Source organism: Rana temporaria, chromosome 1, assembly GCF_905171775.1.
Source record: "Rana temporaria chromosome 1, aRanTem1.1, whole genome shotgun sequence".
NCBI classification, from domain to species: Eukaryota; Metazoa; Chordata; class Amphibia; order Anura; family Ranidae; genus Rana; species Rana temporaria.
Window position 1 is genome coordinate 121,482,013 of NC_053489.1, and position 72,089 is coordinate 121,554,101.

The window sequence follows — 72,089 nt, forward strand, 5'->3', positions numbered from 1 at the left end:
GGAAACAAAGATTACCGTTAATACAAAAAAAATACACACACATATATATATATATATATATATATATATATATATATATATATATACATACACATAAGGCATCTTACTTTCGCTTTACCATTCACTCGGCTCACTCAATTTGCATGACAATACAGCTGTTTCACACACCCTCACAAAATAGAAGGGGGGGTCATTCGGGCTGTCAGCGCTGAGTCAGCAGCTGAGAACACACGTCACACACTCTCACAATCCATTTATCTAGGTCAAATATGACCTCAAGACCTTACATGTTCTATATCCTACTTACCCATAAACTCTGTTCATCATCACTTCTCTGGGGATGTGGATTCCCTATTAAAAATACTCACCTCATCAGTTCTGATATCCTACCATCCCTGCCCTCCAAGCATCTTTTTTCATTTGTTCGTATCATCTTCCCGTGGTGACTGCACCACCGGGCTTCCCAAGCGCTTGGCTTGAAAGTACCCTTTTTCGAATATTGCTTTCCTGTCCACTGATCCCAATCTTTTATATATTTCACAACCCAAGGTCCATATTCATCTATCATTTCTTCCTTCGGAGTCACGTGGTAAGGCTCCCCCCGGTTCGACATCCGTTTTGAAGCGATTTGATTTCCCATCCTTTTTGCGGACGAAGGACCTTGAGCTGATCCCGCAAACCCTTAAAGGTCGCTTTTTCCCAAAGTTAGCTACGCTTTGACCCCTGATTGAGTGGACCGGTACTGCCCCTCTGCTGATCTTTTTTCACTACTTGTCAGAACAATGACTGACTATAGTCCTTCAAAAAATTAGCCCGGGGATTTTCCCAACTAAATTAGTTGTCCTCCCGTGAACTTTTCTGCAACATTCTAAAAGAAATGCTTACTTATTAGATCGTTATGATTGCTTGCAGTGCAAGAGGCACCTAATTGCACTAATTTAACTGACGCTTACCTAATAATGATTTTTAGCAGTTACAATATAGTCAGTGTTTACAGATCTTATTACACCGCTTACCATCCCCAGTTATTTGATTAAACAGAGGAATAGATTCACATACATCCAGATAATTCAGTGTGATTTTAGTCTCCGTTTCCACTGATGTGATTTGCCATGCGACTTTGGACCCAAAGTCGCATTACAACTCGCAGCCCATTGATTTCAATAGCACCCATTCCACTCTATGTGGCTCAATGCTGCAGCGACCGATAAAGGTACCTGCACCATTTTGATGCGACTTCTGGATCAAAAAAACGCATTCAAAGCTGCACTAAAGCTGCATTTCCAAATCGCACCTTGAATCAGGCCACATTGGAGTTGCACCAGTGGAAACGCAGCCCAAAAGCATAGGTGCTGACAACAACTGAAAATTAACATTTGTGAGATGGATAGGGAAGCTTTGCTCAACAAGAAAAAGCTTCATTAAGCACCTACTATGGATCTGGCCTTTATCACAGTATACAGCAACCAATACCAACAATTGGAAAAGATCTTCAAAAAGTATTGGCCCATTTTCAGAGAGCACAGAACTTTTAGTAGCGGTATTGCCATCACGACCCAGACTCACCCACCGCAGAGCACCAACACCACCAACACACCCCGTCCACAATGCACTCGATCCCCCCAGGGAAGCGAACACCTGTCCAGAACCTGAAGGACTCCACGGATGCCAGAGATGTCCACCGTGCAAAACAAATAAACCCCAGCCTCTGAGAAAAAAACAACATTCAAGGCCCCTGTACATAATAGAGAGGTTTAATAACCACTACACCCACACCTTATTGAATATTAATCATTATAGCGGCGCCATCGCCCCACTGTTTATTTACCAAAGCATAGGTGTGTTTCACTCACAAAGATTGGCCTAATCTCATTCAAAGGGTCAGCTGCATAGACGCACACAGGCCCAGATTCACAGTCAGCGGGGTAAATTTGTGCGGGTGTAACGTATCCGCTCTACGCTACGCCTCTGCAACCCAGACGGGCAAGCGCTGTATTCTCAAAGCACTAGCTCTGTAAGTTGCGGCGGCGTAGCGCAAATCAGCCGGCGCAAGCCCGCCTAATTCAAATTTGGATCAGGGGGCGTGTTTTTTTTTTTAAATCTACTGTGACTCGACGTGATAGACGTTTTTGCCGAACGGCGCATGCGCCGTCCGTGGAATTTCCCAGTGTACATTGCTCCAAAGTATGCTGCAAGGACGTCATTGATTTTGACGTGAACGTAGATGACGTCCAGCCCCATTCACGGATGACTTACGCAAACTACGTAACTTTTTCAAATTTCGACGCGGGAACGACAGCCATACTTATGCTTCATATACCAGGGGCAACTATACACCGGGAAAAGCCTAACGTAACTTTACTGCGTCGGCCGGGCGTACTTTCGGGAATTCGCGTATCTAGCTAATTTGCATACTCAACGCGGAATTCGACGGAAGCGCCACCTAGTGGTCAGGAAAAAAATAAAAATAATAATATGCAGTTACGATCCGACGGTGTAAGAGACCTGCGCCTGTCGGATCTTATGGATATCTATGCGTGAGCGATTCTAAGAATCAGGCGTATAGATACGACGGCTCGGATTAGGACCCACGGCTGCGCACCTGGCGTTGCGCCGTTTTAAGTCCTTTCTGAACCTGGGCCACTGTCTCCAAGATTCCAAACAGAAATCCCTGCTACAATTTCATTCTATATATATATCTACATTATTCAAAATCAGTCTCATAAACACTTTCGCATAGACAAAAAGAAAAGGTTAAGTTCTGAAGAGTAAGTTTGTTAGGTATTCAGACAGGTTAAAACAAAATAGACCTAAACCAGTTCTGTCTACCATACAATAAATCATATCTATCCAAACTTTAAACCCTCCTCACTACACGGGGCCCCATCTTGTCATAGAAAAATCAATAACGCACGTACATAATTAATAATCAGCGATTCATAAAAATATTAATGTCGCACGTAACTAATTAAAGTAAGCTATGAAAACCTTTTTGTCTATATAAAAATTAAAACAAAGAATAGCGCTGCGGAAAAGAGAAAAGTATTACATTTATTGATACAGAGAAGAAACTTGTATTACTCCAATATATACAATCATAACATAACCGATAACACCTTTAAAACGAAGATAATATCCAAGGCACACAATTATACAAACAGTAAAAAAAGTTACAGAGATTAATCTTAGGCCCTATCTTAAAATAGGGGGGGGGGAGAGAGAGATGAGAGAGAACGGAGAGAGGAAGAAGGAGAGAGAGAGAGGGAGAAAGGGGAGAGAGAGAGAGAGAGGGGGGGGAGAAGGGGAGAAAGGGGCAGAGAGAATACTTCACCAGGGTTCCCAAGTCAGATCATGATCCAGTCTGTCTCTTAGTCAAGCTAGCACTGTTTTTTATACCCTCTAAGAATTAAGAAAAAAACCCTCTACTATGATTGGTTGTCCTTTTCAGGATGGCAATTAAGGACCCCCGACCCACCCAGTATCATGTCCCATTGTGGCCTGTAATTAGACAAAGGATGAAAGGAATCTCTTTTAATATACACACCCACACCTGGTATTATTATCTGATTAACACAGTCCAACTAAATGTGGTCTTCAATCAGGAGGTTGCAATATATAGATAGATAAGATATATATAGATATATATAGATATCTAAATATATCCATCTATCTATCTATCTATATATCTATCTATATATCTATCTATATATATATATATATATATATATATATATATATATACTATATGAATTTATATATATATATTGTGTACATGACATTAAAGGTATACTTCCACTTGTGATTACCTTGTGATCGAAGTTCCAATAGGTATTATTTTTGTAGCCAGTTTATAGTGGAAGTAGCCATTGTGTGGACAGAACTAACAATAATGATATCACATACCGTATTTATCGGCGTATATCGCGCACTTTTTTGCCCTGAAAATCAGGGCAAAATCGTGGGTGCGCGATATACGCCGATACCCGTTTTCCCGCACCGAGTTTTCAATACTGCGCCGACATATACCGAGCGCAGTACACTCGAGTATAGTCGGCCAGTCTCGGCTTCTTCCGCGGTCACGTCCTGGACGTACAGGACGTACAGGACGTGAGCGCGACAGTTGCCGAGCCTCCCCGAGTGTACTGCGCTCGGTATATGCTGGCGCAGTATTCAAAACTTGGCGTGGGGAGGACGCGAGGACGCCGCGAGGACACCGCAGAAGGACGCCGGACCTGCCGAAGAAGACACCGGACCTGCCGAAGAGGACACCGGACCCGCCGAAGAGGACACCGGACCCGCCGCAGAAGGACACCGAAGCCGCAGAAGGACACCCGAAGCCGCAGAAGGACGCCGGACCCGACGAGGCCGCCGATGGACGCCGCGCAAGACAACAAAACTGTAAGTACAAAAATAACTTTTTTTCCACAGGATTGGGGGTCACTTTAGGGGTGCGCGGTATACGCGGGAGCGCGTTATACCGCGATAAATATGGTAATTAACTGTAATTCACTGTACATACTAATTTATCAAATCATTAGTTTCCCTTGCTTTCAAACTTTTGAGTATTATGCTTGCTTACAAATGGCTGCTAGCTCTGTGATCAGCAGCTATCTAAATCAGTCATTTGAGTGTGATCAGGCCACTAAGGCCTTGTACACACGGTCGGACCAAACCGATGAGAATGGACCGAGGTTCAGTTTCATCGGACCAAACCGACCGTGTGTATAGGCCATCGGTCTGTTTTCCTTCGGTCCAAAATTTTAAAACATGCTTCAAAACCGAACCGATGGACCGCTGCCCCATCAGACCAAACAAATGGTTAGTACAGAAAAGCATTGGTTCAAAACCTGCGCATTCTCAGAATCAAGTCGACGCATGCTTGGAAGCATTGAACTTCGTTTTATTAAGCACGTTGTGTGTTTGACGTCACCGCGTTCTGACTCGATCGGATTTTGGACTGACGGTGTGTACACATATTAGGCCGTACGGCCACTTCAGAGGTGAACCGATGAAAACGGTCCGACGGACCAATCACATCGGTTTGGTCCGATCGTGTGTACAAGGCCTGAGCCTTATATATTCAGATGGAGCATGGGCATCACAACAGGATGTTCAGTTGATATTTCCTGACAGTCTTCACTAATTACTAAGTGTCAAGTGGCCTCATAAGCTGTTATTTTTTTTATTTCTTTTTATCAATGAGATGTAATTAGAATACAGCTGGGCTAGCCAGGACCCTCTGGAGACATAATTTAGCTGACCCCCCAAGCCTCTGGAATAATAATAAAATAGTCAATAAACTAAATTCATTAGTCAATTATTACACAGAATCACATAGCAAAAATACCACCACAAGATACTTGTCACGCACCTGTTGTCAGAAACATAAAGTTCACTGAAGCCCTGTACACACGATCGGTTTGTCTGATGAAAACAAAGCAATGGATTTTTTCATCAGATAGCCGATGAAGATGACTTTCATCAGTCTTGCCTACACACCATCGGTTTAAAATCCGATCGTGTCCAACGCGGTGACGTAAAACACAACGACGTGCAGAGAAAAATGAAGTTCAATGCTTTCAAGCATGCGTCGACTTGATTCTGAGCATGCATGGATTTTTGACCGATGGATTTCCCCACAGACGATCGTTTTTTTCTATCGGTTTTTTAACCATACGAAAATTTTAAAACAGGTTCTATTTTTTTTCACTGATGGGAAAAAAACTGATGGGGCCCACACACGATCGGTTCGTGCTATGAAAACGGTCCATCAGTCCGTTTTCGTCAGATGAACCGATCGTGTGTACAGGGCATAAGAGACGCGAGAACACAGAGGACCATACAGATCTTTTCACCTCCACTCTGCTGGGAGCCATCAAAATGTTGTTTTTACTCTACCACTTCAAACAAGAGTTTTTTTGTTTTTTTACTTGACTGACAACTTTGGTTTTAGATCTAAATCATAGTTGGTTTCACAATCATAACAGGAATCACTTTTTGTTTCATTCATATATTACTTTGAAAATATTAAAGCTGAACTGAAGACACGCATTGAGAGCTAGTTCACACCAGAAAGCGGAGCGGAAAAGGCGAGTTCCATGCACATTTCCGACACCCTGTTCAAAATGCGCTGCCTTTGCAATCTGCTGTGGGTGGAAATATATTGTTAATGGCACCCCAAATGCAGAACGCTAACGCAGTGTGCTTGCAGGCACCAGATTGCATGGTACCACAGTACCATGTGATTTGGTACGGCACATTTTTCAAAAGTGGTGCATGCTCTACTCTTTGCCTGGTCTGGTGTACACAGGAATTACACAGGAATATAGACCTTGATTCTGAAGTGAACTGGCCCTCAAGTTGGATATACACTGTTATTTTTTTCATTCAGCCTGAAAAAATAAAACAGATTCATCCATAGATACAAACAAGGTAAATGGAGGAATCCCACCCACCAGGACATTGTATTCTGACAGTGGCACCCACCGCTGTCAGAATACACAGCTCAGTAAGCTCAGCTGATTGGCTGCAGCCACTGATCAATGAAAATTTTTGCAACATCAATCAAACAATCAAATTCTGTAGCGAAAGGGAACCAACGCAATAATCGAAATTCAGTCAGTGTTTGCCCAGCCTAATGCAGTACTGTATCCATTAATACATCTGTAGCGCCCTGGGGTTTAGTCAGGAAGCTTCTCGCCAAATTCCTTGTCAGGAGTAGCTACTGTAGTTAACTATTAGGGATCCAGTGGCTTCTCCCTAAGTATGGTCTGGTTGTGCTTTCCTCTTCTACCACCAGGTGGCCGGGCACTTGGAAGTATTAGATTGAGAAGAACAACTCAAGGTCAGGTTATGGGTATATGGGGTATCTCAGCCAATGGGCAGGAATTTAGTTGAATCCCTTGGCCTTCTGGGAGAGCCTATATGGTCAGCTGATCCTTCAGAAAAAGTTCCCCCCGGCGGATAAGGCCCCGCCCCCCGTATTGCGTAGGCGCGTCACGAGAGTCACGGAGTTTCCGAAAGTAGCCGAACATGTGGAGCTGTGAGTCAGCTCTATACGGCGCCTGCGCAGTCAGCTCTACACGGCTCCTAGTCGGTGCGCAGGCGCCGTGTGGAGCTAACTCGCGGCTCTACATGTTCGGCTACTTTCGGAAACTCTGTGACTCTCAAAACACGTCTACACAATAAGGGGGGCGGGGGGAACTTTTTCTGAAGGACATCAATCATCTGGGCGAACTCCCAGATTACATTGCGGCTCAGCATAGAAACGCCTACTCCCGCGGGAGTGAGTACCCGGAAGCCGGATTGAAAATAGCGATAATAAGGTATGTACAGCCTAAAAAAAGTGCCTACTGTACTGTACATGTTAGAAGTATAAAGAAGTTGGTCTTATATAGATGTTATTTGGGTGAACCTCCGCTTTAAGGGTGTCCTGGCCCTTTCCCTTGCAAAATATAAAAATGACTGTCTAAGAAATAAAACCTCTTTTACATCCAAGAAATGTCTGGCGCCCAATGACTTCTACCACCTTTGCACCCACTATGCCTCACAACCCACAACATATTGAAGGATGTCAGCTATCTTTGTCCTTGAAGGTTCTCATTAGGCTGGAAGAGGTCAGAGATTTTGCTACACATCAGCAAGGTATGTTCTTGCTTTTTTTTTTTTTTTTAAACCAGTCTCTTGTAGTTCCTATACAGTAAAATTGAGGCTAGAAGGTGGAAAAGCAAAACATGGATTTAATCAGTTGTGCTGTAGTTTAAGGATCATGTTGTTAGGAGAAGAGAGCAGTGTAACAGAGAGGGAAGCCCATCATTCTGCTGCTTTTCCTTTCACCATTCATTCACAGGTTGTGGGAGGAACAAGACCCGTAAGTATTACTTAAAGCTGAACTAAAGTCCACAATACTCATCTCGGTTTCAATGGTCCGACACATCCGAGGTTCCTTACCAGCCTTTTCAATGTGTGGTCTTTGGCCATCTTGATTGTCCAGTGCAGAATGATGTCACTCCCACCAGTGCAGGCATCTCAAAACACAGTTTCTAGAATGTAATGTGCAGTCCAGTGTACATTCTAAAGACTGTAAGTACCAGTGGTGGCTGGTGCTCAGTTTTTTGGGGGGCGGCAAACAAACCCTGCGCCAGGTCCGCACTCACCCCATCCATGGTCAGGGCTTCCTCGACTTCTCCTCCTGGCTAATCCGGTCCTAAGATCTGCTCCTGTTCTGATTGGCCAGGAGGAGAAGCCAGAAGACAAAAGCGAATATTGATTCGCTAATGTCACAAGTGGGTGACATTAGAGCCTCAGGCTCTAATCATGAACTTCCATGAAAAAAAACTCATAGAAACCTATGAGTTTGGTGCCCTGCATTGAAATTATGGGGGTGGCCGCTGGTGAGTAGGCAGCTATGGTTTTCTTTTACAGCAGTCTCTCTCAGGTCTTCTTTCTTGCTCGATAGGGCTGTGGTTTGTGGTAAAGCTGTCAAATTCTCAGAACTTTTTGGCAGATAAAACAGTTCCCTTATATGTTTTTTTTTTCATTTGTATATTTAGCTATTGCCTGGAATCTAGCTTTAAAGTAGAACTGAAGGCAAAACTTTTTTATTCATTCTGGATTGAGTAAGGGAGGGTTATAATCCTTGTCAGATTTTGTTTTGCCATCTGTGTTCCATTTATCTTCACTTCCTGCCCCATAGCCAAACAGGAAGTGGAAATTCCTACAAATTAAGGGAATCCCTTGGGGCCCCCTAGGTTACCAAAACTAGTGTCCCCTCTAATACTTTTCTGGGGATAACCCAAAATGATAATGAACAGGACAAATGAAGCTGAATCTTCCTAATGGGGGCAGAGACAGCAATAAAAACCTAATAAGTGTTCTTCTAATCCCTCTCCACTTAAAGGAACACTAAAGGTTCGTTTTTTATTAGATCAATTGATTGCTGTAAGCTAGAGCATTTAAATATCACTTACCTCATTTTTCCTTTTGACCTCCAAAATACAGTAATCCAGGTTTGAAAATGCCATTTCCTGTCTCTCCTCTTCTTGCTTTCCACCAGCATCTGAGCCGTTTTGCATGGTGGAAAGCAGAATGTGCTCACCCCCTCCCTATGACTACAGCCCTGCGCGAAGATGCTCTCCTATCCCTCACAGGCATGGAGGCTAAGCCTAATGGGAACTGTAGTTCCCATTGGACCGTGATGTAGCAAGAATGAATGCGCACCGCAAACCAGGAAGTCAGTGAGAATAACGATTCAGGAGTGACGGAGGTGAATAAAACAGCTCGATTTCAACAACCACTTTAACATCAATTTTTATAAAGTCAACAATGTTCATTGAGAATTCTTAACTGTCACTTTTTTATTTTAGTTTTGAATCGAGTGGGAAATGTTTAAACCTCTGTCGGGTATATCATGCTATCTGAGTTTAACCTTTACTATTTGTCCTGTGGCCATTGACACCAGGGCAGAATGTGATGGGAAATCCAAGTGTGCAGTTGTCACCGGAACAGAAAGGCAAGGGGAGACCTTCCGATTGGCACATCTGTTCCTGCAACAGCTGTCTGAAGAAGGATTTCCTATCATGTTAAAGAGCTTTCCATTATCTTCCTGTTGTGTGTCCACTCTGGTAAAAGTCTAACTTATTGTGGTAGTGGCGTGTTCACTTGGTGAAGGGATTGGATAACCTATCCACAGTTGGATCATAGAGTTTGACCATCATGGTCTATTTGAGAGACTGATTTTTCTGGACTGTTTTTTCAGTAATATATTTTCAGTATTTTTAATATTAATCACTGTAGCGCAACACACTTTTTTTGTTTTCTATACCAGCAGATCTTGGCAGACTGCTAGCCCTCTAATGTGAAAAGTTTTCAGGTGTTTCTAAGCTGTTCAAAACACTGAAATCTGACTTCAGAATCATCTTTGTTATGATTTTGAGAATAAATGTCTTCACAGTACAATCAGCTAGAAAGATCAGGGATGGCTTATTTTAAAGCTCTTCGGGCTACTTTCACACTAGAAGTAGTGTTTACTGTGCCGTGAGCAGGGTTAAAGGAGGTATGCATTATGCAGGCATTCAGGAGGTGATTCTGCCACCTCCTGATGCCTGTTTTATCACTTAAATGGGAGTGTTTGATAGACAGTGCCACCTGTTAATTTCAGCATGTAGCGTTAAAATTGCCACACCACGATGCCAAGCATGGTGGACACAGCAATGTGCACTCCTCTAACTGGCACCGTGTTTGCTTGTAGGTGGGTGGTTGGGGAGTTGTAAAAATGCAAATCAACCACTTGTTTTACCGCTCCCTGGCCACCCTTGTGAAAGGAGCCTTACTGCTGGTTAGTAATATGCAAATAAAATAATGTCAATAGTCAATAGGTGCACATTAACTTAGTAACAGTAATTACATACATAGGGCTAGATTCAGGTATGAGATATGACGGCGTATCTCCAGTATGAGTTGCGGCGTCGTATCTATGCGCCTGGTTCTTAGAATCAGTTACGCATAGATTTGACTAAGATCCGACCGGCGTAAGTCTCTTACGCCGTTGTATCTTAGTTGCAATTTTACGCTGGCCGCTAGGTGGCGCTTCCGTCGATTTACGTGAGGAATATGCTAATTAGGTAGATAAGCCGATTCACAAACGTATGTACACACGGCGCATTTTTTTACGTCGTTTACATTAGGCTTTTTCAGGGGTAAAGTTACCCCTGCTATATGAGGCGTACGCAATGTTAAGTATGGACGTCGTTCCCGCGTCGAATTTTGAAATTTTTACGTCGTTTGCGTAAGTCGTTCGCAAATAGGGCTGTACGTAAGTTACGTTCACGTCTAAAGCATTGACGATTTGCGGCGGAATTTCGAGCGTGCGCACCGGGATTCTTTCACGAACGGCGCATGCGCCATTCGTAAAAAACGTCAAATACGTGGGGTCACACTAAATTTTAGTAAAACATGCCCACATCATCTAAATTTGAATTAGGCGGGCTTACGCCGGAGCACATATGTTACGCCGCCGTAACTTAGGGCGCAAGTTCTTTCTGAATACGGAACTTGTGCCCTAATTTACGGCGGCGTAACGTATCAGAGATACGTTACGCCCGCACAACATTACGCAGGGCTATCTGAATCTAGTCCATAAGCTGGTAAGGCTGAATAAAGATACCAGTCCATCCAGTTCAACCAGAATGTCGCTATCATTTTCCATATTCCTATACATTGTGCTTGCTAAGAAACACATATAACTCTCTGCTGATACCACCAACTGTGAAAGGAAGTTCCACATCCTTACCGCTCTAACAGTAAAGAACCTCTTATGCAGTTTAAGATTGATCTGCTTTTCCTCTAACGTATGTCAGCATGTCTTCTTTAGAGACCTTAGGTCAAATAATTTTTTATCCTAAAACTAGTCACCATTGAAAGATTTGTACATCATATCCCGTCTTAAGCTTTTCTTCTCCAGGGAGAGTAATGCCCCGTACACACCATGGGCCAGATTCACGTAGCTCAGCGGATCTATAGATCCGCTCGATCTACGTGAATTAAGATCCGCTCCCGCAAGTTTAGGAGGCAAGTGGCTAATTCACAAACCACTTACCTCCAAACTTGCGACGGCGGATCCTAAATCCCCCAGCGGAATTTAAATTCCGCGGCTAGGGGAGTGTCATATTTAAATCAGGCGCGTTCCCGCACCGATTTAAATGCGCATGCGTCGTCCGTGGAATTTCCCGGCGTGCATTGCTTCCACTGACGTCACTAGGACGTCAGTGGTTGCGACGTGAGTGGGACTTGCGACGCGCGCGTTCGTGAATCGGCGTACGCAAACGACGTAGGAAAATTCAAATTCGACGCGGGAACGCCGGCTATACTTAACATTGGCTGCGCCTGATAAAAGAAGGGGTAAGTATACGACGGAAAACCGCTACGGAAACGACATAAGAACACTGTGACGGTTCCGCGTACGTTCGTGAATTTGCGTATCTCGCTGATTTACATATTATTTATCGTAAATTAGCGGGAACGCCCCCGGCGCCATTTTTAAATTGAAAAAAAGATCCGACAGTGTAACACAGTGTAACACTGTCGGATCTAGCCCTATCTATGCGTAACTGATTCTATGAATCAGGCGCATAGATAGGACCAGTTTACGTCAGAGATACGATGGTGTATCTGTAGATACACCGTCGTATCTCTTTGTGAATCTGGCCCCATCACTTTATGTGATGAAAAAAACGACATTTTCTGTGAAGTAAAAAATGACGTTTTTGAAACTTCAATTTTCAAAGACGAAGTTGCCTACACACCATCGTTTTTCTCACAATGTTCTAGCAAAGCGAGGTTACGTTCTCACCACTTTTTCCATTGAAGCTCGCTTCATAAGTAGCTTCTGGGCATGCGCGGGTGAAAAAACATTGTTTTAAACGACGTTTTTTACTACACACGGTCAATTTCTGTGAAGTAAAAAATTACGTTTTGAAAAACGACACATAAAATTGAAGCATGCTTCAATTTTTTTTGCTCGTTTTTTACAAGACATAAAATGACGTTTTCCCCCACACACGGTCAATTAAAGTGACGTTTTTAAAAACGTCGTTTTTTTTTTCATCACATAAAGTGATGGTGTGTACGGGGCATAAGTTTTATGTTTGTAGTGATTCCCTGAGATCCTCCAGCCTGCTTATTGGCTTTGTTGCCTTTCTCTGGGTGTCTTTCTCCAGTTCAAGCACATCCTTATGAGGATTGGTGAACAGAACTGGACAGCATACTCAGGATGTGGCTGAACCAGAGTTTTTTAGTGCTAGATATATAGTTGTATCTTGTTGTGAATGTGATTAGTTCCTCATCATTAAAGGGTATCAGTTAAACTCCAGACATTCCACATTAATCGATGGCTAAGACTGTACAAGATTCTACTACTTCATCAATGCCAGTAACAGACAGAATACCACTGCCAATACATCCCACATACATCATTCATATCACCTCTGTAGTCAAAATCAATTTGATAAAATCAGATGATTAAACCATTCAGAAGCATATTTACTTTGAAAATTCCAGTGTTCACTTTGCAAATACACAGCACGGACGAACATATCCCCCCATTGTAAATTAAGATTTCCCATTGAGTAACTTATTACATTTATATATCACAGCGTAGTAAGAGCTTTTCACTCCGCAAAGTTTTCCACATTCATAAATCACTCTACAAATGTCTAGTTAGTCAATCAAACGGTTTGTAATCATAAAGCCTGTCAGGAATTGAATGACTAATAGACCATAGAAAAACTATTGGATTTCCCAGATTCATTATACTGTACGACCTGACATTTATCCCACTTGTGGACGTATGTTTGCAAGCACTGGCACTGTATCTTTCTTATTTATTCATCAGTGACTAAGGAGTTTATTTACAGTCAAGTATATTGGATTTTCCCAAGCATTAGTACCTGGGTATGTTACAGCATTGGCTAAAGCAAACATTTATTATAATGCAGCTTACCAATTCTTAGATGTAATGGCTGCATTTGTTTTAGTTTTTTTTGTTCTTTAGGCTTTCTTTTTTTTAATTTTCATCTGGTGATTTGGCCAGTTAGGCCGCGTACACACGATCAGTCCATCCGATGAGAACGGTCCGAAGGACCGTTGTCATCGGTGAACCGATTAAGCTGACTGATGGTCTGATGAGCCTACATACCATCAGTTAAAAAACGATCGTGTCAGAACGCGGTGACGTAAAACACAAGGACGTGCAGAAAAAAACGAAGTTCAATGCTTCCAAGCATGCGTCGACTTGATTCTGAGCATGCGCAGGTTTTTAACCGACGCTTTTGCATACTAACCATCGGTTTTGACCTATCCGTTATCAGTCCATCGGTTCAATTTTAAAGCAAGTTCTAAATTTTTAGACCAAAGGAGAACTGACCGATGGGGCCCACACACGATCGGTTTGGACCGATGAAAAGGTCCTTCAGTCCGTTTTCATCGGTTTTGACCAATCGTGTGTACGCGGCCCGAGTCTGTTATTTTTCATAAGAACAAGCTGTCCATCAGAATGTATCAGTTACAGACATTAGAGAAACTATTTATCACGGACAAGAGTGCTTACAATGATCAGCTTTTATTTATTTATGTAAAACTGTAATCCCAAAATGAAAAGAAAACTCTTTGCTGCAACTGCTTATAAAGAAAAATATGTAAGATAAAAATATCTTCCATTTTTTCTCAAGTATCTAATTTAGCAACAAAATGTGATCTATGTAGACAGTACAAAATATGCACAATGTTATACAGTATTCGATTACTGTTTTTTTTTTTTTTTTAGGTAGGTGAGGAGAATGGATTTCAGAGAAGAAGAGAGGGTTACAAACGGGGGGCACATATAAGTGAAGAATGGAGTGAGAGAGATTTGATAAAAAGTGGTACAATTGGAGAGAGTTGAGTCGGCCAGGAACAAGCAATTTATAGTAAAGGTGCCTATAGCAGTGAGATGGCCTTTAAAAGAGCTAACTGCCATTCTGACAAGTTGTTTTTACGTGAACATGTAAAATGGGGAAGCACAGTGGCTAAGTGGTTAGCACTTATGTCTAGCAGCACTAGAGTCCTCAGTTTGAATCCCAACCATGGCATTACCAGCCTGGGGTTTGCATGTTTTCCCTGCAGTGTTGCCAACCGTCCGTATTTTTACAGATAGTTCGTAAAAACGGGCACTTTTTCCCCCCGTTCGTAAATGTCTGTGGTTGCGGGAATGTGCCCGTAAAAATAGCCGAGATCGGTTCGGCTTGGAACTGCACATAGAGATTGGAGGCAGGGGGTGATTGGAGGCAGGGGGTGATGGTGGCTGCGGTGGCACTGCAGAGGGGGATGGAGGCAGGGGTCAATGGAGGCAGGGGGAGATTGGAGGCAGGGGAAGATTGGAGGCAGGGGGTGTTAGTGGCAGGGGGTGATTGGAGGCAGGGGGTGTTGGTGGCACTGCAGAGGGGGGTGGTGGCACCGCAGAGGGTGGGGGATGGAGACAGGGGTTATTGGTGGCACCGCAGAGGGGGATGGAGGCAAGGGGTGATTGGAGGCAGGGGGCCTGAGGGAGATTGGAGGCAGGGTGAGATTGTGGCACCGAAGAGGAGGGTGAAGGCAGGGGGTGTTGGTGGCAGAGGGGGATGGAGGCAGAGGGTGATGTGACTAAATAATTTGCCCTTATTATATCGAAAATAACAAAAATATGTTTTTTTACCTTAATATCTACCTTAAATCAAATTGCTATCTGCCTAGCGTACTTGTCTGTAGCCTAAATGCTAAAATTTGCACCTAAAAATTTTATTTAGTAATGTTTGTGAAATGCCAGTAAAAACGTGGCTGCGCCTGTAAATTTCGGGTGTTGTGCCAGTAAATTTAAATCTGGTAGGTTGGCAACACTGTTATGCCTGTGCCTGTGTGGGTTTCATCCAGATACTCAAGTTTCCTCCCACACTCCATAGACATGCTTGTAGAGTAATTGGCTCCTGTCTAAATTGGCCCTAATATGTGTATGTATGAATGTGGGTTAGGGACCTTAGATTGTACTGCATTAATTGGTGGTGTTATATAAGTACCTGTGATAAATAAATATATAAACATGCAAATGGTCAACCCTTGGATATAAGGAGGTCCAAAGTTTCTCTTAAATATTTTATTACTCCCCATTCTAACTATAATCAATTAGATGAGAGAACAGTCTCCTTAATTTAAAACAGAGAGAAAAACAACAGGTCACCAGTATTGTGGGATCCCAGCAGCTGACATTTTCCCTATACCTGACATACCCTGTCTTCTGCACTGTGTCTCCCTGTGTATACAGACATCTTGGTAGTGGCAGAGCTTTGCCTCGTCATGTCAGAACCATTTTCCTGATGATCGATGATCTCATAACTGGTAGGAGAATATTAAAGAAGCAGCAGGAGAAGTGTAGAAATCAGAGATCTGCAGAATGGATGAAGCATAAACAGCAAGATCCTTACACGTAACTTTTCCTAGCAGCAGGACCAGTGAGCAGAACAGTGGTGACATCATCAGATCACACTCCAAATCACATGGAACTAGTAGTCAAAGAGAGCAGTGCCTTAGATGCTCTCACACAGCAGATACAGTATACAACATTTAACCTGGGCCTAGGCACAGAAAGAGCACTGCTATTTTCAGGATGAATTCAGAAAACAAGGTAGATTACCCTGGTGGGTTTTTACTGCTATATGTGACCCATGCTAGACAAATTCACCCTCACTTTCCATTTCCATTTATGCTAAGAACAATCTCACCAGACAGAAAGTGAGGGAAAATCTGCAGCAGGGATATAAACAGAAAAAATCTGTCAGGGTTTCCAGCCTTCCTTTATATGATGCATGATGATGGAGAATGACATCACACAGAATCTCCGCTGCCATGCTTACAACTTTACCAGGTATCTGTCAGTTAGCAACAGTTGATCAGTACATCGATGGCAGCAAGTTTTTAAGGGGACAGGAAGATATGGCTCATCGTGACTGATGATCTATATTAATGGATGACGTGATTGATGTAGGGGGCATTGTTTACATTTCATGTAATGTATTAACGACATGGGTGTTTTTGCTTTTAAATATTTGCAATTATGGGTAAGGTGCACTAATATACCCCTGTACTCATTTACCTAGAGAGGCAAATACTTGGGGGCCCCCTATTACAAAAGAGGCTTCCAGATTCCTATAAATCCCCCCACAAACCCTCACATCCTCTTCAAGACTGGATATGGGTAAACGGGTCCTTGTCCCTCAACATTGGGACAAGGTGCCATGCAAGCAGAGGCTTTGCTGCCCCTCTTGCAGGATACCCCCAATTTTGAAAGTCATGTGACCTGGTATAATACAGGAAGGCCGGGTACACACGAGAGGATTTATCCGCGGAAACGGTCCGGGGGACTGTTTCCGTGGATAAATCCTCTGGCGGATTTTGATCTCATGGTTGTACTAACCATGAGATCAAAATCCCTGCGGAATTCCGTCCGCGGTGACGTGTCGCGCCGTCGCCGCGATGATGACGCGGCGACGTGCGCGACGCTGGGATATATGGACTTCCACGCATGCGTCGAATCATTACGACGCATGCGGGGGATGGATTCGGACGGATTGATCCAGTGAGTCTGTACAGACCAGCGGATCAATCCGTTGGACTGGATTCCAGCGGATCGATTTCTTAGCATGTCAAGAAATTTTGATCCGCTGGAAATCCATCCCCGTGGACAAAAATCAGCGTAAAAACAGATCCGCTGGATCATACACACCAGGGGATCTATCCGCTGGAACCGGTCCGCGGATCAATTCCGGCGGATCGATCCTCTCGTGTGTACGGGGCCAAAGAGTTTGTTACAAGCTTGCTGACCTCACCTTGCTACCCACACAATCGGGAACCCCCTTTTATGATAGAGAGGCATACAGATATCCAATCTCTTCAGGTGAATTGGTACATGACTAAATTAGTACCCCATACCTGCAAAATGTTAGATGTAGAGAAAAATTCCAAACTATGAAAAAGTTCTTTATTTCCAAAAAGTAAATAATGTTCTTCGACATCCAATCCAACATCTATTTTGTCATCCAACAATGTAGATCTATCATCAGTCAGGATAACCTACTTCCCAACATTGCTTCACTGCTGCACAACCATATGTAATTGGCAGAATCCATGGCATTGCTGCAATGTAAACAATTGCCCTGGAAATACTGGTCACATTCCTAACCCAATATGTATTTCTAGCTACTATATTTACATTTTAACAATGAGGATTCAGACAGGTGAATTAGCCAGTTCAGTGTTCAGTGGTATGATGAACCGCAGTGAGTTCAATCTCATCCTTAGCAGACAACTTCTCCTACTGGGCCTCCTGTTACTTTCTCTTTCCACCAATTGATAACTTTGTTGTTTTCCATATGTCCTCCTGTCCTGCTTCCTCTAAGGCTGGCATACACAGGCTGAATGTACCAAATTGATTGATCTAGCAACTTGGGTACAACCAGCCTGCCAGATTCTCTTTCGAATATCAGTAGCGGCTACTATAGCCCCTAGTGACAATTATTATCTTCTCCAGGTGGGACAGCTTCCCCCCTCTGCTTCCGCCGAGAGCAGACAATTGCTAGGCAGGAGGGATTGCCCTGTCAGCACTGTCTGTGTTGATGGGGGAATCGTGCAAATTTATTTCCTACAACCAAAGCCTACCTAAGTCCTCATACTTGAGATGAGTTTCCTATGTCCTGGTGCCAACACATATGACCTATTTATCCCCTCAGATGTGTCATGCTTTTGAGGGGGTGTGGCAGAGTGCAAACAAACATTGTACTGGGTCATTCATGCTCCTTTTAAAGGGCACCAAAATTCACACCTATGTTGCCAGTCATAAAACTAGTTAGCTTGTGGGTACAAGCTGTTTTGCATTGATCTTTCTTTACCTGTGGCAATTGGGCCTTGAATGACTACACTCCCATTTATTCAACTGGTATTGACAATGTCCTAACCCCTGCTCGAACCTTGACCTTTTTCAGTTTCTGACCCTTTAATGTTGTGTGGATTGTCTGATTAAACCTAATCCTGCTTTATTAACCCTTTGTTCCTGTCCTTTTCCCTATTGAGGAGTAGTAACCTTACCCAGACTATACAATCCTTAGGTCACCCAAGTACCAAACTATACTCTCTTTAACCTAACACCTAAATTGAGCCCCTAAATCCCTTAACTCAATCCCTAACAAATAACCCAACCACTAATGTAAGTTTGACATTAACCTAACCCCTGCCCTTTAACCCTTGTGTATTTCTCAGAATACTGGAAATTTTTAAATCAGCGAAATAGAGTCCAACAGACTATGTATAAATAATACATCTGGGGATCTTAAAATGATGATAGTAGACATATAAGAAGAGTATTTGTATAGAGTTCCCACTTGCAGGTCATACACCTTTAGACCCCTTTCACACTGGAGGCATTTTTCAGGCGTTTTAGCGCTAGACATATTGCCTGTAAAGCACCTGAAACACGCCTCTTATGCCACTCCAACGTGAAAGCCTAAGTGCTGAAAGGGGTCTTACTTCAGTCCACCTTGCAATGTAAAAGAACACAATATAAAAATGTATCTTTCAGTTACAAAGAAAACTTTCACTCTTTGGGGGCTAGGAGAAATGGTCAGGAATAGTGTTGGGTGAACAGTTCGAGCCAAGCATACGTTTTTCCTCAACCCCCCCCCCCCCCCCCCCATCGCTGCTCTCCTTTTCTGCCAGCTGTCAGCGGGGGATCTCGGGGCCCCCTCCCTCTGTAGTGCTCAGAGCAGGGAAAACCGATCAGGCAGGTCACGGAAGCGCCAAGTGGCGTTATAAGAAGGTAGATTACAGAAACATGCACAGTTTACATGATATAATACTGTAATACAGTGCATTTCAGGATTTTACAACCACTCTTACTCAGTGGTCACTGGGGATTCCTGGCAGACAGGGAGGGAGATGGGGTGAGAAGACAGTTTATGACAAGCCCTACCCCAAAAATAAGCCCTTCTGGGTCTTTTGTTGCCAAGATTAATATAATACCCAGGCTTATTTTCAGGGAAACACGGTAGCACTGACAGAGCTATGATTGTACACAGTCATGATGACTCTCTCCAATCATGGCTCATTGCTCATAGACCCACCCCACACTATAAAATGTTCCTTTCCAGAGCAGCCATTTGCAACGTGATATTGGAGTGGAGATAGATAGAACAGGGCTCTGTTCATTGATACTAGCGAGTCAGTGTTGATTCTTTTGTGAGTGTAAAGTATCAGTGTAGTGTGAATATAGTGATAGTGCAGTGTCAGTGTAGTGTGACTGTTCATTTTTACTGTGTCAGGGCAGGTTTACTGCAGTATATTGAAGTGCATTAGTGCACTTTTACTGCAGTATATTGAATTGCGTCAGTACACTTTTACTGCAGTATATTGTAGTGTGTCAGTGGAGTGTGACTGTGTAGTGAGTACTCAAGTTAAATTGCACCAAACACCACTTTCCATTGATCAAAGTGCATCCAAGTACACATTTCTCTGTCTTTATCACATTTCGGTAATAAGCCCCCCACATCATGTCTAGGAGACCAACAAGGAGAGGCAGACTTTCCCATGGCACTGTGAGGAGGCCAGCAGCATCTGTGTCAGTGTGTCAGTTATGGTGGGAAGGCACCACCAACAACCAAAGCCCAATTTTTCAGAACCTGTTTGGTCAGGGCATATCATTAAATTTTTTGACAGCAGGGCCAATTCTTGCTTTTACCAAGAGTGCCTTTATAGGGTTACACTGTAAAGGCACCACCAAACCCAAAGCCCAAATTTTCCTCACCTGTTACGAGTGCACTAAACTGGCTGGCTCCCCAAGTTGTTGTTTATAAATTAAAGAAAGCTTGCAGGAATTGTTGGCTTTATAAATGTAATTTTTGCTGCAGCAGGTTCTATACATGGTACATGACCCACTTTACAGGCAGACTAAGGGAACCCCCCCAGCACTATATTCAAAGGAATTTTTCACTTTAAGCATCAGTAAATCACCACTCATTTAAAAATTATATTTTTTAAAAACTTTTTTTCATTGAGGCATGTCCCCCATGGACAGTACCTGGACCCCCATACCCTTTGTATGTCAATAATTTGCATATAACCCTTTGAAAACAGGAAGTGAGAAATTCAAACAAAGAAAGGGAAATCGGAGGAAAAGGTAAGTGAACCAACAATGCACTAGCTTAAAGGAACCTATTTAGAAAATAAAAGACGAACCATTACAACCCCTTTAAGTAAGAATACATACGACCTTTATATTTAGGCAAATTTAGCATGGAGTCCAGCTTTAAATGTGATAAAAAAGAAAGACAGCCGAATTGTTAATAGAAAAGGGCTGAAGAGAGTAAGAAAATGGTTAAATCAAGTTTCACGCTGATCAAACTTCAGAAAACATTACTGGGGTTTTCAATGTTCAGTTTTCAATTACACATGCCTGATAGTATATAAAAAGATAAAGATAATATTTAGTGAATACGCAGATACTCATAATATTTGCTCATCAAAATTTACATTGATTAATTTATATTATTCTGTTGTGTTTTAATCCGTTATCTATAGATTTTGTTGCACCATATTCACAAAGCTTCTTTAGCATTTGTTTTTTTTTTCTTCTCTTCTACGCTACTGTTGCTTTTCCTAGAGAGCTAAGTGTGATCAAATATCATATTACATGTATTTTTTTATATATTTGTCTTCTTTTTTTAAGTCTTTGATTCTCAAAAACATGAAATATGCTGCTATAGAAACAAAATAAATATGGAGGACAGCAGTCTGGTATCAGTATAATCTAATTATGCAATATTATGACGGCTGAAAGAAAAGCACTACATGCTGTCGGTGTAAGAGACGGAAAGCTACATATTCAATTCAAGCCATTTTTGCAGCTTTTGTAGAATTGGAGGTTCTGCTATTACAAGAATAGGCAGATTTGTCTTAGACTATTACTGTCTATTACTGCTGGAAGTCTGGGAGAAAGGTGGGAAGCAGAGATTTCTGGCAATCTGCCTAAAGAGGAATCAATGAAACAAATTAATCCTTTGCAGGCTGCAATGACACAGTAATCCATCATTCCAAGCTGCTTTTATACACCAAATCAGAGAGCAGAGGAGAAAGCCCTAGGGGACATCACAGACAACAACTTACACTAACACTGGGAAAATACTTGAGAATCAGTTTATTTAAAGAGGATAGATTTCAGTTGATTGCTTAACTCGTCAAATAAAGATTTTGCTTCCATCACAAGCTGACCCTTGGGGGAATACATTTCACAGATCCTTTTGGGAGTCTTTAAACTTTTTAAATTCATGTACTGTATCTCTATGATTTCAATTAAAATATATATCTGTATAATTAAATTAAGTATCATGTAAAATACATGCAAAGGCATTTTCTAAAGAAAAGTAAAATATATTTAATGTGTGTTATCTGCTCAAGTGTACCTTTCGACTAAGTTTCTGAATTTAAAGTGGAGGTTCCACCAAAAAAATTATTTTGCTTTAAATTGTAGATTACACCTAAAAAAGAAAAAAAAAAAGAGATTGGGGCGGGACGGCTCTTTCGTCCGGGCGCGTCATCCCAACTAATCCAGGAAGCAACTGCTTATGGGTTTCACTTTGCCCACAAGCAAGATGGGAAATCGCATGAAGGCTCAGGAGAAAGAAATATAAGGTATTTATTGCATATAAGTCGGCGGAACGGCGGGACTAAAAGACGTAGTATGCGGTATTCTAAAGAATTAAAGAAAGATAAATATAAGGTCCTATTTAAAAAAATTCAAAAACAGAATGGAAATTTAATTCCTACCAAAAATGTTTTTTTATTTTATTTAATAAGAATATAAGCTACACTGACAATTGTGGATTGTACATGCGAGAACCCAAGTAGCAATTAGCTGGGGAAGGCAGCCCCATAAAAAGCAATAGGAGGCTGCTGTCTCCCGCAGCTAATTGCAGCTTCTAGCATGTATTCGCTATACAGTGATTACTTGCAAGTGATCTTCCCTGGACGCATACAGTTTGCTTCCAGGGCTGATCACTCCCAGGTAATCGATGCATAACAATCACATGCAAGCAATTGGCTGCGGGAGCCAACAGCCTCCTGTTGCTTTCAATGGGGCTGCTTCTAGCAACTAATTAATGGGACCCACTACTAGGAGGTCTTGCATCTACATGCTGTTGGGCCAACTCTCAAGTGTGAATGTGGCCTTGAGAATACAAGGATTTAGAACCCCTGCATGGGATTCACTACAATATTTACAGGATTTCAGGTTAGATCCTGTTCCTTCATTTGGTGGCAGTGAGAGGAATGTACCCAACCTGGACACAGACATTTCTTTCTGGTGGCGTGAGGAAGGGTTAGAACTTCTTCCAGGTTTTCATTGTAATATCAGACAGATGATACCTTAATGAAGAGTTTACCCCCCACCCCCGAGCAAAAAATGTAAAGCTGCTGACTTTTAATATCAGGACACTTACCTGTCATGGGATCCCATGATGTCGGCACTCCCGGTCCATTTTCTGATCAACTCTCGGGTGCTGCCACCGCCATTTGTGGTAAGGGAGACCAGTAGTTAAGCCTTTTGGCTCCACAGCCAGTTCCCTACTGCACATGTGTGAAGCCTGCTGCACTTTCTAACTGGCTCGGCAGCGGAGGAAGAAGGAGGAGGGGGGCCAAGGTCACCATGGTGAGGTTTCCTGGAAGTGTCAAAAACAGGTACCCCCCCCCCAAAAAAAAATTTGCTGAATGTGACACTGGAGGGGAGGAGGAAGAAAACAAGTGGAGATTCCCCTTTTGGGTGGACCTCTTCTTTAAAGTGGTAAAATGGCATTTCCCTAGGCCTGAGCACTGTTGTGACGGGAGAAGGGATGGTAAGAAAAAGCTGGAAATATGAGTGTAAGTGGGTCAGAGAAAGCCCTTTACAAAGACACTTTGTATGTGCTCTGAATGGGCAAAGAAATAATACAAACCTATTTCAACTTAAAGAGTAACTCCACTTGTGTGTAAAAAAAAACATTCCCCTTTGGGTGATCTATGTACCGTACAAGAATTTTATGAAACTTTGATGCAGATTACTACTTTTTGTTATTCTGAAGAAGTCTGTGCCCGTGTTGTCAGTGAATCTAATGGGAGTGGTTTCTTAATTATCAATCAGCTGCTGCACCTGCAGGGCTCTAATGAGGAAAACTGCTGGGTCTGCATCTCTTTAGACATGATTTCCTATTGGGAGTATCCCACCAAAATGACATTTTTGTTTAAGGAGATGCCTGATATCTGAGCTGTAGCTTAGTGCAGACTTCTGGGAAAATCAGTCAGCCAATCACACAAACAGGAAATTATATTTCTGGGGGGGGGGGTCCTGTACACATTGTGTGTATGGAACATATCCAGGTAGCCATATTGCATTGTATTTTACATAAAATTTACAGAGCTGAAGATTAAAATTAAAAGGTATTTTTAATAACATTCAATTACAATATGACGTGTCGCAATTGTATATGCTATATTATTATTTTTTTTCTTTGCTATTTTTTTCACATGAAAGTGGAGTTACCCTTTTAATCTGGCCTCCCTTGTTGTTTCCATAATTAAAAAGAAAATGCAACCTTGACTAATGCAGCCTCCCTTTGGGTGCAAATTGTTGATTCTCCTGTGATACCTTGGCAGAGACAGAACTTACCTCCGGTGAGAGTAAACTTCATAGATGGAGAGGACTATGAGATTTGTAGTGAGGCCATTCAAGGAAGGAGGTCAGTATTTCACAGTTGCAACTGCTGTTTATGTTATGGGAGTAGCAATTACATATCTCAACTGCTAGTGCCACTGTTCACCTATATATCTTTCACTTTGTGTAGAATTCTCCATGTATCATGCACTCTCTGTAGAGTTTATCTATATATCTTGCAATCTGTATAGTTCTTATAGCTGTATTCACACACAACCGAAAGCGAGAGGTAAACTGCAACGGTTTCCTTTTCCGACAACTGTCTGTTCTGGTTGCAGTAAAGGGCAGTATGGTGCTTGATTCAGCACATCACACAACTCCCTTTTTTTCTCATTGAACTTGCCATGCACTTCTGCACAGTGCCCTACGATAAAATGCAGCATATCTGCATTGTATCACAACATGCTTCAGCGCGGGTTTCAAGCGTGCCGTGTAAATAGGACACACAGAATGCAATTGTTTCTGTGTCCCTGTGGTGACAGGTGTTGCAGTGTGAATGAAACACATAAAAAACAATTGTTATCTGTGTGTTCTTGCAATAACAGGCATTTTTCAATGCAGCAAAAAGCCAGTCATCGCACTTTGTGTGAATTCATCCTTAGTGCTTGTAGTAATATGACTGAACAATAGTGACGCCATGAAAGAGATTAATAGGTGTATATGCATTGCTTAAAGTGGAGGTTCACCCTCAGAGAGCATATTTTCCCCTTAGATTCCTGCTCGTTTTGTCTAGGGGAATCGGCAAATTGTTTTAAAATATGATCCGTACTTACCGTTTACGAGATGCATCCTCTCCGTCGCTTCCGGGTATGGGCTGCGGGAATGGGCGTTCCTTCTTGATTGACAGTCTTCCGAGAGGCTTCCGACGGTCGCATCCATCGCGTCACGATTTTCCGAAAGAAGCCGAACGTCGGTGCGCAGGCGCAGTATAGAGCCGCACCGACGTTCGGCTTCTTCTGGCTACGAGTGACGCGATGGATGCGACCGTCGGAAGCCTCTCGGAAGACTGTCAATCAAGAAGGAACGCCCGCTCCCGAAGACCCATATCCGAAAGCGACGGAAGAAGATGCATCTCGAAAACGGGTAAGTACGGATCATATTTTAAAACAAATAGCCAATTCCCCTAGACAAAACGAGCAGGAAGCTAAGGGGAAAAAAAAGAAAAAAAAGGAATTGGTTGAACTCCCGCTTTAAGGTTTAACTTTGATATTTTTCATGCTGTAAGCTGTTTTTGCAAGGGCATGCTATTATGCATAGTGTCTAGCTTACGTGAGCGTATCTTGTTCTATACCAGTTTTATATAAAGCTTGCAGCATGTCCTGTGTACTAGGCATGGAAACAGGAAGTAAACCTCATGATTATAAGTCACAATATAACATTATAAGTCATGGCAGTCAGGTGATGTGATTGCAAATAATGAAACTATGTCAGCTATCTTTCAAGGGGCAACCTTATATTCAGCCATCTTGAGAGGGGCGGATCGTCCATGTGTATAATGGTATAATAATATGGAAATGTACACCCATGTATTAACCACGCCCCCTTACCTATCTATGATTGCATGATTGTCCCCACTATAAATGCTCTGTCCCAACCTTTTATTAAACAGATAACATTTGGATACAGCCACTGTCTTGTCTTTTTGTTTTCAATAGAAGTTATCTCTTCAGTACTGAACGGTCTTGTGAGTGTTGTAATTACTGTGATTATACCTGGGTGGTCTTTGTCAGGTATACGGGAATACCCTTTTTACTCCCTACAGTTCTATTAGACTGCAGTTGAGAGGAGAGAGCAGTTGACATTGCATATAACATGCCTAACCAAACAAGAAATCTGAGCTATACTCTAAGCATAATATATAGTTGTATTCCAAGCTGTAATCAGCAACATGCAGCAAGTAGGTCATGGTCTTCAATGTATATCCTAATATGGATAATGTTTTTACACCCTTTAATTCCTTTGAAAAGCTATAAAAGTCCATCAAGATCATACAAACAAAATGTCCATTTTTGATGCAAGGCATGCTTTAAAAAATTCCCTGGAATTTGTAGATGTCACATATGTAGGACAATGCACTGAAAGAAGACCACCACAAATGTTAACTAACATATATTTAAAGTATTCAGTAATGTTTAATTAATTGCAGTTTAAAAAGTGTCCATTGGACATGACCCCCTCAGAAATGCATGTGTATGTCTCCAGTAAATCTCCAAAGATCAAACAATGTTGTTCTGAAATATGTAATTCCTCAAAAGGCATTGATCGAAATGCCTACAATCAGTACTGCTTTACAAATAATATTGTCTGAATTTACTTGACTCTCTAAAAGCATCACTGTTCATTTGCACATCATGTATAAAGGAGCCCTGTACATGGATACGTGCCCCGCATTGCTCCCTGCAGCCACATTTGAAATAAAAGAGCATATTAAACCCCTATGGCTACTGAAAAACAAATTCAGAGGCAACGCAGAATAGGCATTCAAAGGACCCCAGACACAACTTGAACTATTTTTTATATTTAGACGCTCAGTTAGTTGCTGCTGTAGCTATTTGAACAGTCTGTGCAGTTGCCATGGGAGTCCCTTATGACCCCTGTTTTCAAATACCGCTAAGCTGTAGTGATTCTTGCTGAAATGCAAAGACTGCACGATAGTTTAACTACAATCAGTGTCACAGGACAGAAGCCTAATGCCGCGTACACACGGTCGTTTTTTGTGATGAAAAAAAAACGTCATTTTTTCTCATGAAAAAAAACAACGTTTTTCAAACTTCATTTTAAAAAACGACGTTGCCTACACACCATCGTTTTTTCAAAATGCTCTAGCAAAGCGTGGTTACGTTCAGCACGTACGGCGGCACTCTGTTCCATTCAAGCTCGCTTCATAACTTACTTTTGAGCATGCGCGGGTTTAAAAACATTGTTTTAAACGTTGTTTTAGCTACACACTGTGATTTTTTATGACACAAAAAACAATGGGCTAGATTAACATAGATTAGCGGATCTTTAGATCCGCGTAATCTATGTGATTTACGATCCGCCGGTGCAATTTTGCGAGGCTAGTGCAGTATTCACAAAGCACTTACCTCGAAACTTGCACCGGTGGATCATAGCTCACCCGGCGGAATTCAAATTCCACGGCTAGGGGGAGTGTACAATTTAAATCAGGCGCGTTCCCGCGCCAATTTAACTGCGCATGCGCCGCCGGAGAAATTTCCCAGTGCGCATGCTCCAAATGACGTCGCTAGGACGTCATTGTTTTCGGCGGCAACGTCAATTGCGGCCATCCGTATTCCAGACCGACTTACGCAAACGACGTAAAAATTTGAAACTCGGCGCGGGAACGACGGACATACTTAACATTAGCGACCCCTCATATAGCAGGGGTAACTATCTGCCGGGAAAAGCCGAACGCAAACGACGTAAAAAAAAAGCGACGGGCGGCGTTCGTTTCTAAATCCGCGGTTCTCCTCATTTGCATATCCAACGCGTAAAAGACCGAGGCGACACCTAGCGGCCGGCGGGAGATTGCAGCCTAAGATCCGACAGTGTAAGTCACTTACACCAGTCGGATCTAACGGAGATCTATGCGGAACTGATTCTTATGAATCAGTCGCATAGATCCGACCGTCAGATCTCAGAGATACGACGGCGGATCAGGAGATCCGCCGTTGTATCTCTTGATGAATCTGGCCCAATGTTTTTAAAAACGACATAAAAAATGTAAGCATGCTCGAATTTTTTTTTGGTCGTTTTTCAGAAGACATAAAACGACGTTTTCCCCACACACGGTCATTTTAAATGATGTTTTTAAAAATTTTGTTTTTTTTCATCACAAAAAACGACCGTGTGTACGCGGCATTAGAGTATCAACTCCTAGCTTATAAATACAGTTATATTATGTTGAGTCTTACCTTCAGCTATATGATTGATTCTGCAAGTCTTACCTTTGTATGCACATATGCATGTACTTCTGTACAGTTATGTTTATTCCATTAGAAAAGTCACAGCATATTCATGAATAATAATGTGTGTGTGTGTGTGTGTGTGTGAAGAGCAAACATACTGGGTATGTTTGGAGAAAAGTTTCTTGTAGACCAGCAATATAATAGTATATACTACAGATTTGTGATTCGAACTACAGTATCTCACCCCTTAAATTTTTGTAAATATTTCATGAAAAGATGTAAAAACAGGGCTTTTTTTCAAGGGGGAACTTGGAGGAACTCAGTTCCACCACCTTTGGCTCAGACCCTTTGGTGCCTGCTCACCACAATCACTTGTGAACACAGAAGTCTGGTTTCTGTGTTTACAAGTGACAGCTCTGTGTGTAACCCCCCTGAACTCTGCACTCTGTATGTAATGCAATTCTGGTATTTAATGCCCATTTAATACCCTTCTACTGTTTGTGAAATCTGAACAGGGTCGTGGTTGAGTTCCTGCACCTATTCTCTGAGAAAAAAAGCTCTGTATAAAAATATTTACAAAGATTTAAGGGGTGTACTTACTTTTGTGAGATACTATATATAAGTTACACTAGTACAAACACATTTTACTTGCTACATATTCTATTATATATCCTGCTGGCTACCTGCAAAATACCTGAACAGTATTTTTTAATCACTGTAAGTAGAAAACTTTAAATTTGAAATTTAGCTTGGGTGAATCCCATTTCTCTTGATCATTGCTGAGATGTTTCTATACCTTGATTGGTTAGCCTAGTTGAAAAAAGACACAAGTCCATCTAGTTCAAACAATGACTGTTGTCAACTCTTGTCAACTGCTGAGCCCCTGACATTGTGGTCTTTTTTGTCTTTTTTATCATCATTTATCCACTCTTACTACTCTCCACATTACTCAGTTAATGTTGGGTGGGTATATGATTTTATTCAGAGTGGAACACATTTTACACAGGAACCAGTGGAGCACATTTTCCTGACAACTTATTCACATTATGGAAATCGTTATTGATATTTAGTTTTAATTAGATCCTGTTACAAGTGCCATTACACCCCCCCTTGTCATTAATATATTGAAATACTATCCGTTTTGTTTCATAATACTGTGCCCCCCTGTCTCTGTGTTTTATCAAAACAAATCCTCCTTTACCGTAGCTCACGGCAGCTCCTGGCGATCACGTGACCCGCTGTGTCTCCTCTCACCTCCCCGCATCCCGCTGACGTCAGCAGGGAAACCTTGGACCCACCCACTACTTCTGCAAGTCAGGCGGAGAGGAGACAAGGCCAGTTACATGAGTGCCAGTAGCCCTGAAATACAGTAAAGGAGGATTTGTTTTAATAAAACACAAACACAGAGACAGGGAGGCAAAACGGAATATAGTAAAATGTGAAAGTGGGTTAACAACCACTTTAATGCAGCCTTTAACCCCACTTACCAAACAATTCTATACTTAGTGGTGAATGTTTCATGCCTGAACAAGTACCGTATCTAGAAGTAATAGGTCAGCCATGCTTCTGTATTTTTACTAATGAACCTAAGGAGGCGATTCATAAAACCATCAATGGGACACATCATAAAAAAAGATAAAACATAAAAGCCTTTCTAAGCCCTAAGCTAGAAAACTTACCAAGGCCTTGAACATGATGTTCCAGTCAAAGTATGACAGTCATGGACAACACATTAATCTTAACTTTTACAATGTGTAGGAATAAAGGTATATACAGTAGGGATTGAAGTATCAGTGTTGTTTAATAAAGCAAGAAGATGGATATAGAATGGCAAACACTACTACTTTTTTTTATATGAATTTTGTTAAACTATCTCTACTGCACACTTTCCAGTAGGCCATTCCATCTTTTTGCACATGGGAGGTGTACGGAGCATGGGCTTGGAGTCGTTTGATGGCATTGGTGTCAATGTCCAGGAAGTAGAATGAAAGAGGAACACCACAGCCATTTTTTTAAGAGTCCAAAAATGTTTATTCCATCAGAAATGTCTGTAATAACGGGCCAGTGCATTTCAAGGGTGATAACACTTAATTACAACTAAAAACATGGCTTTAGGGGTTAGTTGAATACTTTTAAGCCTTATTATTATGGAGTTTAATGGATAAATAAAAGTTTTCAGACAAATAAAACATTGGTTACAGTGCTTATTTTTCCTTCTACCTCCTGGATCAACTCTGCAGAGCCCATTGAGGTTCTTTAGTGTGTAGGGCCTCGTACACACAACCGTTTTCCTCGACAGAATCCATCAAGAAACTTGGTGGCAGAACTTTTTTGCAGAGGAAAACGGTCGTGTGTATGTTTTTCATCAAGAAAACTGTCGTGGAACTCGATGAGAAAAAAAGAGAATAAGTTCTCTTTTTCCTCGTCGGGAGTCTCAATTTCCTCGTCGTGTTCCTCGTCGGGCTGGTTTTCGACGAGAAACACGTTCGTGTGTATGCTTAAAAACCCACACATGCTCAGAAGGGTGGCGCCAGTGGAATCAAACTTCCCCTTTATAGTGCCGTCGTACGTGTTTTACATCACCGCGTTTAAGAACGACGAGATTTTGTCTTGACAGTGTGTACGCAAAGAAAGCTTGTCAAGATTCTCGAGAAGCCTAACAAGGCTGAGCCATGACTAAGCACTGATCCAGTGTGAAACGCATCGGCTGTTTTCCTTATTTTTGCTGCTTTTTGTAGTGCATTTTATCATTTATTTTACAATAAAGACAACTCAAGAGTTTTTTTGAGTGCGGCTGTCCATCTTTTTGAAGTTTCCACTATAAGCCTAACAAGGAACTCGTCGAGGAAAACGATGTTTCATTTACGAGGAGTTCCTCGGTCGTGTGTACGAGGCCTATGAGTTCTCTAATGAAAGATAATGCATGTCAGAGTATAGACTCTTCCATGGCCCATGAAACCGAAATGATTTTGAATTCCCATCTACATTCTCTGAATTGTTGTCAACATGATACACAAACACCATGAAAGCACATAGGAATAGAGAACTAAAAACCTTCATTATTGTTATCGCCATAGATAATGGTTGACTGGCCTAACCTCATCCTTTGCAGCATTGTATTTTTTACAAATGTGCTTCAACATGTTCACTGGTTTACATGGTTGATTCAAAGGCTGAAAGTTAAAATAAACTCTGGATTAAAAAAGAAAAATTTCATTCAAGCATGTATTCTTAACGAAAGAAATAAAAACGATTACTTTAAGCATTCTCCAAATCTCCAAATTCCCTTTGTTGCTGCTGTGATCCAACTTCCTGTTAGAGGGTGGCTATGTTTGTTCTCTGTGATCCCACAGTGTATAGGATTGTAGCCGCCCTCTCCTGCATGCTTCTGACATTGACTATGGGATTTGTAGTGTGCACAGAGCAGTGCACCTGACCGTAACTACTGTGCATTGCTCATTCCAAATTAATGGAAGTGAGGGAAAAGGAGGGGTTCTTGAGCTCACGAAGGATGTTACAAGATATAATATAAAAAGGCGCGGCTTTTTATATTATATATTGCCTGTTTTTTCCAACGTCAGCTGCTGCCTATAGACTGTTTATGTGAAGCGCGGTTTTTTGTGTTTCCATGTTACAAGATAGCATTAAAAAACAATTTCATGAAAAATAATCATTTTTTGAAGAATTAAGATAATATTTAGTGTTGATTTAACATTGCTAGATATCATAAATATATGAACAACATACTGTATATTATAGTTTTTTATTGAAAAAATTTATATTATTTATAATTTTATAGTTGAAAAAAGGATTTTGGTTTTGAGAGTGATTATGCATACTCAGAACACCTTGTCATTGTGATGATTGGTTTGATTCTGACGTCATATTGTTCCTGACACTGCTAGTTTACTGTCTATCCAAACCCAACTCTGCTGGCTATCCTGATTTTTGCTAGTATTTTATTCTGTTATCTTGATACCTTACTATGATCACCTGTGTCCGTAACATCCGCTGCCATCTGTCGGGCAACCCTGAGAGTTCATCTTGAAAGTAACACACAGCTAAATCCTTCTTTTCAATCCCGATGATTGAAAGACGTGGACAGTCCTTATGCTGTTATATGATTACTGCGTTCAATAAAATCAAAAATTATTAAAAACATTACAATTATTAAAAACAGTAACAATTTACTTACAGAAAATAGACACCTGGATGCCAACACCATCTTGGCACAGCACACATAACATCAGACTTGGTTTGTAAATGGGCATCCTGAGCCTTGGCCTAGGGAGACATACTGCTTCTTCTTATATTATTTAACCACTTAAGACCCGGACCATTATGCAGCTAAAGGACCTTGCCCCTTTTTGCGATTCGGCACTGCGTCGCTTTAACTGACGATTGCGCGGTCGTGCGACATGGCTCCCAAACAAAATTGGCATCCTTTTTTTCCCACAAATAGAGCTTTCTTTTGGTGGTATTTGATCACCTCTGCAGTTTTTATCTTTTGCGCTTTAAACAAAAATAGAGCGACATTTTTGAAAAAAATGCAATATTATTTGCTTTTTGCTATAATAAATATCCCCAAAAAAGATATAAAAAAACTTTTATTTTCCTCAGTTTAGGCCGATACGTATTCTTCTACCTTTTTTTGGTAAAAAAAATCGCAATAAGCGTTTAACGATTGGTTGGCGCAAAATTTATAGCGTTTACAAAATAGGCGATAGTTTTATGGCATTTTTATTAATAATTTTTTTACTACTAATGGCGGCGATCAGCGATTTTTTTTGTGACTGCGACATTATGGCGGACACATCGGACAATTTTGACAAATTTTTGGGACCATTGTCATTTTCAGTGCTATAAAAATGCATTAATTACTGTGAAAATGACAATTGCAGTTTAGGAGTTAACCACTAGGGGGCGCTGTAGGGGTTATGTGTGACCTCATATGTGTTTCTAACTGTAGGGGGGCCGGGCTGGACGTACCTGTACGTGCCTGTGCCCAGCCGTGCCATTCTGCGAAATATATGTGCAGGAAGCGGTCCTTAAGTGGTTAAAGTAACATTGCACATTTGAAACAACATAGATCTCTGATATGAGAACTAAAGCTGCCATATCACTGCACTACAGACCCCTCTGTCTCCACCATCCCCAGTGAATGAGTAAATATATTTATTTATTTATTATAGGTACTTATATAGCACAGTCAATTTATGCAGGGCTTCACACATATACAGTATCTCATAAAAGTGAGTACACCCCTCACATTTTTGTAAATATTTTGTTATATCTTTTCATGTGACAACACTGAAGAAATTACACTTTATAAGTTTAAATTTGCTGTCCCCTCAAAATAACTCAAAACACAGCCATTAATGTCTAAACCGCTGGCAACAAAAGTGAGTACACCTAAAGTGAAAATGTCCAAATTGGGCCAAAAGTGTCACTACTTTGTGTGGCCACCATTATTTTCCAGCACTGCCTTAACCCTCATGGGCATGGAGTTCGCCAGGGCTTCACAGGTTGCCACTGGAGTCCTCTTCCACTCCTCCATGACAACATCACGGAGCTGATGGATGTCAGAAACCATGCACTCCTCCAACTTCCATTAGAGGATGCCCCACAGATGCTGAATAGGGTTTAGGTCTGGAGACATGCTTGGCCAGTCCATCACAATTACCCTCAGCTTCTTTAGCAAGACAGTGGTCATCTTGGAGGTGTGTTCTCGTTATCATGTTGGAATACTGCCCTGCGGTCCAGTCTGGGGAGGAGATCATGCTCTGCTTCAGTATGTCACAGTACATGTTGGCATTCATGGTTCCCTCAATGAACTGTAGCTCCCCAGTGCTGGCAGCACTCATGAAGCCCCTGACTCTGACACTCCCACCTCCATTGACTATAGGCAGGACACACTGATCTTTGTACTCCTCATCTGGTGGCCACCACACACGCCTGACACCATCTGAACCAAATAATTTATCTTGGTCTCATTAGACCACAGGACATAGTTCCAGTAATCCATGTCCTTAGTCTGCTTGTCTTCAGCAAACTGTTTGCAGGCTTTCTTTTGCATCATCTTTAGAAGAGGCTTCCTTCTCAGATTACAGCCATACAGACCAATTTGATGCAGTGTGCGGCGTATGGTCTGAGCACTAACAGGCTGACCCCACCCCTTTAACCTCTGCAACAATGCTGGCCGCACTCATACGTCTGTTTTCCAAAGACAACATGCACTCAACCTCTTTGGTCAACCATGGCAGGGCCTGTTCTGAGTGGAACCTGTCCTGTTAAACCGCTGTATGGTCTTGGCCACTGTGCTGCAGCTCAGCTTAAGAGTCTTGGCGATCTTCTTATAGCCTAGACCATCTTTATGTAGAGCAACAATTATTTTTTTCAGATCCTCAGAGAGTTCTTTGCCATGAAGTGCCATGTTGAATTTCCAGTGAACAGTATGAGAGAGTAAGAGTGATAGCACCAATTTAACACGCCTGCTCCCCATTCACACCTGAGACCTTGTAACACTAACGAGTCACATGACACCGGGAGGGAAAATGGCTAATTGAGCCCAATTTGGACATTTTTTCACTTAGGGGTGTACTCACTTTTTTTGCCAGCGGTTTAGACATTAATGGTTGTGTGTTGAGTTATTTTGAGGGGACAGAAAATTTACACTGTTATACAAGCTGTGCACTCATTACTCCAGGTAGGTAGTGGTTGGGATTCAAACCGATGAACATAGTGCAGCTAGACTGAAGTGCTAACCACTTAGCTACAGTACTATGCTATGGTAAAAGTGCTCAAATGCAGACTTTTCTGAGTTTCGATTTCCCTGGCCTTTTCATCCTCCAGTGAGCCAACTGCATGTGCAATAGTGCACTGGCCCCAGCTATAGAGAATAATGGCCATGTCCATCTTCAGCTTGAGACAGGTGATTGCCAAGTCAGTATCTGAGGAGGTGTGTACGTACAATTAATAATTTGATGAAATGGGGGTGTATGGTATATGTTTTTATTTGACTTTTTTTCTTTGACTTCGTGTTCTTAAAAGATTTGCCACTATTTGATAAAGTCATCTGCAGAGACAGAGCTCTATCCATATTTAGAGAGAATTATAGTTAATTCTCTCAATCAACATTGACTAATTTTAATTAAATAGCTTTGTCTAACGGGTCCTAAGGGACGAGGCATTATCTCCTAAATATATTAGAATCTTAACCATCTATTCCTTCTAGAGAAGTCAGTGCCAATGTCCTCCTGGGAGTCGGACTTCGATATATCTTTCTCCACAGAGAAATGACTTGATATGCTAACAAATCTTTCAAAATATCAATATCAGTTCAGGAGACAGGTCTAAAAGTGGTATATGACCACAACTAAAATACATGACTTTAATCCCATCCCAGATGTTCCCCCGCCGGCGAGAGCCTGCTTTATTCAGTGTAGCTCAATGGGTTATAGCCCTAAACTGGTGTTCCTATTTAAAAGTACCCTGGGCCCAGGCCAGGCTAGAATGGAGACAATCAAGTTCATGTAACATATTTATTACACTATTCATGACTCTATGGTTGTATTAAAAAAAATTGGACTTATGAAACATTTATTTAAGGAATATCTCATTGCAACACCTAATCAGATGCCTCCGATTAGAGCCAGTTCACACAGTTCAGCCGCCTGACAAGTCGCGTCCCATTATAGTGAATAGAACTGTTCTAATAGGAGCGACGCAAGTCGCTCCGACTTAGAAAAAGGTTCTTGTACGACTTCGGGGGCGACTCGGGGCGACCTGCATTGACTTCTATACAGAAGTCGTTTTGCAAGTCGCCTTAGAAGTCGTCTTCAGGTCGCCTGGCCGAGTCGCCCCCGAAGTCGTGCCACCCCAGTGTGAACCGGCTTCATTACATTATTTTCTTATTAGACCTGATTCCTAAAGTATGGTAGTCTCTGTTAAACTAGTGATACATGGAACCTCTTTTTTCACTTTGGTCACCCTCAGGCTCTCATAAGGACAGTTTTTGTTTTTTGAATTCTCGTGTCCTTTTTTCTATCACCATTGTACAGCACTTGAGGTGGTTGCATGTATGGTCTTTTGTTTCTTAGGTAGGCATTTATTTATTGTGCTAGATTAAAAAAAACTCTGTAAAGCCTGTCTGATTGTACACGTTGTATGTTTCTTGAATTCATAGCATAGCATACTAGCTCATTATTAATTAATTTCCTGAGATCAAAGCCCCCGAAGCGACTCGTTCCTCACCTCCGCCGCCGCCATTGATACTCAAGTTATTCCCAGGTATCACGGCTCCAGTGCTGTGATTGGCCAGAGCCGCGATGACGTCACTCCCGCGCATGCGTGCGGGAGCCGTTAGTGACAACACGATCGCCTTCACTAATGGCGCACTCAGTGCGCATGTGCCGTTGTCTATGGGGCAAATGCGCCGTAGACATCGGTGCAGTCTTTTCTGCAAATTAATCTACTAAACCATGTAGGTTTAGGAGATATTTGTTGCACCTACTGGTAAGCCTTAATCTAGGCTTACCTGTAGGTTAAAGTGGTTGTAATGGGTTTACAACTACTTTAAAGGAGCAATTATAATAAAAATCACATTTCTGATATACAATTTCATATAGCTTTTTGCGACTCTACTAATGAGATCTCTGTGCTTAAGCTCCTGGGTTTGCACATCTTTAGTAAATAATATGAGGGCCCATACTCTGTGTTTTTTATATATATTTTTTTATTTTACTAGTTTATATTATAGAGTTTGTAAGAGAAGGAGCTGGCAAAGGTGTGTTGGGATACCAAAAACTCCCAGGTGTTATAAGATGCTCAAGACATTAGAAGCCAGCCCACTAGGATCCCTTTGGCTCTGCCTGTAACTGAAAATAACATTTTGGAGCAGACTGGTCATTTTAGGTCAGCAAGTGAAGTGAACAACAGCCCAAGGACAACCGATCAATTATAATTTCTACAGTTAGGGTTCATTTAAAATATAACTAAACTGTCATGAAAAAAATGGGTTTTCACAAAAAAGCTAGATGTTTTATTGGATTTCTTTGCAAAATTACTTTGTTGTACTTACTTTGTTGCACTTCCAGTATTGTGTGCATGCTGTACAGATATGCTCTGATTCTGGCAAGTAGTGAGCAATGCCGATCAAGCTTTCACTAGAAGAAGGAATATTGCAATCTGCGAACTGGGTGATAAGATAAATGTGACAATGCTGGTTCCGCATGCTTAACGTAAAAAGCAGCGTTGTTACCTCCAAACAGAAAGTGGCTTGGATAACATTTTTAAAACTTTTTTGTTTTTAGAAAAAGCATGCCTGAAGATAAAAAAGAATAGAAATAGAAGATTCGTTACAATTCAAATTATAATATATCTTTTATACTGTTTGGGTTTAGACACACTTTAAGCTTAGTCATTTGTTTTGTTCTGGAATGCATTTTTTTCCTCTCTTTGATTTTATCTCCTACACAGAAAAAACTGGAAGGAATTGTCATGTTTGTTTTTAAAATGATATCTTCCTTTTGTTTTTAAAAGTATTTAAACTTTGCCTTTTTTGAATTAATTTAAGAGGTCATAAATCCTTTGTGTAATTGAAAAATGTAGCCCTATGTTATACGAATCATTTAAAATGTAAATGCTGGCAGAAAAATTGTCAGTTTGGAAATATCCTCGTTGCTGTAGTTTCTGCAGGGTTAATATTGTCGTTCCCAGCCAAAGTCTTTCCTGGCATGCTGTTTAAGTAAAATTTATCAATTCTATTGGTTCCTGCTGCTAAGTGTGCTTGACTGTGTTCTCCTGCTGAGTGACAAAGCAAATGTTTCAGCGGTAGATGAGCCAATGATCTGCACTGCTGATAGGAAAGAGATAAGGCTGTTACTTGATTACTGCTCTAGTGAAGATCATTAGGGTTATCTAAAAGCATTTTCACCTACACTTGCACAGCTGCTCCAAGTGCCTCTCTTGCCTGGCCACAGAAACTGCAATAGAGGTTCTATGCCAAAGGCTGCGATAAATGAGATTAAACTCCCGCCATCATTATACATTTATAAAGCAGTAACATATTTTGCAAGGTTGTGCAGTGGGATTACATGATAGGATCGTGTTTGATCTTTAGTCCAGGCTAGAAGCACTTATACATTTGTACTAGGCTTAAAGGTTACTGATCCTAGAGAAGAAAGAAATCCTTAAAGGAAACCTGTGCTACACTGCTTTATTCCTGGCTGCCATGCTGATCCAATGGCTTTAACATTTTCTAAAACATTTGGGGTTGATTTACTAAAGGTAAATAGGCTGTTCACTTTGCAAGGGAAGTTGCACTTCGCAAAGGTATTTTTCTCATAGCTTACTGGATGAGGTGAAGCTCTGCTGACTTCTATTAGCCAATCCTGCAAAAGCAAAAATGCTTTTTTTTTTTCTTTAAATCTTATTTTATTAAAGTTTTCAGTTATTTAAGACAAACTTTACATTTATAATAAACATAAAAGAGCAAGCGCATGAAGAATTTTTACCAATTTTGAGGTACAATGTACTGTATATCCATTGTATATCAAGGGTATACATTCCCCAACTAATGTACAATAAGTACTTAAGTATTCAGTTAAATCAAAAATTATATTTAGGGTTTAGATAATCATATATTCTGCTTTTGATTTTGGGATCCCATCTATGTGTATATGGTTCGTGTTAGGCCTCATGTACACTGCTGCTGGTAAACAGACGTTTAAGAGCAGTTGGGAGTTTTTTCAACTACCCCTGAACTCTCCTCTATGTTATCTTATCTGTCCATGTACACAGGGTCGTTTACAGTCGTTTCTAGACAGTTGAGTTAAGGAACATAAAAAAATGCATTCTGAATTTACAGGCATTTCAAGCACCAAAAGCTTCTGAACACGGTACCTCACGTTTAACCACGTTTTGTTTACAGGGGTATTTCATTTTTGCCTATTTTGAAAAAAATATATATCTATATATATATATATCTTTTTTTATGTTTCTAAACGCAAACGTTTTAAACGTTACTATCTGTCAAGTTAAATCAGGAGAGGTTGTAAAAACATCCCGTGTACATGAAACCTTACACTCGCTAAACATAAAAAGGGGAAAGAGAGAGGAGAAAATAAAAAAATAAAAATGGAGGAAAAAAAGGGAACTATCAAGGGGGAAGAAGGTAAAAACCAGAGTTGGGAGACATTGGTTTACTAATGCACACAGTTGGGAGACATTGGTTTACTAATGCACTCCATCATGGCTGGTTAGGAACAGGCAATAGACCTTTAGTCAAGGTCAGGAACTCAGATGAGTCTCTAAACCTGGACCAGGCATTCCTGATGTGAAAAAAAGATTTTTCTTTTCACATTTCCTGTGCCAGCAGCAGTTCCAGGCTTCTGATGGAGTCTAATTCAATTGCCCATTCCCCAAGGAAAGGTACAGAAATAGATTTTCAGTGTTGGGGAATGACGGCTCTGACTGCAGTGAGAAAGTGTCTAAACACATCCTTTTTCACTGACTGAAGAGGTCCAGGAATCATAGCCAGGAGGGCCACCCTGGGTGAAGGTGTATGTTAGTTTACAGTATAGATCAAAAAGAAAAGGGTCTGTTAAAGGTCTTTTTCCCAATTTCACGTATACAGGGGAAGGTCTGGATGTGCCAACGTCATAAGGATAGAGCAGAGTAAGGAAACCGTATATGCAGGTGGTTCCTTCTGTATAAGTAGAGATTCATAGACAATTGGTTTAGTAAGGATGTCTAAGAGCATTGAGATAGATCATATATAAGACAGAGCCTGTTGCCTCTGTAACCAATGCGTAGAGTTACCTAGGGACATCACGGACAAAGAAGCCATCATTAGAAGTTACCACAGGTTGGACTGGAGGACTTGAAAGAGTCTTCTATGTTCCTGTTTACACCAGGGGCCAAACACAGTTGATTGAAAGGCTGGTAAGAAAGCTGGTGTTCCAAAGAAAGGAGTCAAAGGGCCTAGGTATTTTGATATACCAGAGTTGGGTATCACCAGGTCCCAAATGTGAAGTGTTTGTCGGGTAAGATAAGCAGGAATTAAAGGACCTTTGCGAAGAGTTGGTAAAAATCCACGGAAAGGACGAAAGGATCTATAGGGTTTATACGGCTCTCCAATTGTACCTACAGTTTGGAGGAATAGTGATGTATCCAGTCGATAATACGTATAAATATTGCTGCTTTTTTGTAAGTAGAGATATCAGGTTCCCCTGCTCCACCTCAGTGTTTTGGTTCTAAAATTTATTCTAGGACGAGCTGAGTTCCATATAAATTTGAAAAACATCCGATGAATTTTGTGAAAATACAAAGCCAGAAGGTGGATTTGGATCGTTTGGAACAAATATAGGAAATGAGGGAGGCTATCCATTTTCAGACTATTGATTCTACGAAACCATAATGCCGCATAAACTTGATCGGAATTTCTGATGAAAAAAGTCAGATGGACTTTTTTCATTGGAAATTCCAATCGCCTGTGGGCCCCATCTGACTTTTTTTTCCATCGGTGATTAGAAATAGAACATGTTTTATATTTTCTGATGGAGAAAAAACAATAGGAAATTTCTATTGTCTGTGTGCAACTCCGACGGAGAAAAAACCCACGCATGCTCAGAATCAAGTCGACGCATGCTCTGGAGCATTGAACTTCATTTTTATTGGCTTGTCGTAGCGTTTTACGTCACCGCCTTTTGGACGGTCGAAATTTGGTCTGACAGTGTGTATGCAAACAGCTTGAACGGAATTCCGACAAAAAATTCCATCGGATTTTAGGCCATGGGAAATTCCGATCATGTGAACAGGGCATAAGAGTTTCTTAAAAGCATAGGAGGCCAAGTCCAAGTTTTTTGATGTATTGGAAGAAATTTCAAAGAGTACAATTGTCATGCCAAGGCTGTTATCCGAATCCCTAAATAACGGATAGAGGAAGAACGGGTCTTGAAAAGAAAAGTTAATTGTAAGTCTCGTCATAGTTGTTTTGTATAAGCAGATATCGAGAAGTTTTGATTTATTATAATTAACCTTAAAGTTACTGACTTCTCCAAATCTCTGGAATTCCTGAAGTATGGCGGGGATGGAAATATGTGTTTGTGTTACAAATAAAAGCAGGTCGTCTGCAAATAGAGCAATTTTTGCATGGAGAGGACCTACCGAAATGTCTGTGATGTTTGGGTTTTGTCGCAAGGTGGTTTCCAGGTGTTCCATTATAAGAACATATAGAAGGGATGATAGGGGGCATCCCTGGCATGTTTACAGGAGACAAAGATCCATTCACTCTAATTCTAGCTGAAGGCAATGAGTAGAGGGACATAATCCATGAAAGCATATAAGGGCCTAGTTCAATCTGTTAAAAAGAGAGGAACATCATGCGTGCAGGCGTAATCTGTCAACAGAAAGGCTTTAAGCGTGTTATCTCTAGCCTCTTGTCCACTGAAGAAGCCAACTTGGTCAAGATGTATTAATTGCGGCAATAGCTGTAATCTGCTAGCTATAACCTTGGCGAACATTTTTACATTGACTCCTATTAACAATATTGGTCTATAATTCATACAAAGGGAGTTTTGTTTTTCTGGTTTCGGAATAAGTGAAATGTGTGCCTCCAGGGTTTGCGGAGGGAAGTTAGAATCATTTGCGATAGAATTAAATACCCTAGTCAAAAAATAAATAAGGATAGGAGCAAAAAGTTTGTAGAATTTAGTGGGCTATATGCAATTTTTTATGTTCCTTGCACGTGATTGGGTATTCTTTGCAAACTGAAGCTGCACCACAATTACTAAGCTGAAAAGCTGATTTTCTTATCCCATTGGCCAGGATTGTGTGCGCTGTGATGAACAGTTTTGAGTTTGTCAACTGTGTAGTTGTTTTGTGTTGGTGACTCATTACTGAGGGCACCGACAACCGAACTTTTTCTGAATCTGGTTCGTTCACATAGCTTTAAAGATAAGTGCACTTTAAAATAGTGACCTTATCCTTTTTGTACCCGCATCCTCCACCTACTGTAATAACTGAACTCACTCATCAAATGCATACTTACTTTGCAAACTTGCCTGCAGCCTACATATGTTGGTGTTGCAGCAGCAGATCTTCTATGTACCTGCTTGCATAGAAGATTTCTATAAGCTTCTATTGGTTCATCTCCTGAGCATCTTCTGTTAGATCATTTGGTGTAAATAAACCTTAGAAGCCATAGGCATTATTTGCAAGGTAAGCATACTGGGGTGCGTTCTAGGTTAGCCAATTGAGGGGATAAGTACACTAGAAAATACTTTCTCTCCAAAAAAACTATAAACATTGCAGGGATTCTTTAAAACTTTTTTCATTGAATGTGCTGAAGAGGTTGCTGTTTTCCTTACAATGTGCTTTTTGAAACCAGCTACTAAATTGGAGGGTCTTCCTTCAATGACCACCTTATCAATCTCAGCATTATACTCTAATAACAAAAGAACTGTTACCTGCATCCCTTTAGATGTGAAGAGTCCCAGGACTTATCTCAGAATAAATTCCTATGTCACAGGATATCTTCAGTTTGACAGTCAGTTCTGGGAAAAGCAGTAAATCAATAACACAAACTGAAAACTAGTTGTGAAAAGACTCTAAAATACCCCCAGTTTATAATATTGCAAAAATGTTAGTTTTTTTGTGGGAAGATTTTGAAAATAGAAGACTGAAATGGCAGTTCCAATTTTAATAACAATAAATTCTAAAATGTTAAATTATTGTTAGCAAAGTGCAGATTTTCTTTAAAGGCTTAGTCCACCTGTTGGAAGCATTTAATAGATGCACCCAGATTAATAAAAATTCATAAAAATATGGATTCATTACATTTTTACATTGAAGCCTGCAGAGCATTGCAACTGTGATCAGTGTATCATGAATGCAATGCATAGGTTCCTGCACACTGCTCCCCCAGCCCCAGGTTCATACAGAGGTACAGACCTTCGGTCATGGGGCTAGAGGAAGTAAACAATAAACTAAAATTCTGGTGATGTCACCCCATTTGTGCTCCATTGAGAACCATGAGTCTCTCTGCTGCAGTGGCAGATTGGACTTGTAGCTAATACATTCGCAGATCCCTGAATGAAAATTCAGCTATGCAGGTGAAGCCATAAACAACTCTGCAAAATACAAAATAAACAGGTCTGTGTATGGAGAAGAACCCTGCGATTCAGGTGAGTGGGGGCAAAGGGGGTGTTTTGAGGATGGGGGCTGGTAAATGTGACCATGCTATGTTTCCCACTAACATGGATGTAACATGAAACATAAATAGAAAGGTGGAATTTACTTTTAAATCTAAACTCCACGCAAACTGCTAAGTAGCAGCACATTGATTGTCTATCTCCCTGTTATTCGGTTTTCTCCTGCTATCAGTATGCTCAATGTTATCGCATGAGCACTACAGCGCAACTGGATGACGCATGGTGCCGTTTCTCTCTCTCCCAGTATGAACTCTGCTGGACAGGAGCTGTGGGAGGCTAATATCAAGTCAAATTCAGGTACTTACACTGCCTACATAAAAAAAATACACTTCCGGGAGTACAGCAATTTACTGGGAGCCACATAGTGCAGAAAGGCAGAAACTGTCCTTAAAGGGTTCCTTCAACAAGCATTTCCACTGGCATTCTCCTGGAGGTTCCTTCGTTATGCTAAAACATTTATAGGTGGGTACAGTGGGTGCAAGTTCCAGTTTAACAGGGATCCCTACTATCTATACAAGAAAATAATTCCTGCCTGTTTTTTGTACCTTAACACTGGAGTTCATCCTGTCCAAAGAAGATGTGCCTCTACGGTACAGTAGCATTTCCCATCAGCTGAACGCCCAGGAGTATTACTGATTTGCTGTCCATATCTGTAAAGAAATAGCTTACAATTAAAAAATGTTCCCAATCCATTTCAGTTAGATTTATCTCTTGATTTTGATGAGAAATGTCTCCAATACACATACTATATACTCAAAGCAGAGGGACACAACGAAATGATTGGCAAAAGACTTCGAAAATGAAGCAAATATATAGACTGAAGAGTACATGGTGTGCAATATTTTCACTTCTTTGTGCTTTCACAACCCTTCATGCAAACTCTAGTTGGCAGTCCAGAGTATGGAGGTCTCCTCTAGTTTCCAGCTTTGCTTCCCAAAGTTTGTCGCAGGTGTTTCCCTCTTCACCCAACTTACTGTAAACTATTCGCTGCATATTGTAGTTTCTAGTGTGCTACTAGTTTGAGTGCAGGGAACTTTATGTCTGGCTCATGGTTAAACCTGTGTCTTTAACCGGGCCATGAGTTTTCTTTAGGTCAGGGCTGGGTGACTCATACAGACTACTCCAGACAACTGCCTCCCCATGGTCCTGGAAAATTGGAGAATGTTCTGGAATCTGGAGGGTGGAGGCTAGGAGGGTTGTTCTGCATACTTAGGGAAGTTTGACCAATCCCTAGGCAGTGGATCTGGCATAGAGTCATGCCAGTAAGAGAGTCAGGTGAAAGATGGAGATGGAGTGCTGAGGGCACTGTGGTGGCTTTTGAGACAAACCCCCTAGTCCGCCTCAGACTGGGGCTAAGGGACTGGCTTGGGAGGATACTGACAACAGAAGAAGCTTGGAAGGAGTACTACAGCACGGTTCAGGGAATTACAAGAGATGGCTATATGTAGCAGGTCTCTTCAGAAGAGAGTGGTGTGCTTTAATCTTCTCTAGCCTTGCCCTGGAAGATCTCCAGAGGATTAAGTCCAGTAGACTGGTGAAGAAGCAGCCGGGTGGGCTGGTGGAGAAGCATCCAGGTGGGCTAGCATTTCTTGCAGTTGGTAGAGCTGGGATCAGTGTCTGCAAGTGAGTTGTAGGTACTCCAGGATGCAGTTTACAACTCATTGTGCTACTTTCAAAAGGGACTAAGTGCCCCTAGTCCTTAGTGGGCTGTTGCTTTTCTAATGCCGCATACACACAATCGGACATTCGGACAACAAAACCGTAGATTTTGTTCCGACGGAATGTTGGCTCAAACTTGGGTTGCATACACACGGTCACACAAATGTTGTCTGAAATTCCGAATGTCTAGAACCCGGTCACATACAACACTACGACGAGCCGAGAAAAATTAAGTTCAATGATTCCGAGCATGCGTCAAATTGATTCTGAGCATGCGTAGGATTTTTGTGCGTCGGAATTGCATACAGACAATCCAAATTTCCGACAAGAACTTTTGTTGTTGGAAAAATTGAGAACCAGCTCTCAAACATTTGTTGTCAGAAATTCCAACAGCAAATGTCTGATGGAGCCTACACACGGTCGGAATATCCGACCAAAAGCTCACATTGAACATTTGTTGTCGGAAATTCCGATCGTGTGTACGCAGCATAACAGAGACTCTTAGCTGCCAAGAGAGGAATCAATCAGAGTTGTACAGACTAAGGAAGTGGAATCAATTAATGCTGTACAGAGCAATAGAGGATAATCTATTGGAGTTGTACATAGGGAGGAAGTTGTCCCTAGTTTTGTTGCTATCAAGATGGACATCCCATAATTCCTATTCCCCATCCAAATTACCCCCCCCCCCCCCCAATAAAACATCAAAATAAACCTCAAAGATTGATCATCTGCAACCCCTTTGGGGGTAGTGCTGCACTTAATTATGGTGACTGTCAGGCTATCACATTCCCTATTTCTATTTTTTAATTCTACCATCAGTTTTAATTGTTTTTTTCATATGCTCATGCACAGTTTATACTCTATAAGATTGTCATAGGATAACACCATATTGTTTTTTAAGGTACAAACAGTCCCATTTCATATATCAAAAATTCTCACGAGAGTTGCTAAGAAATGTAACAATAGCCTAATTAATGTAGTAAGCTCTACAATGACTGACATATTTGTCCCATTGAAGATCTACCCTTTAGTGGGCATTTTGTTTTTGTAGGCATAAGAAATGATTAGTCAGTAATGATTTACCGTATTTATCTGCCTATAGAACGTATAGCGTATAGCGCGCACCCCTAATGTAGAAGGGAAATTCCTGGAAAAAAAATTTATTTACTTACAGTTTTGGTGTCTTGTCCGGCGTCCATCGGCGGCCTTCTCCGGTCCGGCGTCCATCTGCGGCCCTGGTGGTGTCCTCCCCGCTTCTTCCGCGGTGTTGTTGAGCCGATCCCCGCTTCCGGCGCTGTGTTTGAACGCCGCCGCCGACATATACCGAGCGCAGTACACTCGGGCACGCTCGACTCCTCTCGCATAAAGGCTAGGAGGCAGCACAGGGCGTGACCGCGAGCGTAGCCGAGCCTGGCCGAGTGTACCCGAGTGTACTGCGCTCGGTATATGTCGGCGGCCGGTTCGGCGTTTATTGCGCACCCACGATTTCCCCTGATAAATACGGTACTTTATTGCCCATTACTTCAATTTGTATTTTTCTGGACATGGGATCTTACACATATGTGTCTGCTTTACCTTCCATTACATTAAGAAAAAAACATGAGATTGGTGCTAAATGGTTAGAACTCTCCTCAGTATGGGGGTTCTGTGGGGTTCTGTGGTCATGAATTCTGTCTGCATTGATTGTGTTATTTACTTTATTCAATTATATAGCTTTATTAAATTTCACAAACACTGAAGCAATCGTATCAGTCCCTACCTACCATCGGAGGTTGAACTGTGCCTATTACTGTTATGCACATATTAGGCCCTATTTGGTGTGGGGGGCAATGTGTATTTGGGTTGAAGAAAAGCAAAAGGAAGGAAGGATCATTGAATCTACAACTCACGCAATCCACAAACACTAAAAGATTCATTTGCATCAAGATCTGAAATGTAAATGACTGAATAGTAAAACACAACTCTTCAAGTTTACATCAAACTCACTGATGTGAACCACAACAAATAAAACACATAGGAAATAGGACAATGAGACTGTGCATACAGATTACTCCTAATGTGTTGCCAGTGGCACTATTAGCTTTAAAGTAACTAACGTAGCTGCGATCATTTTTTAAAGTTGAAGGAATTTATTTGGCAGTAAATCATTTACGTTAAGCAATTTTTAACCCTGCCACTTCTTCCAGATGAGCAGATACAAACAAAGCCTTGTATTATTGTACACTGCGCTTATAGTTGCTTGTTTGCAAATATTCCCTGTTTCTGCCCAGTCGTTGCAAGCTTTTTAATGGGGTATTTTGGGGGGGGGGGGTGGTAGGGCAAACCAATACTCCAGTCATCCTTGGGAGCCATAGTATGAGTTGTATTCTACCTGTAGATATCTGAAAGATGAAATCATAACCCACAACACCACTACATTGTGCAGTTTGCTAGGTATAAATGGTGTCATTCTAGGCACTACCAGGCCAGGATTGCCCCAAAAACAACATTGGCAAAGGGGTTGGGTAGCAGGGTTCCCAGGAAGGTGAAGGGCACACAGACACACCTACATATTGTTGCTCTTAAGCAGCCCATAGATAATTTATTTTTCTTTCTTTGTACCACGGGTAGAAGGAAATAAAACTGCTTGATTCACAGTCAGTGTTCACATGGGCATACCTCCCACAGCAGTATTTTGTTCTGCTGTGGGGAGGGGGGGTCACGGGGAGCCTCCACAGATGGCAGAACACAATGATTGCTGCTAGTGGCTATAGCCACTGGCAGTAATTGCATGTAAAATATCTGACAGGCTGGTTGTACCCGTCGATTAATGGGATGACTCGGGTATAATCAGCCCGCCCATGGATGGATCGAATGTCGGTTGGTCCCTGCTGAACCAGCCAAATTTCGATCCATGTATGACCAGCTTAAGTATCATATTCCTTTATGCCAGGGAGCCCATACACAATTTGTGCATTTTTGTTGGTGAGGTAGTTTACCTACTTGGAATTCACGCTAGCACTTTGATAACTTTTATACTTGTTTGTTTTAAGTGTTCTAACGCAGAGTGGGCCCTTCCATGCTCTATACACATTCTGTAGATTGGAAAAAAAATGACATCATTTGACTAATTTTTCTAAAATAAATCCACTATATTTTTGCTTGAGGCATGAAAATCAAATGTTTTTTACCTAAAAGTTGGCAAGAATAGATTTCAAATGGAAATTCTTAGGAGAAGTCTTAGGAAAATTCATACAAAAATTCTCAAAACTTTGATCTACTAATGATTAGAAAACAAATGAACTTCTTAGAACATTTTTTTTCTTAAGAATGTTCATTCATAATTCTATCCATCTATGACCAGCTTAACCACTTGACCACTGGGCACTTAAACCCCCTTCCTAACCAGATCAATTTTCAGCTTTCGGTGCTCTCACAATTTGAATGACAATTACTCAGTCATACAACATTGTGCCCATCTGAAATTGTTGTCCTTTTTTTCCCACAAATAGAGCTTTCTTTTGGTGGTATTTGATCACCTCTGGGTTTTTTATTTTTTGCGCTATAAAAGAAAAAACACTGAAAATTCTGTAAAAGATTAAATAAAAATCTTGTTTCTGTCATATTAGCAGGTATTGCGGGGTATTGCGGAGTATTGGGGGTATTTCAGAGTATTGGGGGGTTATTGCAGAGTATGGGGGGGTTATTGCAGAGTAAGGGGGGGTTATTGCAGAGTATAGGGGGTTATCGCAGAGTATGGGGGGGTTATCGCAGAGTATTGCTGGTATTGCAGAGTATTGCACAGGGAGGAATGAATGGCTGGATCTGTGACTGCATTTGTCACAGATCCAGCCACAGCAGCTGCTGCTGCCTCCCGCTCTCCCCCCTCTCCTCTCACAGTGTACCGATCGGTACAGAGAGGAGAGGGAGGAACCAGCGTCATCACATGTTGCCGGTTTGTTTACAAGTGATCGCTCTGTCATTTGACTGGGCGATCACGTGGTAAACGGCCGCTATCAGCGGCAATTTACCGCGATCTGTGATGCGCCGGGTCTTCTAGACCCGCCCCTTACAGATGATTCCGGAAGCGTGCCCCAGGGGGCGCGCGAGAGGAGGATTCTGGGAGGACGTGCTGTAGACGTGTTTTGTCTATAGCGCGGTGGTAAAGAGGTTAAAGGGTCACTAAAGGAATTTTTTTTTAGCTTTCTTTACCTTACTGCAGTCCTGGTTTCATGTCCTAATTGTTCGTTTTTGCTTTGATGTTGCTGTAATTCCTCTCTGTTCTGGACACTTCCTGGTTGTCTGTAAATATGCAGCCTAAGATACGACAATGTAAGACACTTACGCCGGTCGGATCTTAGGGAAATCTATGGGTAACTGATTCTCTGAATCAGGCGCATAGATACGACGCCCCGCACTCAGAGATACGACGGCGTATCTGGAGATACGCCGTCGTATCTCCTATCTGAATCCGGCCCTGTGTGTCTAAAACTTCTCAGCACCAATCCAGTTTCATTTTGCAAAACCTTCACTGCCCTCTATTGGCTCCTTGTCTCTGTACATCAGAGAACCAGGAAACAACAGCAAAAACAAAACTAAACTGTAGGTACATTAAATGACTGTTTTTTATCTATTTTTAATCATTTTTAAAAGGAATCAGTTAACTATTATGTCTCTATACCCTGTAAACAGTAATTTCAGCAAAACATTTTTTTTCCTTTAGTGACCCTTTAAGTCCCCTTCTCAGGTCCCTCTTGGCACCATTTATGGGTGTGGAGGACTGCTAATCCAGCAATGCAGATGGAGCCTCACCAAACTGTCCCTTACCATCCCCTTGTGTCCTCTTCTTGATCCTGAGAGAACCCCACTACTAAACAGCCAATAGGAAATATCCAGGTCACACAAATAGTGACATGGACACCCAAAGAATGACTTCGCAGGAAGTAAACAAAGAAAGAGAAAAGGCTGGGGGCTGCAGTATCACATGACTAAGTTAACCACTTGCCGACCAGCCGCTGCAGTTTTACTGCAGCAGCATGGCCCGGCTGGGCAAAACAACATTATGTTACGTTGCTTCGCCCTGTGGCCACTAGGGGCGCGTGCGATCGTTCGTGACACAGCGAGAACCGGGATCTGTGTTCTTTCCCGGTTCTTTCAGGGGTGAAACTACATTAACCAATGCCTTTGAAAAATCTAAAATGTTTTTTCTATTATTGCAAATATGTGTAAAAAGGGCATAGTTCATCAAAATGTACAGTAGGCAATGTGATTCATGTATTATACATATTCTATAAGTGCTTGTTCACGCTTGACAAAATTTCTGACTTGCAACAAACGCTCCTATAGCGTTTGTATGGCGTTAGTATGGGTGTCAGACAGGCATCAATGAGGTTTAGAATGGGGCATTTTACAAGGGCCCTATATTACATAGGGAATTCCCTAAACGCCCTATGCGCTGTTTCGTTGCATTTGATGAGTGTTAAAACTGCTCCATAATGGAAAGTCACAGAAATAAACAAATTTTAATGTGCCACAAACGCACCAAAATCGCACCAAAAATGTCTACCAGAACGTTTGCAGTGCGTTACCAAAGACTTGAATGGGAGGCGTTGAAAGGCTTCAAATGCCTCCTGACTCGACATGAGGCTTCAATTTTAAAGCAACGCTTAGGCCTTGTACACACGACCGAGAATCTCGTCAGGAAAAAAATGTTGTTTTCCCTGACGAGATTCTTGGCAAGAGTTTCCCGAGTGTACAGACTTTTCGTTTCAAAAGAACCGTGGTTCTCTTGAAAGGAAAGAATGCGGTGACGTCATTGCGCACGACGAGCATGCGCTCGTCACATTCGATGCCGTCGCCACCATCTTGCTTCACCCTACCTATGCCGTGGAAGCTACCGCGCATTCGTCAAAGTCATTTTGAGCATGCGCTGGTTTCCACAGCGACTGGTAAGTATATACACTCTCGGGATTCTCGTCGGGTAACAGGCTGACAAGAATCTCGACGAGAAAAAAGAGAGCAGGTTCTATTTTTTTCTCGTCGAGATTCTGACCAGATTTCCAGACGAGAAACCTGAATGCCTCGTACACACGAATGGGAATCTCGGCAAAAAGCAGTTTTCTTGCTCTTTTTTGCCGAGAAAAACGGTCGTGTGTATGAGGCTTTAGTGTGAACGGCACAATGTGCTGTCTATTATACCTTATGCATATGTATTTGAGGGCCATTTTTAACGCTTGTCAAACACCTGCTCTTAATGCCAGTGTGAATTCAGCCTAAAGCTGTTTAGGATTGGTTTTATATACAAATTAAACACAATAAAAATATCTGTGCAATTTATGTGCATATACGGTACACCAGGGGTGTCCAAACTTTTTTAAAAGAGGGACAAATTCTCTTTCCTTTGTGGCTTTGTGTGTTGAAGAGTCTAAGGCTGAGCTTGGGCGTGTTATTTGAATATACCGTATTTATCGACATATAACATGCACCTTCACTTTAAGAGGGAAATTTCTGGAAAAAAATGACATTTTAAGTAAAGAACTGTGAAGCAAAATAAGGATCAGTGCCCTTCAATGCAGCCTAATCAGGGCTCATCTACAGCCTCACCATTACTATAAATGCAGCCTCACCATTGCTATGAATGCAGCCTCACAAGTGCCTTGAATGCAGCCTCACAAGTGTCGTGAATGCAGCCTCACCATTGCCATGAATGCAGCCTCATCATTGATATGAATTCAGCCTCACCGTTGCCATGAATGCAGCCTCACCAATGCCATTAATGCAGCCTCACCATTGCCATAAATGCAGCCTCACCATTGCCATGAATGCAGAATCACCATTGCCATGAATGCAGCCTCACTAATGCCATGAATTCAGCCACACCATTGCCATGAATTGTCATTAATGCAGCCTGATCAATTCCCATCTGCAGCTTCAGAGGGGACAGGGAGGGGGCGTGACGTGCGCCAACAGATTACATACAGGAGAATCTCCTGTTTTCTCGGTGGCCTCTTTAATACAAAGTCCCACCTCCTATGATAGACAGAACAGTCATCCAATGCCAGCCCATGAGACAGGACTTCCTATTACAGACGCCACAGAGTAAACAGGAGATTCTCCTGTATGTAATCTTACGGCACTCGTCCCGCCACCTCCAAGGCTGCCAGAACGATAAATAAGGTATATATCTTTTGTGACCCCCCAACAAACCCCTCAGTGCTGGGCAGCACTCAGGGATTCGTTGGGGGCCACAAAAGACCGGTGAAGATGCGCAGCCCTAATATATATATATATATATATATATATATATATATATATATATATATATATATATATATTAGGGCTGCGCATCTTCACCGGTCTCACGATTCGATGCGATTACGATTATCAAGTCCACGATTCGATTCGATTCGGCGATGCATCACGATGCATCACGATTGCAGCCCAAGTGCGCATGGCTCTCCCCCCAAAATACTAAAGGAGATGATCAGAGACTGCAGACATAGTACAGGAGATGATCAGAGACTGCAGACATAGTACATGAGATGATCAGAGACTGCAGACATAGTACAGGAGATGATCAGAGACTGCAGACATAGTACAGGGAGATGATCAGAGACTGCAGACATAGTACAGGAGATGATCAGAGACTGCAGACATAGTACAGGAGATGATCAGAGACTGCAGACATAGTACAGGGAGATGATCAGAGACTGCAGACATAGTACAGGAGATGATCAGAGACTGCAGACATAGTAGAGGGAGATGATCAGAGACTGCAGACATAGTACAGGAGATGATCAGAGACTGCAGACATAGTAGAGGGAGATGATCAGAGACTGCAGACAAAGTACAGTAGATGATCAGAGACTGCAGACATAGTACAGTAGATGATCAGAGACTGCAGACATAGTACAGTAGATGATCAGAGACTGCAGACATAGTACAGGAGATGATCAGAGACTGCAGACATGGCCTATATTTCTCCTCCATACAGCCCAGTCCCTGCAGTGACAATGACTTATCACAGGTGACACATCAGATTCCACTACATGCCCGTACCCCCCCTGTGTCCCCGGATAACAGCACCCCCTCCTCCTCTGTACTTGCATGCTGTTCTGCGCACACAGGATGATTGGAGGGAACAATGAGGAAAATACATGATTTTGCCTGTGCATTTTCAGTGTGTTTTTATGTACTGCCATTGTCATCAATACGCCCTTTAAAAATGCACAGATGACAATGAACCCTCAATAAAAATATCAGTACAGCGAGGACTACCGTGTTATTTATTTTCTATTACAATTGACACATTTCCAAGTCCTCGCTGATATTTTTTATTGAGGGTTCATTGTCATCTGTTCATTTTTAAAGGGTGTAAATAGGGTGAAACTCCCCTTTAAAAAGTGCACAGGAATACACACATGGCTGCTGGGGGGGGGGGGGGGGGGCAGGACTCAGGGATTAGATTCCACAACTGACAGCCCTGCTGAAATTTCTCTGACTCTTTGCACATTCCAGCACACTAGGAGTTAACACAGTGGAATGTCAGCACAGCCAGAGCAGTGTAAGAGTCAGACTGCTGATAAAATACCTGTGATAATAAATGCTGTTATAGCCACTGCTGTAATGTGCTTTTTAAAACATATGCAGAATCATACCTCATGTCTCCGTGTGTATATAACTGTATTCTATTCCCCTCATGTGACTCCATGCTCGGACCTGCCTCTCATCTCCCCTGATGTCCGTTCTCAGCCCCGCCCATCGTCTATAGCTAAAGTAACAGATCACAAGAGAGGCGGGCGGGGCTGACATCAGAAGAGACTTTGAGACAAGGGATGTGAGAGGACAGAGGAAGAGAGAGGCGGGCCGGACCATGGAGTCACATGATCGCATGTACAGTTACCACACACGGAGCTACGAGGTATGAATCTACATATATTTAAAAAAAGCACACACAACGCCGGCCACTTAATATATTACAACGCGCATTCATTACAAAAAAAAGCATTTTAAAAGACCTGCTCGGAGCGATCTCCCGGGGGGGCGGGGCAAGTCGGGATGACGTCACCCGACATCGATTATTGGGGTCACGGGGGCCCCGAATCGCGATGCATCGATGCAACGATTATATTCAACACCCCTAATATATATATATATATATATATATATATATATATATGTAGCCCTGTTGTGATTTTCAGCCATTTAAGAGGATGTAGATATATATATATATTGCAGCAGGTGGAGCCAGAGAGCACAGATTTGGAGGCTGCAGTACAGAACAGACATAGAGATACATTTCTACAGCAAGGGGCTGGATAACTGCATTTTTCCCAGGAGGCTTTGAGACAGGAAGTTCCAGGAGAGAGGGGAGTCAGGAGGAAGTAGTGAGGAGAGGGAGTCTGGAACAGTGACCAGGGAACACAGATCTGCATCACAGAGTGATTTAAGACAGCTTGTGTCAGAGCTGTGTGTTTGCCACTGAGACACAGGCTCTATGCTATAGTTCTTGGAGAGACTGATGTTCGTCTACTGAAACAGAGAGAGACTGTGTTTTGAGCGATCGAACTGAGGCCTGGTCGCAGGGCCGATCCAGCCACCGGAGTAATCCAGCCTGCCCAACTGAGTGAGTACAGCTGACGGAGGTTATTGCCAGATTCCCCAGACGGCCCCTAGACGATCTGAGATGTCCTGCCGGAGGCTTTAAAAGACTGCATCCATTTCACAGACGTCGGTCTGAGGAAAGAGGGACACTCGCTTCCGCAGACAACCATCCTCCTTCCCCAAAGAGACATTGGAAGTGGTGAGCGGCCTTTGGCCATTGCAACAAGTGTATTTCCTACATCTGTCATACATCCAGGGCCCCAACGTTGGCTAGCCTAGGACAGTACTACTGGCCAGTAGTTTAGGGTGGGGTCGATACTGCTAAGTATATAGATATATTACTGTTCATCGCATTCAATCTAAACGTATTATCTCATTCTGTTATTAGTTGTATTATATTAGAGTGGGGAGACATTAAGGGCTTTTGCTCTATCCCACAGTCATTAAATCTGTTATAAAACTTCACAAGGTGTGCTGGTGTGCTGTGGATTCATTGTTTGTGGTGTGTCACAGAGGTGAGACAGAAGACCCAATAATTCAGCGGCTCCTTCGGGGGTGAGCGCTACATATATATATTCAAATTACCAGTGGGGCCGCATTAAACCAGAATCGGGCCGCAATTAGCCCGCGGGCCAACTTTGGACATGCCTGCTGTACACACACACACAAATGTACACGTTTAATTAATCAATAGATTTTATTTTTCTGTTGAAATATACTGACAACATACCCATGTTCCCATCATGTAATGATGTTACAGTGTATAAAAGAATATCAGTGTAATACTACATCTGTTCTTGTTAAAAAAATTACACGGTATGAAAAAATCTACAGCGAGAAATCCGGTGTAAAATGTGTTGATCTAGAAAGGATAAACTTTTATTTTGAAGCCCAATTTCTGTTTTCTTGTGTTTCCAATGCAATCTTTCTTTGTGAATGGGACCCTTTAATGTATAGTATCTAATAAAGTAGCAAAATGTATGGCATAGAAGAAAAAAAAGAAGAAAGATGCCACGGAAATGAAGGAAGGGAAAAAGAGGCGAATATGCAAAGCGGGACACTGCGAGTGTTTACTTTAACACACAGATGCACCCATGAGTCATTTCCTTTCTGAAAACGCTTTAATCATTTTTTCTGACGTTCGCAAAATGAAACCTATAAAGCAGTAAGTGGTGTATTATACACAAGTGATTTCTGTCAGCGCGTCTTATAAGCGGCGCAAAGACTAAATATTGCATTTTGTTTGGTAAACACATTGTTTATTTCCCTAACAGGTGTCCCAAAGAACAAGTGACATACAATTATACTTATATTGATGTGGATTAGGTGGTGATGAATGACTTTACAAAATGTCTGGCCTGTTAAACATTACTACCCGTATGTTTAATGAAAGTGGGCTGAGCATTGCTTATGAATATATGATGGCGCTCGGATCCTATTTATTGTTATCTATTATTTATGGACTGTCAACATTTTCAGCAAAGCTGTTGAAACAGCAGATTTTCTTAAAGCTGAACCACAGACATATGTGAAGACAGCATTGAGTCCAGTTTTGTATTCACTAAAAAACATTAAATGTATTTCTAACACAGCTATTATAAATATTCAAATCTATTTGTATGGTTCTTCACTCATAAGCATGCATGCATTTTCATATACACTATATTGTCAAAAGTATTGGGATGCCTACCTTTACACGCACATGAACTTTAATGGCATCCCAGTCTTAGTCTGTAGGGTTCGATATTGAGTTGGCCCACCCTTTGCAGCTTTAACAGCTTCAACTCTTCTGGGAAGGCTGTCCACAAGGTATAGGAGTGTCTCTATGGAAATGTTTGACCATTCTTCCAGAAGCGCATTTGTGAGGTCAGGCACTGATGTTGGATGAGAAAGCCTGGCTTGCAGTCTCCGCTGTAATTCATTCCATCAGGTTGAGGTCAGGACTTTGTGTGGGCCAGTCAAGTTCCTCCACCCCAAACTCGCTCATCCATGTCTTTATGGACATTGCTTTGCCTCAGCTTTTATATCTTTGACACAATGCTCCTATTTGGCTACCCCTACGGATTTTCACTAAGATTAATACTATATTTAGGCAATTAATATGGCAAAATAAACCCCCCACCCCCAAATTAAATTGGAGGTTCTGCAATACCCCAAAAATGCTGGGGTACTAGCATTTCCCCTACCCGAGAATATATTTTCTTGCATATCAACTACAACACTGTGTGGGATGGGACTCTGAGCAGTTATCTCTTTCTGCTCAGCATCTGTTCTCACACGTATTTAAAGTGGAGGTTCACCCGGAAATGTAAATTTTTAACCTTAGATTCATGCTCTTTTTGTCTAGGGGAATCGGCTAGTTTTTTTTTTAAATCGAAGCTGTACTTACCGTTTTAGAAAGCGATCTTCTCCGCCGCTTCCGGGTATGCGCTGCGGGACTGGGCGTTCCTATTTTGATTGACAGTCTTCCGACAGGCTTCCGACGGTCGTATCCATCGCGTCACGATTTTCCGAAAGTAGCTGAACGTCGGTGCGCAGGCGCCGTATAGAGCCGCACCGACGTTCGGCTTCTTTCGGCTACTCGTGACGTGATGGATGCGACCGTCGGAAGCCTCTGGGAAGACTGTCAATCAAATAGGAACGCCCAGTCCCGAAGACCATACCCGGAAGCGGCGGAGAAGATCGCTCTCTAAAACGATAAGTACAGCTTCGATTTTAAAAAAACTAGCCGATTCCTCTAGACAAAATGAGCATCAATCTAAGGTTAAAACATTTTTTTAGGGTGAACTCCGCTTTAATGATCAGCCTCCACAATATGCATTAGAGGGGCAATGGGGGGTGTTTTGCTTACTGAAATGCCCACTCTTAACCTAATGTGTAAAATATGGGATACAGTTAAGAAACTGATTGGTTTTTCTTATCCTACTAGATACACCCCAATATGGGGTAATGACAGATTTCCTGAACTTTTGGTTCTTAGGGTTTTCCAAAGATGGGAAAAATCTGAAGTAACTGCTCTAATTCAGTTATATGGGAACGGCCTCCTCAAGACACTTGAAGGGTTGAGGGGAGAGTTTTCTTTACAGAGGAATTCGTTTTACTATTTCCTTCAATTGTGCCAGGCTCTACGCGCTCAATTTTCTTCAGTTGAGATATTCTTTTTTCCCATACCTGTTTTGGATAAGATATTACAAGCAAGGTCAACCAAGGCTCTTACCTCTGTGACATATAGGGCACTGTTAGATAAGTTCCTACTGAATTTTACCATTCATTCTAGGGCTGGGTGGGAACAAGATATTGGCCCTATCCCTGATGAGGTCTTGGATAATATCCTTCAGTCTTTTCCTCTTGTTTCTCTCTCTCCATCACATACATTAACACAGATTTTCATCCTCCATAGGGTATATAGAACTATTAAATGTTTGCATCCATTAGGCTTGAGACCCGAGCTAACCTGTGCTAGGTGTGGTACTACAGGCACGTTGATACATCCTCTATGGCGGTGTCCCAAACTCCAGAAATACTGGGCGGAGGTGGTTGGTAATGGGCTACTGGATGTTAATATTGCGGTTGAACTACTTATATGCTTATTGGGCTACCTTGATTCTTTTATCTATATGCCTCCCATTGCTAATACTATAAGACGCGCTCTTTTTGTGTCCAGTAGACAGATTGCCTTTAAGTGGATCTCCCCTCATCCCCCTACTGTATCTGACTGGATATTTGATCTTAATAGGATAATTTCTTTTGAAAAACATACATATTTTTTAAGGAACTCAGTGAGGAAGTTTGATGCCATGTGCTTACAATGGCTTGAGTCTATATACCCGGTTGTAACAGCACTGGGGAACGGCCGATGCAAGGATTTCAATGCGATTCTCTATGTGACAACTCAGTACTAGGCCCCAGGCGTCACTCCTCGCAACAGGAGTTTGGGGGATCTATACATCATCTCTGTGTCACATAAAGAAAGGTGTTGAGCTACTAAGCATGGACGCATTACAACATGCGACCAAGGCTTAGCGTTTAAAATTATATTATGTTCTAAAAGGTTGTGATGCACAATTGAACGCTAGTGATTATGAGCATTACATAGCGTCGTGCATTAGGCGATTTAAGGGAGAAGCACTACAAATAACAGAATAACAACTTATCCATTTTGCTGGCTTCAGTATAGGTACTAGGGATCCTGTGGTGAAGGATGTTCAGCAAGGCCTCAAGGTTGTAGTAAGTGCAACTGCACTAAAGGAGTAGTTGATACCAGGAGCGGTGTTGCAGCACAGGAATTTCTGGGAGCTGTAGTACCTCTGTAGAGTTAACAGTGAATGCCTCCCAAAGCCTAGAAAGGCTGGTAGCCTAGGCGGCTATGGCCGACAATAATAGAACAAAGTTTGTAGGGTAAATGCCTTTGTAGGCAGCTAACAGGTGCAGTGGCTCAGCACTGATTCAAAGAACCGCCAAGCCGAGCGGCGCACTTCCGCGTTTCACGCTGAAATGCATCACGGCGCCGGGTGATGACATCATCTCGCGAGCGACGTATGCGTTCCAGTATGTACATATGTTTTCTTATTTAGAGCTGTGTCTTTTGGTCACGCATAAGCCCCATACACACAATCGGAATTTTTGATGGAAAAAGTCAGACAGACATTTTCCATTGGAAATTCCGACTGTGTGTATGCCCCATTGGAGTAATTCCATTGGAAATTCCAATGAATTCCATCGGAGTTTACATAGAGAACATGTTCTTTTTTCCTCTGATGAAATTCCATCGGATCGGACAAAGGTCCGATCGTGTGCACGGGGCATAAGTTTATTTTTATTTTTTAGCAAGCGTGAATCTCTTTCTTATTATTCTTGTTCATATGTTTTATGTGCCAAGGTTTTGGGTGGGTGGATTGGGGTGGTCTTTTTTTTTGGGGGGGGGGGGGGGTATTTAGTATTGTTTTGTTATATGGGATGTTTACAGTACTTGCATTATGTGTTTGTAATGTTGTCAATGTCAAATATTAATTAAAATAATTTGATTTTGAAAAAAAAACAATGTGATTTCCCTTGTCATGTGACTCAAGTCTCATATGAAATCACACCAGGGTGAACCAGGCTTAACCTGCGAACGGTAACCCCGAGTCACACTCGGGCTTGCCTCGCTGGATGCAGAAAGAAGGTTTTCTTACCTTTTCTCCGCGATCCAGCGTTGAATCCTCGCAGTGTAAGGCGGGCGGATGTCCGCCTGATGCTGTGTGTTCCCCTGATTCCCTTTCCTGCGAGCGTCGCGACGCAGGGGGCGGAAGGAGGGGGGGGCGGCGCGAAATTCAAATCCTATAAGTAGCAACAATGTAAAACACAGTAAAACACACTGATATTATTGGATAAAATAAAATAAAAAATACAGTGACCTTTGATTGCCCCCCCCCCCAGTGCTTTACAGTGCCCTGTCTGCAGAATTACTGTACCATTACTGTACCAGTGTCTGTATACTGCACAGCAATAATGGCAAAGCGCGCCTCTACATCAAACTCATTATGCGACCTGCTGCCAAACAGCGACAGCGATGCCGAATCCATTGCGGAGGAGCTGAGCGACAGCGACGTGTGGGAAAGTTCGTCGTCGGATGCAGAAAGCGATGTGGTTGACGATCCTGCACCTGTGCCCAGCGACGTGCGGACCTGGTGCGCAATTGATTGCGCTACGGAGCACGTAGCGCCCCCTAGGTTTCCGTTCACAGGATCACCTGGAATAAAAGTGGACATGGAGGATGACAATCCTTTAGAATACCTCCGACTTTTTTGACCGATGAGGTGATCGACAAAATTGTATTGGAGACAAATCGGTATGAAGAACAGCAATCTGCTACCCAGCAGTTATTTTCAAGGCGCAGAAAATGGGAGCCTGTGACCAGCGAGGATATATGGAAATTCCTTGGCCTCCTAATTTTACAGGGAGTGGTGGGAAAACCACTCCAAAAGTGGTACTGGACTACAAATAAATTATTGGCCACACCTTTTTTTGGAACAGTAATGTCCGAATATCGGTTTTCACTTATAATGAAATATTTGCACTTTGCAAATAATGAGGAATTTGACGAACGTTCTCATCCAGCTCCAAAGCTTAAAAAAAATTGGGATATTTACCAAATGATCCTGCGGAACTTCCAGCGGACCTACATACCTGAGAGGGACATTACAATAGACGAAAGTCTCATGGCCTACAAAGGTCGCCTAAGCTGGATTCAATTCATTGCGTCTAAGCGCGCTCGCTTTGGGATAAAATCCTTTATGCTTTGTGAGTCCAGCTCTGGATATATTTGGAACTCAGTACTTTATACTGGCAAAGGCACCAAATTCTCACGGAGATTCAGTGACTATGGAATGGCAACCGCTTCAGTCCTTTCATTGATAGAGCCCTTGCTCAACCAGGGCTACTGTATCACTACGGACAATTTCTATACGTCCCCAGAACTATACGAGTTCCTACTTCTGAATAGGACAGACGCTTATGGGACTGTGAGGCCTAACCGGCGTGACATGCCGTCAGGATTTCCAAATAAAAAGCTCGGGAAAGGACAAGTAGCTGCATGGCAAAAGGGGAAAATGTTGGCTCTGAAGTGGCGGGACAAAAAGGACGTTTCCCTTTTGAGCACGGTCCACAACACCTCGACCGCCATGGTCCATACCAAAGGTGGGAAAGACGTTCTAAAGCCACAGGTGGTGTTGGACTACAACCACACGATGGGAGGTGTGGACAGGGCAGACCAGGCCATGACTTTTTACCCTGCAATGAGAAAGCAGCAAAAAAAATATTATAAAAAGATTTTCCGACATCTTTTGGAGCAATGTCTTTGGAACTCTTTCATCCTGCTCAAAAAAAAAATGTCAGGTCTATGGTCCATGCAGACTTTATGTGAAAGGTGGCTGAACAAATTTTTCTCAAACACCAAACGCCAACGGCGGTAAACAGTTCTGGACGACGGGCTTCTGGGGTTGTAAATCCAGAGCGACTAACTGGTCGTCATTTTTTGGACCACGTACCACCCACTCCAAAAAAACAGCACCCACACGGATGTGTGTGGTTTGCTGCTCCAAGCGCGACGCCAGCGGAAGGAAAATTCGCAAAGAAACGCGCTACTGTTGTCTCGATTGCGATGTTGGACTTTGCGCCATACCGTGCTTTAAAGAATTTCACACCCGAGACATTTATTGAATTATGATTTTGCACCCCTGTTTGACCCCCCAAAAAATCAGAGTATCTGAATATATTATTTGTTAAAATGTATTGAATAAAAACTATTGTTATTATTAAATTATTATTTGTTATTATTTATTATATTATAATTTATGATTTTGTGTTTCAAACTTTGTCATAGTCTATTAGAGACTCTGGTTTGGACAGATTTAGGTGAGTTATTCCTAAGAATTGCAGGCCTGCAATCTAAAACGCCAAATTTCCATGCAAAATAATGGTACCGCTTTCAGCACCTTTTTTCAGAAAGAATCATACCGCCAGGGAGGTTAAAGCATATCCAAACCCGAACACAAAAATGTATGCTGCCATGCAAGCTGATATAATATATATAATGAAGATATATTTGCATGACAAGGATGAGATATCAGGTGAGCTGGGATGCATATGAGAGCCTGAATATTTGGAAAAAATCAAACCCTTGCCTTGGACATTGCTCTATTCAGCTGACATGTACACCTGTTATTTAGTGCATGTCAGGTTATTTCTTTTTTCTTTCTAATGAGCATTACTGCATGCCGTCAGTTCATTACTGCTTGTCTCTGTAAGCACAGATCAAGAGCTAATTAGAAGAAATTATCCAACTCACAGATCACCTGTGACAATAAGCTTCAAAAGCCTCCTGCTGCCAATGGTCACATTTCTTTTGCAGAGAGAATGCTGCACAATAGTTTGTGCCATGCTATGATCTCCTCCCTATTAGTTATTAAAGCCCCATCATTATCATGGGCCATAGAGAGGTGATTAAGGAAGTAAAAGAAAAGCCTGGTCGGCTTTGCTTTATGGAGCCCCCCCCCCCCGGGTTTTAGGGGTACTGAGAGGCTGTACAGGGGATCAAAGGCAGTGTGCAGCTATCTAGAGGTCCTTGCTTGTCAGTGCTAGTAGTACTTTAATGTTTCCTCCCATAGGTTTGTATTCTTTTTTAGGATTGTACCGCCTCCGTTTTACTATCAGTCACCAATGGAGATGAATTGGAAATCACACAAAATATTTATGTTTACTATTATAGTGTGATATATTTGTTAAGTGTTATATATACCCAAGATGGTTGATTGTTTAGGAAATACATGCATGTAAACTAAAATAATACCTACAAGATGGTGGTCTGAAAGGGTATAAAATGAGGTGCACGATTTGCTAAAGTAGAATGGGTGTTCTTATAATGCCTAGTGATATGCAGGATAATTAAAAAAGTAACTTTCCCTGCATATAACTGAATGCACGTGTAGCATTAGAGATGCAAAGTTTCCGATGATTAACCACTTCCCTACCGTAGGACGTCATATGACGTCCTGGACTTTAGGGGGGGGATGTCTGAATGATGCCTGCAGCTACAGGCATCATTCAGATATTCTTCTTTTCAGGCGGCAATTATGTGCACCATAAGAATGATCATAGCGGTGGTTCCACCGCTTGATCGTTCTTATAGACGGTGGGAGAGACGTTACGCCCCAGTACCCGAAAGTAAACAAAGCCGCAATCGCGGCTGAAAGTATGAGATCTGTGATTTTTTTTTTCCGATCTCATGCTTTCCAGCCTGGAGGAGAGATGTGGGTTCTTATTGACCCCGCATCTCTCCATAAAGAGGACCTGTCACACACTATTCCTGTTACAAGGGATGTTTACATTCCTTGTAATAGGAATAAAGGGCCAAATACCCAAAAACGTAGCCTAACTTAAATTTCAGCAGTTAAGTTACACTGACTTAAAATCTCTACCTAAGTGCCCGATCTTCAAAGCACTTACCTAGAAATTTCAGGCCGTGTAACTTAAGTGCCGCCGTCGTAAGGCGGTCCTCCTCTCCTGGGGGCGTTTAAAATTTAAATGAGGCGCGCTCCCGCGCCGGCCGTATTGCGCATGCGTGTGACGTCATTTTCCCGACGTGCAGCGCGCGAACGTAATTAACGCCGGGCGGCTTTGAGAATTTCGACGGGACACTAAAGTTGCGACGGGTGAAAAAAAAAAGACGCGCCGGGAAAACAAATAATTTTAATATAAAATGACAGCGTCGCTCAGCATGCATTCCTGAGAGGGAGAACTCCATGCCAATTTTCAAAGAAAAAACCGGCATGGGTTCCCCCCCCCCAGGAGCATACCAGGCCCTTAGGTCTGGTATGGGTTGTAAGGAGACCCCCCCCACGCCGAAAAATCGACATAGGGGGTCCCCCTACAATCCATACCAGACCCGTATCCAAAGCACGCTACCAGACCCGTATCCAAAGCACGCAGGGAGTGGGGACGAGCGAGCGCCCCCCCCCTCCTGAGCCGTGCCAGGCCGCATGCCCTCAACATGGGGGGGTTGGGTGCTCTGGGGCAGGGGGGCGCACTGCGGGCCCCCCCACCCCAGAGCACCCTGTCCCCATGTTGATGAGGACAGGACCTCTTCCCGACAACCCTTGCCGTTGGTTGTCGGGGTCTGCGGGCGGGGGCTTATCGGAATCTGGGAGTCCCCTCAAATAAGGGGGCCCCCAGATACCGCCCCCCCACCCTAAGTGAATGGATATGGGGTACATCGTACCCCTACCCATTCACCTGGAGGCAAAAAGTAAGTTAGTAAACACACAACACAAGGCTTTTTAAAATAATTTGTTATTCTGCTCCGGATGCCCCCCCTGTCTTCTTTATTAGCTCTATTACCAGGGGGGGCTTCTTCTTCCACTCTCCGGGGGTCTTCTTCCACTCTCCGGGGGTTTTCTTCCACTCTCCGGGGGGGGTTTCTTCTTCCGCTCTCCGGGGGGGGCTTCTCCGCTCTCCGGGGGTCTTCTTCCATCTTCTCCCCTCTTCCGCTGTTGACTCGGCGAACCCCGGTTCTTCTGCAGATGTCCGGTGCCTTCTTCTTCAGCGCTGGCTGCCTGCTATCTTTGTGTGTTAGCTCAATTAGTAACAGGCAGCCGGCGCGGTCTTCTGTGACGTCAGGGTCTTCTCTTCTGTTCTTCTCCCCTCTTCCGATGTTGCCTCGTCGCCTCTTGTCGCTGTAATGATGGAAGCGCGCCTTGCATCCCATTTATATAGGCATCACCGTCCCATCATGCTCCGGTAGGTACCCACGTGGTGGGTGCACGTGGTACCTGCCGGAGCATGATGGGACGGTGATGCCTATATAAATGGGATGCAAGGCGCGCTTCCATCATTACAGTGACAAGAGGCGACGAGGCAACATCGGAAGAGGGAAGAAGAAGAACCTGACGTCACAGAAGACCGCGCCGGCTGCCTGCTAGAAATTGAGCTAACACACAAAGATAGCAGGCAGCCAGCGCTGAAGAAGAAGGCACCGGACATCTGCAGAAGAACCGGGGTTCGCCGAGTCAACAGCGGAGAGCGGCGAAGAGAGATGAAGACCCCCGGAGAGCGGAGAAGCCCCCCCCCGGAGAGCGGAAGAAGAAACCCCCCCCGGAGAGTGGAAGAAGACCCCCGGAGAGTGGAAGAAGAAGCCCCCCCTGGTAATAGAGCTAATAAAGAAGACAGGGGGGGCCTCCGGAGCAGAATAATAAATTATTTTAAAAACCCTTGTGTTGTGTGTTTACTAACTTTTACTTTTTGCCTCCAGGTGAATGGATAGGGGTATGATGTACCCCATATCCATTCACTTAGGGTGGGGGGCCGGTATCTGGGGGCCCCCTTATTTGAGGGGACTCCCAGATTCCGATAAGCCCCCGCCCGCAGACCCCGACAACCAACGGCAAGGGTTGTCGGGAAGAGGTCCTGTCCTCATCAACATGGGGACAGGGTGCTCTGGGGTGGGGGGGCCCGCAGTGCGCCCCCCTGCCCCAGAGCACCCAACCCCCCCATGTTGAGGGCATGCGACCTGGCACGGCTCAGGAGGGGGGGGGGCGCTCGCTCGTCCCCACTCCCTTCCTGACCGGCCGGGTAGCGTGCTTTGGATACGGGTCTGGTATGGATTGTAGGGGGACCCCCTACGTCGATTTTTCAGCGGAGGGGGGGTCTCCTTACAACCCATACCAGACCTAAGGGCCTGGTATGCTCCTGGGGGGGAACCCATGCCGGTTTTGAATTTCAAAATTGCCGTGGAGTTCTCCCTCAGGAATGCATACCAAATGCCGTCGCTTGAATGGGCCTTTACAAGGTTTGACTAACTTTCCACATTATAAAACCAGCCCTAGTTTTGCGCAGGCAAATTCGGAACTTACGCAGAAATCACAATGATGAAATGCTTTGAAAATCTGCTTAAGTCCTCATTTGCATACGCAAAGCTGCATTTCAATGAGAAATACCCCCAGTGGCGGATGCGGTACTGCATCCTAAAATCTGACCGTGTAAGTGTCTTACACATGTCAGATTTTCTGCCTAACTTTGGAAAAAGCCTTTTGAGAATCGTTTCCAAAGTTAGGCACAGACTGAACAGCAGTTAAGTCTGCGTATCTCTTTTAGGAATCAGGCCCAAAATGTATCAAAAAAAGTGTAAAAAAAAAAAAATTAAGTAAAATTAAAAATAAAATTAAAGAAATATTTTAAAATGCCCCTGTCCCCAGTAGCTCGTGCCCTGAAGCGAATGCTCACATAGGTCCTGCCCACATATGTAAACACCGTTTAAACCATACATGTGAGGTATCGCCGTGTGCGTTAGAGCGAGAGCAATAATTCTAGATCTCCTCTGTAACTCTAAACTGGTAACCTGTAAAAAAAATTAAAGCGTCGCCTATGGAGATTTTCAAGTACCGAACTTTGGCCCCATTCCATGAGTGTTTTAAATGTGACAAGTTAGGTATCTATTTACTCGGCGTAACATCATCTTTCACATTATACAAAAAAATTCGGCTAACTTTACTGTTTTGTTACTTTTTAATTCATGAAACCGTTCCCCCCCCCCCCAAAAAAGGTGTTTGAAAAATGATTGCGCAAATACCGTGCAAGATAAAAAGTTGCAATGACCACCACTTTATTCCCTAGGGTGTCTGCTAAAATATATATATATATAATGTTTCGGGGTTCTGAGTAATTTTCTAGCAAAAAAAATATGATTTTTACACGAAGGAGAGAAGTGCCAGAATAGGCCCGGTATGGAAGTGGTTAAAAAATGCTAGTTGTCTGGCTGTAATGCACATACAATAGTTTCAATGCATGCCGGAGCACATACCTGGAACAGTATGTAGTAAGTGAGATCACATTGCAAGCAGAACTCCAGATCTCCATTCTTGTTTCAGCTCAATAACTCAAAAGTAGCAGCAGCATGACAGTCAGGTAACTAGAATTTTGTGAAGGAGGAAACAGTATTGTCAGCATCTGTAGTTTCTTTACAGGTTTCCTTTAAAACAAACACAGATTCATTTTAAGAAATCCCCAATATATGCATCCCTGTTCCTGCAAAGAAGGTACATAGAGGTACAGTGACCACAGTAAAATGTAACATTATTCCATTGAAATAAGTGAACATTTGTGCTTGCACTGCTCATTTAAACTAAAATTCATACAGTGGGGATCGAAAGTTTGGGCACCCCAGGTAAAAATTTGTATTATGTGCATAACGAAGCCAAGGAAAGATGGAAAAATCTCCAAAAGGCATCAAATTACAGATTAGACATTTTTATAATATGTCAAAAAAAGTTAGATTTTATTTCCATCATTTACACTTTCAAAATTACAGAAAACAAAAAAATGGCGTCTGCAAAAGTTTGGGCACCCTGCAGAGTTAATAGCTTGTACTGCCCCCTTTGGCAAGTATCACAGCTTGTAAACGCTTTTTGTAGCCAGCCAAGAGTCTTTCAATTCTTGTTTGAGGTATCTTTTCCCATTCTTCCTTACAAGAGTCTTCCAGTTCTTTGAGATTTCTGGGCTGTCTGTCACGCACTGCTCTTTTAAGGTCTATCCATAGATTTTCAATTATGTTGAGGTCAGGAGATTGTGAAGGTTATGGCAAAACCTCCAGTTTACGCCTCTTGATGTAATCCCCCGTGGATTTTGAGGTGTGTTTAGGATCATCATCCATTTGTAGAAGCCATCCTCTCTTTAACTTCAGCTTTTTCACAGATGGCATCAAGTTACCATCCAAAATTTGCTGAAATTTTATTGAATCCATTTTTCCTTCTACTCGTGAAATGTTCCCTGTGCCACTGGCTGCAATTCAACCCCAAAGCATGATTGATCCACCCCCATGCTTCACAGTTAGACAGAGGTTCTTTTCATTAAATTCTGTGCCCTTTCTTCTCCAAACGTACCTTTGCTCATTCCGGCCAAAAAGTTATATTTTAACCTCATCGGTCCACAGAACTTGTTTCCAAAATGCATCAGGCTTGTCTATATGTTCATTTGCAAAGTTCAAACGCTGATTTTTGTGGTGAGGACGTAGAAGAGGTTTTCTTCTGATGACTTTTCCATGAAGACCATATTTGTACAAGTATCTCTTTATAGTGGAATAGTGTACCACAACTCCAGTGTCTGCCAGATCTTCCTGGAGGGATCGTGCAGTCAAACATGGGTTTTAAATTGCTTTTCTCACAATCCTGCAAGCTGTTCTATCTGATATTTTTCTTGGTCTTCCAGATCTTGCTTTAACTTCCACTGTTCCTGATGACTGCCATTTCTTAATTACATTCCGAACAGAGGATATTGACATCTGAAAACACTTTGCTATCTTCTTATAGCCTTCTTCAGCTTTGTGAGCGTCAACTATTTTCAGTTTCAGTTTTCTAGACAACTGCTTAGAAGAACCCATGGTGCTGATTGTTGGGGCAAGGTCAGATGAGTCTGGGCATTTAAAACCTTTGAGATTGACATCACCTTGGCTTCCCAGACGATGATTGAGAACAATCCATGACACTGGCAGGTCTCAGCTTTGCAAAGGGGGCAGTGCATGCTATAAATTCTGCAGGGTGCCCAAACTTTTGCAGACGCCATTTTTTTGTTTTCTGTAATTTTCAAAGTGTAAATGATGGAAATAAAATCTAACTTTTTTTTACATATTATAAGAATGTCTAATCTGTAATTTTATGCCTTTTGGAGATTTTTCCATCTTTCCTTGGCTTTGTTATGCACATTAATACAAATTTTTACCTGGGGTGCCCAAACTTTCGATCCCCACTGTAGGTCTGTTCTGACCACTTAAGTATTTTAATTTTGGGTCAGCACCACAAAGTAGTAAACTGCCACTTTCCTGTATCTCCAGGACTTCATGGCAAGGTCCTTTCCCGAAGTAGTTTATGTCTACTCCCCTTTCCATAAAGACATACCATGCCACTTTCATGCAGCTGGATTACTAATAGGGAATTGCCCCCTTTAACAAAAACAGGGAAATCCTTTTCACCCAATAACTCAACTTGAATATTGGCGTGGGATTCTGCTGGGGGTAACTGTGCCTGGGGATGTAAAGGGTATGCTACTGTGAGTTTTCCTTGAAAAGGACATGTATTGGGCATCCGGAATCACTGCCTGAATATTTATAAAGAGGTTTGGAGCTCTTGTCAATATTTAGAGTAAAAGTGATTGTAAATGATCTCCTTGTAAAACAACCCATTAAGTTCAAAATATAAATGAAAGGCAAAACATGTTTGTATAAAATAAAAATGATAAATACCTAGTATATAAGAACATTGATCGGTCTCCTCTTCCAGTCAGTCCCCTTCTCCCCACAGTTCGAACACATTAACCCCTTGATCGCCCCCTAGTGTTAACCGCTTCCCTGCCAGTGATATGTATACAGTAATCAGTGGCTATATTTATAGCACTGATCGCTGTATAAATGTCAATGGTTTCAAAAAAGTGTAAAAAGTGTCCGATCTGTCCGCTGCAATATCGCAGTCCCCAAAAAAAATCACAGATCGCCGCCATTACTAGTAAAAAAATAATAAAAATGCCATAAATCAATAACCTATTTTGTAGGCGCTAACCAATCAATATGCGCTTATTGCAAAAAAAAATACCAAAAATATATAGAAGAATACATATCAGCCTAAACTAAGGTAAAATAGTGTTGTGTTTTTTTTTATTATTATTATTATTATTATTATTATTATTATTATTATTTGGGGATATTTATTATAGCAAAAAGTAAAAAAATATTGGGCCTGATCCACAAAAACCCGGCGTAACTTAATTTTTCCCGTTTAAGTTACACCGCCGCAAAATCTCTACCTAAGTGCCCGATCCACAAAGCACTTACCTAGAAATTTTGAGCGGTGTAACTTAAATCCGTCCGGCGCAAGGCGTTCCTAATCTAATGGGGCGAGTCCTATTTAAATTAGGCGCGCTGCCGCGCCGGACGTACTGCGCATGCTCCCGACGTTATTTTTCTGACGTGCTTTGCGCGGTTTTACGTTGCGCCGGGTTTTGAGAATCGCGACTGATAGGTCAAAACCGATCGTTAGTAGGCACAATCATCGGTTAAAAATCCACGCATGCTCAGAATCAAGTCGACGCATGCTTGGAAGCATTGAACTTCGTTTTTTTCAGCACGTCGTTGTGTTTTACGTCACCGCGTTCTGACACAATCGTTTTTTTAACCGATGGTGTGTAGGCACGACGGACCATGAGTCAGCTTCATTGGTTAACCGATGACAACGGTCCTTCAGACCGTTCTCATCGGATGACCGTTCTCATCGGATGGACTGATCGTGTGTACAGGGCTTTACACTGTGCTACCCAAAAAATGTATTTTTGCATTTTCCTTTTGTTTCCTAATGGCCCCTTCTCTACCAGTATAGGGTTAACAGAGCACCTGAGCACCTTAACTCTTCATTTGTAAGCAGCAACATACTAATTTTAGGGTTAATGTACACATACAGTATATTCGGGGGGCACTGGAGTCATTATTTCCTTTTGGCACAGCTCACAAACAGTTGCATTAATGTTGCTTATGGAGTTCTTTAAACCTACAGGAGTGTACAATGGTGATGAGGTTCAGGCACTTCCCATTACATTGTGTACAATTAAGTAAAACCAAAGAATAACTGAAGTTCCTATGCAAAATGCAGTTATTTAAATATATATTATAATTTAAATGTTAGTTTTTAAGATTTGAATGATTTTTACCGCCATGATTATTCTCTTCTTGGTCCATAATCCTTGAATTGATCACACTAGTGCAGAAGAACTTCCAAAAGAGAAACTGTAAAATAAGCACAACTGTAAAATGTCAGTTATACCGGAGGCTGGTTTTGCTACATAATTGCAAAAGCTTAGCTACCGGTCCTGAATGACACATTCCTCTTAGTCATTCTTGCAGCCTGTTATAGTTAATGTTCCTTTTAATACAAGTCCCCTTCCTGCAAACTTTAATTCCAAACAGAGAAACCACTGAAGCTACATTTTTGTAGAAGTGTCAAAACACTAACAATACAAGTAAGTGCTACTGCGGATAAGCAAGATTATATAGCTATAAATCAAAATCTGCAACATGCATTTACAATGTGTCCAAGACTAATCTGAGGATTCAATAAAACATTAAAGTTGTAAGATTTGCTGTTTCACTGAACTTTTTGTATAGCAAAAAGAATGCATACTCATATTTTACAGCTTAAGCATTGTTACGTAGGTGTTATTTTACTAGGGAACTTGCTGATAGTTATATTAATAAGAAAGAAACGTTAAATGGAATTTTTTAGTGGTTTTGTAAATATTTTCTTTAATATAGCCAGGAGTCAGGGCAGATCTTTTCAATACAGAAACATTGGAGAGCTGACTCATCCCCATCGTATGGCTCTGTCATTTTATTGAGACAACCTGTCTGAAAGGAGGAGATCATGTGCACTCCCTTTAGAAAACCCAAGATGCTCAGGGAATCCTTTGCCACTACTAGTCTTTGATGTCAGACCTGTTTTCAGATCTTTGTTTTACCATATGTACAATGCCAGAAAAAATGTCACAAAGTGTTATACATCAGTTAATAAAGTTAGTAAAAAAATGGTGGGGGTTGGGGACAAGAGACTCTTTGCTTGCTTTGAGGTTTAAAGTGGAACTTTAGTCAGAAAATTAAGTCCTGCTAGATCACTTCAGGTTGGCCTCTTGTGCAGGTCTAGCTATGTAAAACATTAAAATAAAAGTGCCTATACTGTTTAAAATCCAGTAACACGCTGTCCAGGGACCTCGTCTGTGGAATGCACTACCAACCACCATCCGACTGGAGTCGGACCACTTGGCCTTCAGGAGAAGTATTAAAACCCATCTCTTCTGAGGTCAAGGGGTTCCTTACCCATGAAATAGATACAGCGCCCAGAGGCGATTCAGTTCGCATGTGTTGCGCTTTAC

General features: G+C 42.1%; 1 long non-coding RNA gene across 2 annotated transcripts; it reads right to left on the bottom strand.

Annotated features, from left to right (window-relative positions):
• Positions 1-31,944: 31,944 nt before the first annotated feature.
• On the bottom strand, positions 31,945-56,379 carry LOC120931014. Of its 2 annotated transcripts, XR_005747801.1 has the most exons (4): positions 56,344-56,379; positions 43,958-44,062; positions 42,669-42,755; positions 31,945-32,327 (listed from the first exon to the last, which is right to left on the bottom strand). It is a non-coding gene; the product is annotated as an uncharacterized LOC120931014 (long non-coding RNA). The 2 variants fall into 2 exon arrangements; XR_005747800.1 differs by lacking the exon at positions 56,344-56,379 and having other exon boundaries at positions 43,958-44,414.
• Positions 56,380-72,089: the final 15,710 nt, after the last annotated feature.